The sequence below is a fragment of the Monodelphis domestica genome, chromosome 2, assembly GCF_027887165.1.
Source record: "Monodelphis domestica isolate mMonDom1 chromosome 2, mMonDom1.pri, whole genome shotgun sequence".
Taxonomy (NCBI): domain Eukaryota; kingdom Metazoa; phylum Chordata; class Mammalia; order Didelphimorphia; family Didelphidae; genus Monodelphis; species Monodelphis domestica.
Window position 1 is genome coordinate 168,381,630 of NC_077228.1, and position 72,089 is coordinate 168,453,718.

A 72,089-nucleotide genomic window follows, 5' to 3' on the forward strand; every position below is an offset into this window, starting at 1 on the left:
CATCTCCTACAACTCCTACAACTCCATCCCCTCAATGCTGATCTCTAATAAATGAGCTTTCGCCCAACCAGCTCTACTCTAGGTCACAGAGCACGTCCTCTTCTCTCTTCTACTTCCCCTTCATGTGTTCTCTTCTGCCAGTCACATATAAGCTCCCAAAGGGCATTCTGAGGGGAATACAAAGAGAGACTTGGAGTCAGGAAGACCTCAGTTCAAATCCTGCCTTTGACACTTAATAGCTATGTATCAAACAATAGGCTACAAGTACTCATTTACTACTGCATGTTGTGTGTTCAATCTATTCCATTGGTACACTACTCTATTTCTTAGGCACTACCAGATTGTTTTAGTTACCACAATTGTTTAAGATCTGATACAACTAAGCCACCTTTCTTCATACTTTTTTTTCCAGTAATTCCCTTTATGTTCTTGGCCTTTTGTCCTTTCAGATGAATTTTATTATTTTTTTCTAGATCTATGAAATAATTGTGGGGTATGGCACTGAATAGGTAAATTAATTTAAGCAGAATTATCATTTTTATTATACTGGCTCAGCCTATTCAAGTGTGATGAAAGTTTTTCCAATTATTTATATCTGACTTTATTTGTATCAAGTGTTTTTTAGTTACGATCATATAGTTCCTGGGTTTGTCTTAGCAATTAGATTTCCAGTTATTTTATATTGTCTACATTTATTTTTAATGGTATTTATCCTTCAGTCTCTTGTTTTTGGATTTTATTAGTAATATAGTAATATTAAATAATTAAGTAATATTAAGAAATGCTGATGATTTTTATAGGTTAGAACCCATCACCACTCCCTTGCTATCGTCTGATGGTGACACTCTCATAAAGATAAAAAAGGCATCAGCAACAGGTGGAAAGAACACTTCAGTCAGCTCTCAACTGACCTTCTTCAGTCGACCAAAGAGCCCTTGACCAGATCCCCCAAAACCGCACCATTGAAAAACTTGAAGTCCCTCCTTCAATAGAGGAAGTCCAAAAAGTGAAGGGATCCCAACCGAGGTATACAAGGCCTTAAATGGAAAGGTACTCCAGGCATTCCACATAGTGCTGACCAGCATATGGGAAGAGGAAGACATGCCCCCAGAACTCAGAGATGCCTCCATCGTAGCCCTATACAAGAACAAAGGCTCACGAGCAGCCTGTGACAATTACAGAGGCATCTCACTACTCTCCACTGCCGGAAAGATGCTCGCCCGTGTTATACTCAACAGACTCCTGTCATCTGTTTCAGAGCAGAACCTGCCTGAATCACAATGTGGCTTCCAACCAGATCGCAGCACCATCGACATGGTCTTCACGGTGAGGCAAATGCAGGAAAAATGCCTTGAGCAGAACCTGAGTCTCTACATTGTCTTCATAGACCTGAAAAAGGCGTTCAACACAGTGAACAGGGATTCATTGTGGGTGATCCTCAGCAAGCTTGGCTGCCCAGCAAAATTTGTCAAACTGATCCAGCTTTTTCATGTCGACATGACAGGGGAAGTCCTATCTGGTGGAGAGACTTGCAATCGCTTCAACATTTCCAATGGCGTGAAACAAGGCTGTGTCCTTGCTCCGGTACTATTCAACCTATTTTTCACCCAAGTATTACGACATGCTGTGATGGATCTAGACCTGGGAGTCTACATCAAATACAGACTGGATGGCTCACTATTCGACCTTTGCCACCTGACTGCAAAAACAAAGACAACAGAGAGACTCATCCTGGAACTCTCTTCGCAGATGACTGTGCTCTCATGGCCCACCAAGAAAATCATCTCCAAACCATTGTGGACAGGTTCTCCACCACAACAAAACTGTTTGGCCTGACTATCAGCCTCAGCAAAACAGAGGTGTTGTTCTAACCTGCACCAGGGAGGCCAACTAACCAGCCGTGCATTACAATCGACGGCACGCAGCTTACTAACGTCAACACTTTCAAGTACCTGGGCAGCACCATTGCCAACGACGGGTCCCTAGACCATGAGATCAATGCCAGGATCCAAAAGGGAAAGGTGCTTCAGGCATTCCACATAGTGCTGACCAGCATATGGGAAGAGGAAGACATGCCCCCAGAACTCAGAGATGCCTCCATCATAGCCCTATACAAGAACAAAGGCTCACGAGCAGACTGTGACAATTACAGAAGCATCTCACTACTCTCCACTGCCGAAAATATCCTCGCCCGTGTCATACTCAACAGACTCCTGTCATCTGTTTCAAAGCAGAACCTGCCTGAATCACAGCAGGCAGGCACAGCCAGGCACTCGGGCGGCTGCGCTCCAAAGTCCTCCAACACAGTGGTGTAAGCACTGCGACGAAGCTCAAAGTGTATAACGCAGTGGTCCTCAGCTCGCTCCTGTATGGTTGCGAGACATGGACACTGTACTGGAAGCCCATGAAACAGCTGGAGCAATTCTACCAATTTTCTCTCCGATCAATCATGAGGATCCGATGGCAGGACCGAATCACCAGTCAGGAAGTCCTCGACAGAGCCAGCATCGAAGTCCTGGTCCTCAAAACCCAGCTACGATGGTCTGGACACGTCATCTGCATGGACCCACAGCAAATACCAAGACAGGTATTCTATGGTGAACTGTCAGCTGGATCAGGAAACAACCAACCAAACAGCCAACAGCCGACCAAAGAAAAGATTCAAGGATCAGCTAAAGTCCAACTTGAAGTGGGCTGGCATGACACCAAAGCAACTAGAACTCGCTGCCTCTGACAGAAGCAGCTGGTGAACCCACATTCACCATGCTGCCACCACCTTTGAAGATGAACGACGTCGACATCTTGCCGCTGCGCGTGAACGCCGACACCAGGCCACAACCGCACGTCCCCTAACAACTGGCGTCCCATGCCCCGTGTGCCACAAACTCTGCGCCTCCTTCTTTGGACTCCAAAGCCACATGAGGGTACACCGTAGAAGAAAACGCACAAAGACAATAGTCATTCTTGGACACCGAGAGACTACTACTTATATCCTGCAATTAAAGTTCCAAAACAATTACTTTAAAAAAAGAGAATACTCAGTCCCTAACTACATATCTTAACCTAGTCTTTAGTATCAAAAGGAGGAAAGTAGGAACTAAGAGATGGAACTTTTAGATTTTCCTGGCCAGTAGAATGAATTTTTTCTCTTCTGTGATCCTCACCTTCTCCTTTAGAAAATAAAGTTCTAACTAAGATAGAATACCCAGGGATTTGCTTCAGAGCACAAAAATTGAGAGGGAACAAAAATTTAAGCAGCTAATTCTTCTACATATTCAACTAAATTTCCTTTCTTACTAATATTTCTCACAACATGAATTTCAACTTTGATTGGAAGGTCCAGTTGTTGCTCCTCTTCCCTGGAATCACATTTCTCTAAGAGGTTCTGGTGATTGTTCTATATTGGTAAGTACTATAAAGGGCTTTGAATTGCTCCTGTGAAAGATGGCATCCTGTGAAAGATGGCTGGCAACATGAGGAATGAAGACTTCTAAGACTCTATGTCTCCTGACCTAATTTCTCTTCTTTATCTTTGACCCCATAACCCATCCCTATTTCCCAGATTCATATTCAGTCATAGTGTCTCACTTCACTTGTGCAGCATCACCCTGGATTACCTGGTCTCAGGGTCTAGGAAAGCTATAAAAAGGACCTGGGGAAATTTGAACTTTGCAGATGGACTGGAGCAGTCAAAAATGTCAGCAGTGTCTCCCAATTTGGTCCTTACCCAAGGGTCAATCTATTTCTTCATTCACCTGCTTGGCCAGCAATCCCTTGAATCAGAGAAATCTCACCATAGATCTGCGGAATGAATACCTGTGCTCTGAGGGGCATCTATGCTTTAGACAAAACCCCAAAGCTTAAGTGTGATGATGGATTTCTGAGGTGGGAGTGAGGTGGGGGAAGGTGAGTGTTAGGGTGAAGTGGAAAGAGAGCTACTAGGTAATAGACTCTATATAACAATTGTAGAGGTCAGAATTTATGGCAGTTGCCCAGTCATTCCCTTTCACTGGAATCAGAGGAGACATCCTCTCCCCTATATCCTGTTCCCTCCCCTTACTAGGCTTTTGGAGGCTACTCCAGTGAAATGGGAGCAAGCTGAACTTTCTATGCTTTCCTAGTGTTATGGGCAGGAAGGATACCTTGGGGGTTCGGGAAGGATCCCTTTTGCAAGCATGCAATGACTCCAAAATTTAGCTTAAAAACAAAAAGAGATTTATTAATTTAGGAAGTAGTGTTGAGAGTGGCCAGGAGGAGAGCAAGGTAGAACAGCAAGATGGGGAGCAGTTCCCTGGGAGGACAGCATGAAAGGAAAGGCTGTTCCCCCATGGGGAGAGCATGGATGGAGAGGCTGTCCCCCAGACAACATCAGTTCTGGGGTTTATATACTCTTTAGATGCTATGTCCTGGTGTGGACATGACCTATAGAATGTTAGTCCCTCAGGCATTTGGTGGGGTGAGGTGGTCATCTGACTGGGGTCTGCCTGGAGGCATAAAGATTCATTTCTTTTTCCACCTTAAATCTAGAGGACAAAAGAGGGTAAACATCTCAGATCCCTGGGTAGGGTCATTGAGTGTTTCTAGGTTAAGAGTCACAAAGATGCCTGGGTTTCTGGGGTACAGTGCCCATGTCACTAGGAGTGGAGGGAAAGGGATGTGTTTTGAGGAGAAGCAGGGGATATTTTGGTGCCAGGGGAATGTTTCTGACCTCCTCTGGAGAGGGCCTACCCACAAACCTCACACTTTACTGTTAAGGGTAGTTCAGAGAAGCCAGAATGATTTTACAATTACTCCTAGTGCTGCCCCTAAAGTGACATCAATACTCTGACCCTATCTATACCTAAAAGCTCCATGGAGTGGTCTGGTATCCTGGAATTCTGCCCAACCTATTGGGAGAGGGTTGCCCAGATTAATACCCACCCAACATCCCAAACAGTCAGATCCCTCTCACGTTCCATGCTCCCTATTTCTCTGTTTCTGACCTAATAGAGCCTATGAATATGTCCTCCTGCTCCTTGAAGTGGATCCGCCTGAGGGAAGGGCTTCTTCTCCTTGGGATCCTCTTGTGGACACTGGGCATCAGATTCACCCTGGACAAGAGGCAAACTGAAGAGAGCCATGCTGAGAAGCACAAAGTTAGCACTCCCAGACTGGTCACTGACCCCACCCCATCCCTTGGGCACCTCAGTCTCTGTTAGAAAACAAGTCAACACACTGAAATCAACCAGAACCCTCCATCCATAATCTGCATGGTTCATAGGAGAGAGCTGTCCTTTCTCCTCCCTCTAACCAAGCTACCCCTAACAGAACAAAGGACACGCCTCCTCTAGATGTGGCAGACTAATGCTGTTAGAATAATTAATGAATTATCCCCTCAGCTACTAAGACCACAGAGTCAGTGACAGAGGTGTCCCTACACCCAAGGAGGCTGGTGAGAAGAGCTAACATTTTCCTGAGCCACTGCATTAGTCTAGACAGACATGAAACTCCTATTTTATATGTGATTCCCTTCTGCCTTTCAAAGGGCCTTTTGTATATGTGCATTTTATGTCTAGATAGTGATTGCTCAGTTCTATCCTGTTATCTTTCCCTACATCTTCCCAGCAGTCGCCTTCCAGATCTCTTTCTCTGAGCAGGAGACAAATTCATAGTACAGACTATACCTGTATGTTTCTAAAACAGATATATTACATGAAGTCTTCCTAAGAGGCTTCCATTACTAAGCTATAAACTCCATGATGGCAGCCACCCTATTTTATCTGATCTTTGTATATTACCAAGCATTCACCATCGTGCTCTGCATGGAGGAGTCACTTAATAAAAGTTGATTGATTAACCTATCTAGATGTAATCTCTCATAAGCTATAAAACGGACTGGTTTATTACTCAATTATGGCAAGGATAAAGGGTAAAAAGAAAATCAACCAGAATACCTCATCTCATTTAAAATAAGTGAAGATGTTAATACCTGTTGTATTTTTAAAATGAGAGTGTATCTTAATTACCCTTTGATGTGTAAAAGGCCTAAATACCTTCCAAGATTGTCTCCCCATATGACAGAATGTGTTTGAATTTGTGGTGATTGCATTTTCTGAATCACATCCTCTGAGACCTCTGAGACTAAAATGAGGAAGTTAGTTGGAATCAAGGATTAAAATGTCCAGCAGCAGAAAGAATAGAGCAGCAATTCTAAGAACAAATTGCTTACAGGAAGCTGGGGGAAACCTTTGGCCTCAACCGAGCTATATCACCCTCCTTGGTCACAGGATGACCCTTTAAAGTTCAAAGATTTTAGACTTTCCATCTTCCCATCAACATCTTAGGAGGGTCCCTGGAACAGCTGAAGGCAGTATCTGCATTGGCAGCCAAGGAAAGATCACGCAAATTCAGTGCTCGTTAAAAAGCACAAAAAGGGACCACATGTGCTCCTTCACACACTCACACACACCTATGCAAATTAAAGAAACTATTTTTAGGACTGAAGTCCAAGGAGCTGTGAGTCACCCTTTGTTGGATGTGCTTTTGAAGCTTAACTCCACATTCCTCTAAACTCAGTATGTACTTGTGGGAGAGCACTCCGGAAATAGAAGGGGACATTTGTACCAAATGTTATTATAGCATCTTAATAAATACCTTTTTCTAAAAATGAATTGAACCCAGCTGACTAATTAATATTCAAGGTGAGAAGCACACGGTGGGGGCCCATGAGAAGGTCTTCTAAAGAAGACAGCCCGGCCATCCCCTCAGAGGTAAATCTAGAACCCTGAGAGAAAGCTATAGGCAGCTTTACTTTGAGAAACCCAACTTCTCAGTGTAACTGGGGTGTGTGTGTGGCGGGGGGGGGGGGGGGGGGGGGGGGGGGCTGGTTTCCTAAAGTCCAGGGCTGACTCCACAGAGCCCTTATAAAGGCTACCCATGCATTTTTTTTTAAACCCTTACCTTCCATCTTGGAGTCAATACTCTGTATTGGCTCCAAGGCAGAAGAGTGGTAAGGGTAGGCAATGGGGGTCAAGTGACTTGCCCAGGGTCACACAGCTGGGAAGTGTCTGAGGCCACATTTGAACCTAGGACCTCCCATCTCTATGTCTGGCTCTCAATCCACTGAGCTATCCAGCTGCCCCCTACCCATGCATTTTAAACTACATTGTGTGATAGTCATTCTGTACCTGTCTTTTATCCTGTGGAAGCTTTGTGAAGTTAGGGATCTTATCTTATTCATGCACAGCAACTAACATAGGAACTTGCACAAACCTTTATTGGATAAATTCTTTCTCTTTCTCTGGGGAGAATTAAAATAAGGAACATTCTATGGTGAAAAAAATGTAGGATTTGGTTTCAAGGGTTCAGATCCTACCTCTGTTATTTACTATGTGGTATCACTGTGCTATTCATCTGCCCCAACCAGCTTTTATTAAGCATTTACCACTTGCCACTCACTTTACAAAAGTTTCTCTGGATTTTTGTGACACTACTATCTCTAGGCTTTCTTACAGTTTGTTAAAGCTTTTCTCAAACTTTGTGTTATCCTCATCTGTATCCTATTGTAGGTGCCCCCAAGGTTCTGTCCTTAGACTTCTCTCTCCTCTACATACTCTGTCACTCACTGATCTTATCAACTCCAGTGGATTTCATAATCTCCATGAAGATCCCTCCTCCATCCACATTTCTCTATCTGGCCTCTCTCAGCCTTCAGTCACATATCACTAGCTACCTTTTGGTCACTTCAAACTGAATCTATAATAAAGATTTCAAACTCAGTATGTCCAAAATAGAACTCATTACCTTTCCCCTAAAATCCACCCTTTTCCCAAACTTTCCTATTGCTGTCAAAGGTACTATTACCGTTCTAGTTACCCAGGTGGCAATCGGGGTGTCATCCTCCGCATATTACTCTCACTCATCAAAAAGATCCAATCATTTTGGATTCTTGTCATTTCTCTAAAACTTATGACACCTTCTTTCCAATTACACTGCCATAACCCAAGCCCTGACCCTCTTCACTTCTTGCTTGGACTTTTCTAGTAGCCTCCAAATTGTTTTCCCTCTATGGAGCCTCTCCTCACTTGAATCTATTTTTACACTTGCCATATTGGTTTTCCTAAAGTCCAGGGCTGACCTTGTTGCCTCTCAACTCTATAAACTCCATTAGGCTCCCTATTACATCTAGAATTAAATATGACACCCCCTTTTAAGCAACCTTCTTACTTAACCCATTCCATCTCAGAAAAAGAAATTTAACAAGTCAGCCATGAATTTCCTAAGAAAAAAGCCTCAAGTGAAGTCTAAAAAAAAAACAACTGTTTAAAAAACAATTAACTTCAATACTTTATAAAATATTTGGAAAATAGCTAAAGAAGGAACTGTACCAAATTCTTTTTATGACACAATTATGGTGTTGATACCTAAACCAGGAAAGAAAAAAAAACAAAGAAAAATATAGATCAATCTTCCTAATGTATATTGATGCAAAATTTTTAAATAAAATAATATCAAGGTGATCACAGCAATACACCACAAGGTTTATGCATTATGACCACATGGAATTTATACCAAGAAAGCAGGGATCATACATTAGGAAAACCATCAACATAATTAATCACATCAATAACAAAACCGACAGGAACTACATGATTATCTCTATAGATGCAGAAAAGCTTTTGACAAAATCCAACACCCCTTCCTATTAAAAATACTAGAAAAATTGGAATGAATGGAATATTCCTCAAAAAGATAAACAGCATCCCTCTAAAACCATCAGCAATCATTATCAACAATGGGGATAAATTAGATTTCTCAATAAGATCAGAAGTGAAGCAAAAAGGTCCATTATTGCTACCAATATTGGTTCAATATTGTACTAAAAATGTTAGCTCTAGCAATAAGAGAAGAAATTGGAGAAATTAGAATACTCAATGAGGAAATAAAGCTATCACTCTCTGCAGATGATATGCTTGTGTACTTAGAGAAACCTAGATAATCATGCAAAAACCTTATCAAAACAAAGAACTTTTAAAAAGTTGCAGGATATGAAATAAAACCATATAAATCATTGCCATTTCTCTATGCTACCAATAAAGCCCAACAACAAGACAGAAAAATCTCATTTGAAATAACCAAAGATAGGATCATAACTTTGAGAGGAGTCCATCTGCTAAGACAAAGCCAGGAACTAGATGATCACAACTACAAAACATTTTTCACTGAATTAAAGGCAGATCTAAACAATCCAAAAAACATTAATTGCTCCTGTATGGGATGAGTCAATATAATAAAGATGACAATTCTACCAAAATTACTTTACCCATTTAATGCCAAACCATCAATCTATCAAAAAATCATTTCATAGAACTAGAAAAATAATAGTAAAATTTATCTGTAAAAACAAAAGGCCAAGAATGTCAAGGGAATTAATTTTTTTAATATGAAGGAAAGTGCTCTATCTATACTCCCTATACTCTCTATACTATAAAGTGGTAACCGTCAAAACAAAATGGTAATGCCTAAGAAATAGAGGAATGGATCAATGGAATAAATTAGGCACTCAATACACAGTAGAAAATGACCAAAGTAACCTAGTGTTTTGTAAACACAAAGATACACACTTCTGGAAGAACTCACTATTTGACAAAAACTGCTGAGAAAACTGGAAAACAGTACAGCAGAAATTAGGCACAGATCAACACCTCATATCATATACCAAAGTAAAGTTAAAAATGGATACATGATTTGAAAATAAAGAGCAAAACCATAAATAAATTAGAGGAGCATAGAATACCTGTCAGATATATGGATAAGGGAAGAATTTGTGCCCAAACAAGACACAATGAACATTATGATATGTAAAGTAAGAAACTTTGATTATATTAAATTTAAAAGTTTTTGCACAAACAAAACCAATGTAATCAAGGTTAGAAGAGAAGAAAAACTAGGGGAAATTTTTATAGCAAGTGTCTCTGACAATGGCCTCATTTCTCAAATATATAGAGAACTCAGTCAAATTTATAAGAATACAAAGCATTCCCCAACTGACAAATAGTCAAAGGGTATGAATAGGAAATTCTCAGATAATAAAACTAAGCTATATTTAAACATAAGAAAAATGCTTGAAATCACTATTCATTAGAGAAATTCAAATTAAAACAACTCTAAGGTACCACTTCAAACCAGTCAGACTATCTAATATGACAAAAAAAGGAAAATGATAAATGTTGGAGGGTGTAAAGATTAAATATTGGGGGAAACTGAGGCAGGTAGAAGTTAGTTTCTCTCTGCAAGGAGTATTATATTTTTAGAGGTTTATTGAAGATTAAAATATAAAGAAAATACAAACAAGAGAGGAGTATCTAGGCCCAAAGAGCCTATTCACAACCACTCACATCTTGCCTGCTAGGTGGAGAGCCGTGTGCTTAGAAGCAGAAGCAGAAAGAAAAGAGAGCCCCCACCTAAGCTGGAGACCCTTTCAATAATCATTTGCTCTTGGCCCAGGTGAGAATTCAGTGAGATTACAAAGCATTCTGGGGAAGTGGAGCAAGGACTTCTGGGGATTGAAGTCCTGGATTCAAGTGTCCATTTTTATATGGGTGTGTGGGAAAATTGTTGGTTAAGCAGAGAACCTATCTAAAGATTCTGGAGAGCAGTCTAGACCATGCCCAAAGAGTCACCAAAGTGTGTATATCCTTTGACTTATCAATAGCACATCTGGGTCTGTATTGAAATAGGTAAACAAGATGGATAGAAGGCGTTGTAGACTTGGTGGTGGTGGTATATTCCCAAAGAATACAACTCTACAGGCTTAGGCCAAAACTCTAACTGACTCTTTTGCCTTTGGCCACTTTTGCAAAAGTCTTGCTTTCTTTCATTTTCCCTTACAGTATCCCAAAGAGATCAAAGAAAGGAAGAGAAGACCCATTTGTAGAAAAAAAAAAATATATATATATATATATATATATATCACCCCTTTTTGTGGTGGCAAAGAGCTGAAGGGGAATGCCTGAACAAATTGTATGGTTGCAATAAAATGCTATAGCACCATAAGAATGACAAACAAGATGGTCACACACACACACACACCTGGGAAAACTTATCTGAAGTGATACAAAGTACGGTGGCCAGAAATGGAAGAATGCTGTACACGGTGACAGCAATAAAGTATGAGGATCAAGAGAATGACAGTTATCAACAACGCAAGGATCTAACACAACTCTCAGAAACCAGTAAGGAAAAAGGTGATATAGAAGAAACCTACAGTCTGAATGCAAATTTAAGAACGCCATTCTTCGCTTTATTTTTTCCATGAATTTTTGTCTAGTATGATGCAACATGAGGCAACATGGAAATACGTGGTGTATATTAACACACGTACAACCTATATCAGGTTACCTTCAGTCTTAGAGAAGACAGAGTGGTGGGGTGGGAGGAAGAGAGAAAGAGAACATGGATAGCAAAATGTCAGGAAAGGATTATTGAACATTGTACCTAGGTAATCTGAGGAGGAAAAAAAAGATTTTAAAAAAGAAAAGAAAAGAAAATCCCCTCGCCTTAGAAGAGTCAGGAGAGCTGGAGTGGAGGGACAGGTCAGAGTTCCCTCCCTTGGAGCCAAACTCTATGGGAACTTTTTCTGCAGAAATAGATGACTAAGCGGTGAGTCAAGGCTTGGCTACAGAAGAGGATGGAAGGTTTGAAAGAAGGGGGAGTGTTTGACCGGTTCTGTCTCTATTTCTATCTCCTGGAACAGAGACAGAGAGGGACGTCAAATCATCTGAAAAAAAAATAATTAAAAACAAAAGCCTTGGGAAAGAAAAGTTCGTTGTGTTCTCTGCCCTGTGCATCAGGTGGGAGGAGGGAGAAGCACGGAAGGGCGGTGTTGGTGCCGGCCCCTTTCAGTACCCCCATCCCTTTCTGGGCTCTTTCTCAATCGCTGACTCAGCTGACGAGTCTAGGCTCTTGAAACGATTGAAAGGATTCAGCTGAAGAAAAAAGGAAGTTTGTAAGGAGAGATAAGAGTTGAGCTGTCCCGTCCACCCGGCTCAGTTGCATCAGCGAATGGTGAAGTAGTTGCGGAGCCCCGACAAACCAGGTTACTGGGGTTGTCAAGGAGGCTCAGGAGTGTTTCCTCCCAGCAGCTTTGTGGGCGGGAGCCTGGGCCGGCTTGAGGGATAGGGAGGCCTTTCTTGCTAATGGAACAGACAGGCACGTGGGAGCTCAGAACTGGAGGAGACTGGAAACTGAAGGCTGGAGGAGGCTGTGTAGCTCCCACTCTGGGCGCTACCAGGAGGAATTTGAGCTCCCGGGTGTCAAGAGGTCCTTTCTGCCTGCCAAAGTGGTGAGTCTGGGGCTCGGGGAGGATCCGGGTGCTGCGAAATAGTGCCAGGACAATTTGGAAAGAAGATTTGGACAGTCCTCCCAGCACTTTGCTCTTGCTGCCCCTGAGAAAGAGGTAGATCTGCCACTGCCAACCTTAGAAAGAAGCCCAAAGCATTGTAGCCAATGAGAAACTGAGAGGAAAACTACAGTGAGCAGAGTGCGAAAAGGTAGAAGACTGCGGTCATTTTCTAGTATCAGGATCAGAAAGTGTTTTCCTCCCTGGGGAAATCAAGGTGTTCAGTGACTGAGAATTTCTGTCATTCAATAGTTAGCTGCTAACTATTGTTTGAAGTTTCTGGTCTTCCAGGTCCAAAAAACTTTATGGTTCTGTGGTACAACTTTTCCACCCCCACCTTTCCTATTGCTGTTTTGGTCATTGATTGGTAAACAGAAGAAAGAGTCCTGGCTATGAAACTACACCGTTTGCTACTTAAAATCTGTGTCACCACAGGCAAATCATTTTACCACTCCTTCCTGCAGGGCATGGTTGGCTCCCCTTCTGCCTCCTTATCCTTCCTGGCATTCTGCCTCTACAGTTTCCGCTTCATGGAATGCTCTGCCTCTCAGGAGCCTGCTATCTTCTGGGACTATGTTCGAGTCCAAGTTAAAGCATTCTTCGTTCCTTCTTTGAAGTCTTTTTCAACCTATCCCTAGTTTATCCATGCACCACAGCTCCAGTAAACTGTTAGGGATAAAAATTAATCTTGGATGGGGCCAGCTGGGTAGCTCAGTGGATTGTGAGTCAGGGCTAGAGATGGGAGGTCTTAAGTTCAAATGTGACCTCAGACAATTCGCAGCTGTGTGACCCCGGGCAAGTCATTTCACTCCCATTACCTATCCCTTACCACTCTTCTGCCTTGGAGCCAATACACAGTATTGACTCCAAGATGGAAGGTAAGGGTTTAAAAAACAAATTAATCTTTGGAGACTTTATACTAAATTTATATGTAGAAGATGGCAGCTTAGCAAGCAGCAAAAGTTCAGACCTCGTTAAAGACCCTTCCTTACCGATACAGGCTGAATGCTCCTAGGGCGCGGAAACCCAACCTGAACAAAAGGACAGAAGCGGGGAACCCTCCTTCTGGACTCAAATCAAAAGGTACGCCCCCCCCAAAAGCCAGAATCCGAGAATACTCAGGGCTAAGGGGAAGGCAGAGCGAAGGTCCCAGGAACCCTCCCCCACAACCCAGAGGGCTGAGCCCCCAGCAGCAGTGGGAACCTCTGAGCGGGCAAAGGTGCTGGTTTGGAGGGTCTACCTTTTGAGCAGTGGGGCGCCGGGCTCGGAGCATCCAGCTTGGACAGCAGGGAGGAAGCCAGGGAGAGACTGGCAGTGGCTGGGTCCCTCCATCGGGCTCCAGTTTCGGTTGCCTCGGGGCACAACCAGATCAATCCAGTTCAACCTAATTCAATCAGAACTCCTCAGAGTTTAGGGAGGTGGGCAAAGGCACTTGAGGACAGCAGAGAAGCAGCTGGAGAGAACTGGAGAGAGCCTGGGTGGCCCAGCCTTTCAGGAGTCTTCAGAGCCTCAGAGCTTCATACCTCATACAGCCCAACCCACTTGAACTCAATCCAATCAAAAGCCTCCAGAGGTTAGAGAAGCTAACATTCCTCCCCTAGAGACTGTACCAAGAGATCTGACAAAGCTCCAAGAGGGGAGACTGACAGCCCCAAAACCAAAACAAAATGAGAGGAGCAAGAGCACAGACAAATATGGGGAGCAAAAAAGGGGTAAACTCGAGCAAACAGCAGAAAAAGAAGAAAGAAATTACAATAGACAGCTTCTGCACAGGTAATGAGCAAAGAGCAAATGAAACAGAGGGAGAGGGATCAGCAAAGAAAAAATCAGAAATCCCAGCGAATTGGATACAGGCTTTGGAAAAACTCAAAATGCAATTCAAAACACAATTAAGAGAGGCTGAAGACAATTGGGAAAGGAACTTAAAAACTAAGATAAGTCATCTGGAAACAGAAAATAGTGTCTTAAAAGCCAAAATCAACCAGATGGGAAATGATGCAAAGGAGATGAAAGATGAGGTGAAGAAGATGAAAGATGACCTCCAAAGAAAATCTGACCAAAAGGAAAAGGACGACCAAAAAACTAAGGATGAAATACAGTTTTTAAGAACCAGAATATAACAACTAGAATCATTTGACCTCACAAGGCAGCAGGACACTATAAAACAAAACCAAAAGAATGAAAAAATTGAGGAAAATATGAAGCATCTCATTCACAAAACAGAGGATTTAGAAAATCGTTCAAGGAGAGACAATTTTAGAATTATTGACCTACCAGAAGACCATGACAAAAGAAAAAGCCTGGACATTATATTACAGGAAATTATTAAAGAAAACTGCCCCGAAATCCTTGAACAAGAGGGAAAAGTGGAGATTGAGAGAATCCACAGATCACCTCCTGTACTTAATCCCCAACTGACAACACCCAGGAATGTTATAGCCAAATTCAAGAACTATCAGACCAAAGAAAAGATATTACAAGCTGCCAAGAAGTCATTCAGATACTAAGGAACCACAGTGAGGATAACTCAGGATCTGGCCGCATCCACACTGAAAAAAAGAAAGGCATGGAATACGATATTCCGGAAAGCAAGGGAACTAGGTCTACAACCAAGAATCAACTACCCAGCAAAACTGACTATATTCTTTCAGGGGAAAGTATGGTCTTTCAACAAAATAGAAGAAGGTCATTGGTAACTCTTAAAAACTGTTGTTATTACCTGGGCAGCAAAAAGAAGTATACTTTAGAGGGAACAGCAACAAACTGTATAGGATGAAAGGACAAGACAAATAGGTATATAGATATATGCATGCAAAAATACATACGCATGAGTATGTATATACATATAACTAGAGCTTAAAAATAGTTTAATATTAAAAGAAATGGGAAAAGAAACAAATGGGGGCAAATTTATATGTCATAAAGAAGCTCATGGTGGGAGGGGGGGGAACATCAATATACTGGAAGGGTAAAGAGGTCGGAAACAGGAAATACTCAACTTTTATGTACTTTGAAAGTGACTCAAAGAGGGAAAAACAATCCAATCCATTGGGGGCATAGAATAGATTTGCACCCTATAGGGGAGTAGAAGGGTAACAAACGGTCTGGTGGGGAGGGAAGCAGTACAAGAGAGGGAGAGGGGGGCTGTTAACTTTAGAAAGACTACAGGGAAAATAAGGGGGGGATAAATAGGGAGGGGGTAGAAAGGGAAGTAAAATAAGGGTGGGAACAAGGGGGACTGTTCAAAAGACAAGAATATTCATAGCTGCACTCTTTGTGGTGGCCAAAAATTGGAAAATGAGGGGATGCCCATCAATTGGGGAATGGCTGAACAAATTGTGATAAATGTTGGTGATGGAATACTATTGTGCTAAAAGGAATAATAAAGTGGAGGAATTCCATGGAGACTGGAACAACCTCCAGGAAGTGATGCAGAGTGAAAGGAGCAGAACCAGGAAAACATTGTACAAAGAAACTGACACATTGTGGTACAATCGAAGGTGATGGACTTCTCCATTAATGGCAATGCAGTGTCCCTGAACAATCTGTTGGGATCTAAAAAACACTATCCACAAGCAGAAGATAAACTGTGGGACTAAAAACACCCATGAAAAGCAACTGCTTGACTACAGGGGTGAAGGGGATATGACTGAGGAGAGACTCTAAATGAACACTGTAATGCAAATACCAACAACATGGAAATGGATTTGAATCAAGAACACATGTGATACCCAGTGGAACTGTGCGTGGACTTTGGGAGAGGTGGTGGGAGGGTGGGGAGAGAAGGAAAGAAAATTATTTTTGTTTCCAATGAATAATGTTTGGAAATGACCAAATAAAAATAAATAAATAAATTTATATTTTTTTGTTAGTAAAGAGAAAGTAAGAGAAGAATAAAGTTTCCAGCCTAATTTTTTAAAACCCCAGCCAAATTATTTCTGCTCCATCAGATTGTAGATCCTCTATGGGCTGTGGTCCATTTCATATTTAGGGCCAGGAGGCCCAGCTACCAACATAGTTGGCCTGGACAAATTAAGGCCAGCCAATGGGCTGGCTTGAGTTCAGGAAGGGACTGTAGCCCAGGAGACTGAGATTCCAGATTCCCAGCCAGTCATGGTCCCTGCTACACTGCTTACCAGAGATAGCTTACAACATAGATAAGTTCCTCAACGACTGAGAGGGCTTCTTTCACAAACCCAAAGAATGGCAGAGAGCAAGCCACAAACTAGCTTTCCAAGCTCAGCTTAAGCCCTCCCTGAAGATCCTCCAAGTGGCCAAGGTTTAACCTCAGTCCCCACAGGTCACATCCCCTGATTTCTGCTAGTCAGAAATCTCTCCTGCCATGCTGACAAATTAAGGCACATTACTCTGTGACCCCTATTACCTAAGACTTCTGGGATCTGGTAGTCTCTTAGATATTTAATTCACACAAAGCTGAACAATAATCATTGGGGTCACACTCTTGGAGAATCATTTTCTAAAACTATTCAATCCCTATTGATATGTTTTATTTTTACATTACAAATAATTACACGTTGCTCTCTCTTCATGAAAAGTCTCTCATTTTTTTTAAGCTTTTGCCTTCTGCCTTACAATCAATACTGTGTATTTCCAAGGCAGAAAGTGGTAAGGCATAGCTAGACAATAGGAGTTGAGCAATTTGCCTAGGATCACACAGTTAGAACTGTCTGAGGCCAGATTTGGAGGACCTCCTGTCTCTGGACCTGCCCTCTACCCTTGTTCAACTATTTATTTTCAACATTTCAACATCTTAATATTTTTATGAAAATAGTTTTGACTTCCCTGGAAGTTTCAGGAGAGCCCAAACCACACATTGAGAACTGTTAAAGAGATTTTCTTAATCTCTCCCTCTGTCTCTTTAAGAGGCAGGAGAAGGGGATTTCTAGGTGGAGCAGAGCTGACAGAAGTCAGTGAGCCAGAGCTGAAGATTCCCTTACCAAGAAGATGAGGGGAGGGATAAGGAAGGAATCAGTTGGCAGTTAGGTCTTTTGCCTTTGGATCTGGAGAAAACAGGACATGTCTCTGCTACTGGCATTTTACTACTAACAATTGGAGAATAAAACCTTATTTAAGGAGGTCGTTGCTGGTGGCTGTTGATTTATTAGTGTTGTTAGTGAATCAGTTTTAGATAGAGTAATTTAGATAGGCCTGATCTGGACAGGCAAGAAGAACCTGTCCTCAGAAGACAGTTAGAAGTAGGGTTTTAGAAATTTTAGTTAGTATTAGGAATTTAGATATAGTCATAGGGTATTAGAATAATAATCTCTCTTTCCTCCTCTATTTTCTATCTGTACTTCTTCTCAAATTAAACTAAGTGTTTTATTAAACTGCTCTCACTTTTGTCAAATGCCTATCGTTTAACCCTTACAGAACCAATAGTGGTGGCCTCAAGACTTTTTTTGACTACATACTCCTTTTAGAAAAAAATTCCAGTGCTGTCTCCCAGAGACAATCCAAGACCTTGGAATATCAAATATTTAGAAAGGCTCTACCTTTTAATTTCCTAAGATTTCCCCAAGCTAAGGATCTTGACTAAAAACAAAATACCTGCCATTTTCATCTAATTAAGAGTAAGACAAGAGATTTATACTCTTGTCTTCCCAATAGTTTTTCCTTCTTTGAGTTCTAGAATATCAACTCCTTGCTTTAGTGGTCATATTATTGTTTCAAATAATCCATCATCCATCATTTTTCTAATAGTCAACCATCCACTGATAACTAAGGAAAAAATGCTTAATTGATTCAATAATATTTAAGTAAATGAAATTTGTGATTTCAAGTCTTAGAGCCACACTCTCAGTTGCAAGTATGTGCCTAGAAAACTAATACAAACCTATAAGATTAAGACATTTTCCAATTGATAGACAAAGTTTCCAATGACAAGAACAGGAAGTTATTAAAGGGAGGAATATAAGCTAACAACAAATAGCCAAATGTGAGGAAATGCTCCAAATTATTTGTTTTAGTTGATTTTTAGTCACATCAGACTCCATATTTCCTTTTGAAATTGATGGATAAGGAAAATTTAAACTTAGGACTTCCTGGCTCTCTATCCAGAATCATCTAGTTACTAATTATACAAATATAGTTCAATTTTCTTCACCCCACACATTAAAGTGGCTGTGAGAGATTCAAGAGATTCAAGACAGTTAGGTAACCAGTGACTTCCTCTTGACTTCTTGGTCTTGTTACAAGGGAATCACTTTAAAAGACTGATATATATTAATTTAAGGTCGCCAAGGAATCAGCTATGTAATTCCTAAATGAAAAACTCAAGTCAGCCGTCAGCCTTTTTTGGAGTTTAATTACAATAGGAGCAAGAAAGGAATTAGAGATATATATAGAGAGAGAAAGGGGAGAGAAGGGAATAGGGCTTAAATACCCCTTCTGTTTAGGCTGGGCCAAAAGGCCCAATCCCTTAGATAGCTGGGGCAAAGAAAAGAGATCAGTCCCTATTACTCATGTGTCCAAAAATGGAGAAACAGTCTCAGAGGCCCCCACCTTCAGCTTCCTTCAGAGCAAGCTTCCTCAGAGCCCAGGAACCACACCGACCAAAAACTTAACCCCCTCCAGTCTCCAGACCCTCCTATCTTTAAGGACACCATCCAAGTTGCCTCCCCTCAGTCCTCACATCTACCAATCACTCTTCATCAATTTCCCTGTCAATGGAGGCTCTCCCTTAACCCAGGACCGCCCAGAGGTTTCTGGCTTTTGCACATGTCTGTTGAAGGTCATATTTTCAAATGATTAAATCTATACTCCTTTGCTACAGCCCTTTCTAAATCCTGTTAACTTGAGTATGGTAGAGATTAGAATAATTAAATTTTGATCTAGGCTGCAGCCCTTACTCAATCCTATTAGGACTGAATAGGGTGGAGTATCTCCATTGTATCAATTCTAAAATCAATCAAGACTCAAAGAAATTCCTGTTCTATGCTTAAACATAGGTCAAAGTCCTTTCCATTGTTCAGCAAAGGGTTTCTGTCCTAAAGTAATCTTAAGAAGGGAAGAGAAGGAACCTCCCATGCCAATGGAGTTCCCATTCCAATAGACTATCAGTAAGAAATTTTCCAAGTATGAAATATCCCAATGGTGAAATTTTCAACAATTATAAGTCTAAGGAAATTTGAGGTTTACAATCTGGACTTGCTAAATATAATCACTTGGGTGAGCTTTCACTTACCTGGAGTAGGAATACTCCTGAATGTTAGGATGAAACAGAGAAAAGAAATACACTAGAAAACATACCTCCAACAGGGAGTCCACTAAGTATTCAGGAGAATGGGAAAAGAGCTGGGACAGGAAACATAGTGATCTAGCAACAGGAGCCCCCAGTCCACTGCTCTGGGCAGAGTGTGTGCACAATGAGCCAGGGGTGGATCAAGAGTGCTAAAAGCAAGGGTCCCATAGAACAAGCCCAAACACCTATATTTGTCTTCAGCAGGGAACCTCCACAGCTCATGGCCAAAGTTCATGGGATCCAGAAGAATGAGCACCCAGTAGGAGTTATCTTCATGATGCTGAGGTTGCTGTTTCTTGGTTCCATGCTTTTGAGAGGTAAGTGATCCCAGATTCTATATGGATGAACTGAGGAGGGCCAACCAGTTGGGAGAGGAAGGTGGTAGTAACAATAGGTCTACAATGCAGTTGTTGTCTGCATGTCTTCACAATAGCTTCTCACTTCTCACTGAGCTGACTTTTTTGTTTCTGTTTCACAAATAGAAAACCTAAACCCTATTGAAGAGAAGGGATCAGGCTGGGGCAGCTAGTCTAAAAGATGTTCTTCAATGGAGATACCCAAAAGGGTAAAATTTTACAAAATTCTTCCCTGTGCCTTGATCCTTCAGGCTTTGAAACTGATTGGATAAAAGGAAGTTGTGAAATAGTTATAAAAGAGAAGGAAGAAATGTCACAGAGTCAAAATCTATTGCATCCACATGAATTTTGCTTTAAGTGTTTTTATGTTCTTTCCTCTCTTCTGTAAAGTCTGGAAGCTATAGTCTCAATTAAGGAAAACACAGAAACTCCTATTTCCTAGATTCCCATATGCTGATGAATTCAACTGTGGTCTTTGCTGGACAAATTCTTTCAGAGTATTAGTAACTTCTTCAGCTATTTTCATCTCTCTGTATTTACTTCTGTAATAGGTATAAATCAGGGTCTCACTAAACTCACTCATAAGTAAGCCATCCTCAGTCTGCCACTTGACTCCTTACTACATATACACTTTCATAATCACAAGCTCTATGGAGATCTAGGGGTATGCTGAACAATTTATTCCTCATGAATAAATTGCATTCTCTCTCATTAATAAATTGCTTTGAGTTCTCCACTCCAATTCATCATACTTTAGCTTAATTATTCAATGAACTAGAGAATTGTCCTTTGCCATTAGTAATAACACTCATCTGGATTTAAATATTAAATTACTAGTTTATTGACAAATGAACAATAAAAAACATGTATATGTACATACATATATGTTGTAGTAGATTGAATATAGCTAAAGTCATTTCAGAATACCAATAACTCACTTCTCTTCACCTCACTGGAAATATAAGCTTAAATCCTTCAATTCACTCATTAGCATCTTTTTAACATTTCTCCTCAAGATTAGTCTCCCCCATTCCTGTGGTTTTCTTTTCATCAATGAAAGAAAAGCCTTCTACCTTCTCTCAAACTCTTAAGAAAACCCTCTATATTTCTAGTTAACTTTCAATTAGATATTTTAGATATGGAATTCTTATCACAAGTACAAAACTTCTTTTCCTACGTGGCTTTTATCCCCATCTAATTTCAATTGCATTGGATTTGCTTATGAAAAACCTTTTCATTATATTTAAGCAAAATTGCTCTTTGTGTTTTCTGTGATCCCCTCTGTCAAGAGGAAAATTTACTAAATAATAATCTATTTATGGACAATACTAGCATATGCCAATAAAAGAGATCAATGATCCCTAAGTAATCAAAGACACACTTTACAATCAGAACAGATTTTTGTATGGTTTTATGGTTACCTAAGATCCAATGACGCAAACTAAACTAAGACTGCAACTGGTCTATATTAGAAGCTAGCATGGGGTCACATTCTGCTGACTTGCTAGAGTGGAGGAGGCCAAAATGTACAGCCACAGGGAGAAGAGCAGGTCAACATCTTCTGGAAATTTCAAAACCCAAAGCCTCCCACAAGAGATAAATCTATTGTTAGGGAAAAGATCTCCTAACCAGGTGAATCATCCTCCATTTATCTTCTCTGTCTCCCTAAAGAGGCAGGTCTGGTCTCAGTTGTGAACACAATCTCCTATCAAGTCTCCTACAAACTTTCCTAGCAAGGCCTATACAAAATGAATCCAAATCTAAGCACAAGAAATTGATTACAGTGGATACTAAAACTCATCCATTAATCAAGCAGTAATCAATTATAAATTTCACACCCCTATCGTTTGATCATGAATTCTTTCCTCATCCATCAATGTGAGAGGCAAACTCCTACTTGTTCTTAATTTTTTTTTATATACCCTTACCTTCCATCCTGGAATCAATACTGTGATAAATTGGTTCCAGAAGGCAGAAGATGGGGAAGGGATAGACAATTGGAGTTATGTCAGAGCTCCAGTGTCACAGAGCTTGGAAGTGTTTGAGACCAGATTTGATTTTAGGTCCTCTTGACTCCTTATAATATCATTCTTTATGTTTAAATCATATACTCATTTTGACCTTATCTTGGTATAGGGTATGAGATAATGATCTACACCTAATTTTTTTCCATACTGTTTTTCAGTGTCCCCCATACTTTTTGTCAAATAATAAGTTCTTATCCCAAAAGCTGGAAATTTGGGGTTTATCAAACACTAGATTGCTGAGTTCATTTATCCCTGATCCATCCCCTTCTGTTTCTTAGCCAGTACCAAACTGTTTTGATGATTATTGCTTTATTGTACAGTTTAAGATCTGGTACTGCAAGGCCACCATCCTTCACATTTTTTTCATTAGTTTGCTTGATATTTTTCATGTAGCCTCCTTTCCTTCTTTGCTCTCTGGCTCTTTCTATTTTTCCTTCTCAATCTCCTGGAAGTTCTACTAAAAGCATAATCTCTGCCACCTCCTTCCCGATTCCTTGCTTATTCCTACCTCACAGGGTGATCAGGAGCATGGTGCAGCCTTCAACAGGAATGAAGACTGGAGAAGGCTCAGGTTTGGAGAAGTCAATGACTTCAAATTCACTCATGACTCTCACATGCCTCTGGGACATGCAAGTGGTTCTTGGACATGGGATTCCCTGGTCCATCCCAGGTGAGTATGGCCACTCTTACTGTACTCTGATGAGTCTCACTTCTATCCTGACACAGGCACCATTGTCTCTGCAGTGGAGATATCCTCTCTGAACGGGACCGTGGGAAAATCTATCCTGCTCTGTATAGCCACAGATTATGGAAATGAGACTCGGTCAATTGAATGGATTGATAAGACTCACAATCAACTCCTGTTCAAGATCCAGCCAGGGGAAACTGAGTCAAACTGGACTACCACCCAGGACACATACAAAGGGAGGCTGTCTGTACATGATATGGGTTGTCTGAAGATTGAGAATCTGACCTCTGAAGACAGTGGTCTCTATGAAGTAGAAATCAAGTTGAACACTGGAGAAATAAAACCTCAGATCTTCAACGTGACTGTGTCTGGTAGGAAACTTTCTCATCCCAGCAGAGAACCAGATGGGTTTTCAGCCCACCCTCCCCCCAGCTATTAACAACCTTCTTCTACTCTGCCACATTCAGAGCTTTCCAAAACCTGTCTTGCCTCCAACTTTGTCCTTTGAAAAGAGAAGGAGAAAGGAAGCTGTTCTATGTTGTAGTAAGATAGAAGGTAGAAAACAGCCTGGAGAAACCTTCTCAATTTCACCTATTTGAAGGAAGGAAAGTGAGGCAAGCCACTTACCCCTGTTTGCCTCAGTTTTCTCATCTGCAAAATGAACTAGAGAAGTAAAGCCCTTCTGTCCCTTGGTTTGACTTTCCTGTCAGAAGCCAGTGAATGAACCGGGCTAACTAAAAGACGGCTTGACTTTCTCTGGAAAGAAGTCAGTCTCACTGAGCTAATCAGTCACTCATTCCTACCCCAATTCCTTTCTTGTGGGCAAATTTCCCTACCCTATGGTTTGAAAGGGCTCCCGAATGGGGGGGAGGGACATTGTCACTATGTTATGAGGGCCCTGGTTCTTTTCTTTTTTTTGTAAATTTCATTTAGTCAATTTAGAACATTATTCCTCAGTTACAAGAATCATATTCTTTCCCTCCCTCCGTTCCCCCCATCCCCATAGACAACATGCAATTCCTCTGGGTATTACATGTGTCCCTGATCAGAATGTATTTCCATGTTGTTGATGTTTGCACTAGGATGATCATTTAGAGTCTACATCCCCAATCATATCCCCCTCGACCCATTTAAGCAGTTGTTTTTTCTAATGTGTTTCTACTCCCACAGTTTTTCCTCTGAATGTGGATAGTGTTCTTTCTCGTAAATCACTCCAAGTTGTTCAGGATCACTGCATTGCCACTAATGGAGAAGTCCATTACATTCGATTGTACCACAGTGTATCAGTCTCTGTGTACAATGTTTTCCTGGTTCTACTCCTTTCGCTCTGCATCACTTCCTGGAGGTTGTTCCAGTCTCCATGGAACTCCTCCACTTCATTATTCCTTTGAGCACAATCGTATTCCATCACCAACATATACCACAATTTGTTCAGCCATTCCCCAATTGAAGGGCATCCATGATGCTAAGAGAAGATAGAGGAGATGGAGAGGATGGACTAGAGGAAAGAGTAAAGGACCTGAGAGAGAAGGGAAGGTTCCTGGGGAGATGCTAAGGAAGTAGTTCAGGTGCTGAATAAACACTGGAGGATACCTAAATCCTTTCTAATCTGATATTAATTCATATCTCCTCTGGTCCTCCCCTCTTTTTCTATGCCCTCTCTTGAAACCACCCAAGCCTTTGCCTTCTTTTCCCTCTTTCTCTCCCAGTTCTTTCCTTCTCAATCTCCTGGAAGTTCTACGAAGAGTATAATCTCTGCCAGTCTCCATCCCTGTTCCCTAATTGTTCCCACCCCACATGCTACCTTCAGCCTACCTCCATCTACCACCTAGTTCTCAATCCACCTTCCAAGTCACAGACTGATTCTTGTTCGTCCTGACTTATTTTTCTAGGCACTGTGACTACAGGATCCAACATGAAACCACAGAATTACTGGATCTCAATTGGCATCCCAGTGGGTATAGTCTGTGTTGTCCTCCTAGGGATCGGAGTCCTGCTGTGTAAAGGTAAAGTTTGCTCTTGGAAATTTCTAGGTCACCTGAAAAATCCAGGAGGATGAGAGTGCTGGGGCAATGGGGATAGGGGAGAATTACACTGGTTTTACTTTGGGGAGGAAAAGAGAGATGGAGGGCCTTGAGCCCAGGATATTCTATTCAGTGGTCTAGCTTCCTGGAAGGGTTATGACCAGCCTGTTCTTTGACAGTGACTCTTCTCATCTCTAGGCTTTTTCAAAAAAAGAAAAACGCCACAAGTGCAAAATCTCAAGGATGAGAGAAGACTAGAGGAGGGAAGGGCAGCTTATCCAAATGATTTCCCTTCACATCAAGAATTCCAGATTAAGGAAACATACAGGTAAGACCATTTGTTACTTCACACACACACACACACACACACACACACACACACACACATATACACACACATACACACACACACAAGCAAAGGTAAGAATGAAGCCAATCAAATTTATGCAGGGAGAAGAACAAGATCTTGTCTCTTGGTCTTAGTATTACTCTTTTGTCTTTCCTTCCTTAAATTCATTTGCATTAATTTAGAGAATGAAAAACTGATCCTGAGAGCCCTTGACAGTTTTCTGAAAGGGTATCCTCTAAATGGACAGTGATACAGTGCATTTGAGCAATCAGAAAGTAAGCAGGAGGCAGCTGGGTGGCTCAGTAGATTGAAATCCAGGCCTAGATATAGGAGAGGTTGTCCTGCATTCAAATATAACCTCAGACACTTCCTAGTTATGTGACCCTAGACAAGTCACTTAACCTCCATTGCCTAGTTTTTGCTGCTCTTCTGCCTTGGAATGATTATATAGTATTGGAAGGAAGGAAGAAAGGGAAAGAGGAATGAAGGAAGGGAAGGGGGAAGGGAGGAACGGAGGGGGAGGAAGAGGAGAGGGAGGGACAAAGTGCCTGCTATATTCCAGGCTTTGAGCTAAGAGTTTTATAATGTATCATTTGATCCTCACAATGGCCCTTAGAGTTATGTGCATTATTATTCCAATATCACAGTTGTTGAAACTGAGGAAAACAAATTTAAGCAACGGTTAAATGACTTGCCCAGGGTCACACAGATATTAAAGTGTCTGAGCCATATTTCAACTCAGGTTTTCCTGAATGTCAGGCCCAGGGTAGTAGCTACGGTAAGAAAAAAAGAGTAGAGAAGACAGGAAGAATGGGAGATGGAGGGAGATAGTCTGTCAATCAGCAAACATTTATTAACCCCTTATTTGGTGCTAAACATGATGCTAAGAACTGGAGGTACAAAAAAGCAAACACATTTTTTTTCACACTCAAAAAAGCACACACCCTAGTAGGAGAGAGAATATATGAACAAGTGTGCAAAACAGGATTTACATAGGGAAAGTTAAAGATAATCTCAGAGAGAAGACACTAGCTCTAAGAAGGGGAAACCTAGGGCATGAAAGAGGGAGATGGGCAGTGTGGTAACCGTCCCCCTACTTCTTCAACCTACCAAGCCAAGCACAGCCTGGAAAAGAAGAGAAACTCCATTACATGGGAAGGGCCCTATTCTTTCCCAATCATTGAAGACCTAGAAGAGTCAGCAGTTCTACCCTCACTCACTCCCCCCATCCATCCATCCCTCCCTATCTCTCCCTCCTTTCTCTTTCTGTCTCTCAATACATAAAATCAGTGACTTGGGGATGAACTGTTCTCTTCATATCTTATATGGACAAAGCCAGAGTTATCTTTACAGATAGGTTGGTGCAAAGAAAGGAATGGAAGAAGCCTAAAATATAAATTAATTGGGACTGCAATCATATCTCCTAAAACAAGTTTGTCCCTTTAACATCCTCCCTTAACATTCACTTTTTTTTTTTCCAGATGTAATTCTGGTAAGATGCCCATATATTCAAAGCTGCCAACTACCTAAGTTGTGAGGATCACATGAGATCCTGGGAATCTGCCCAGCTTCATGGGAGGGGGTTACCAGATTAATTCCCACCCAACATCCCAACCAGCCAGAGCTGTCTCACATTTCATGTGCCCTATTTCTGTTTCTAACCTAATAGAGCCTGTAAAAATGAACTCCCAACCCTTGAAGGAAATTCTCCTGTGGAAAGTCTTTCTTCTTCTCGGGATCCTCTCCTGGACACTAGTCACCCTGGACAGACTGAAGGGAGCCAACCTGAGAAGTACAAAGTCAACATGTCTCAATCAGACTGCCTACTGCCCCCCATCCATTCCTCAGGTTCCTCAGTCCCTGTTGGAAATCAAACACACTGAAACCAACCAGGACCCTCCATTCATAATCTGCATGGTTGGCCAAAGGAAAGAGCTACCCTTTCTCCTCCCTTTATCCATGCTAGGACTAACTAAAGGGACCTCCTTCCTCAAATGTTGCAGTAGATTAATAGAATTATCTGGGGATTAATAGATTAATAGATAATTAATAGATAATAGTAGATTAATAGAATTATCCCCATGGCTACTGGGACTTTAGGGTCAATGAAGGAGGTATCCCAACATACAAGGAGGCTGGTGAAAAGAAAAAAGTCATAGCTAAGTTTTTCCTCAGCTGGGGCATAATCTAGACCCATGGTGGCAAACCTATAGCACTGTCAATATGGAATCTAGGAATCCTAAACTTGATACTGTTAACTTGGAAATAATACAGAACTATTAAATAGTCAGAAAAACCAAGTCTTTAATCAAGATAGGGATAAGTCCAATTTGGCCCTTTACTCAGAGTTGGCACCACATCCTTTTCAGGGTGCAAACCCTGGACTCTGGGGATGTTATCCCTAGGGAGAGCCACAACGCTAGATGACAACTCCAAGGAACAAAAGAACTTGGGGAACCTATATACTCTTTGGAAATCCAGGGGCAGGGAATGATGATTGACATTACTATGGCTACAAGGAAAATGGGAGTGTTCAAAGTACACTGATAAGATACAATCAAGCTAGAAGCTAGGGTGCAAGAGAAGGGGGCTGCTTACAATGGTTACTAAAGGATGGTTCATGCCCAGGTCTGACCTTCCTGAGAAAGGTTCTAATATAATAGGGGACACTACCTAAAACAAAGAAAGTCCTTAGCATATGCTTATCTCAACCAACCAGAATTATCATTTCCCTTCAGGGTAGATTCTATGGGACCAGGGAAAAGGGACAAGCTTTTGGAATCTCTAATCTACAAGCTAAATCTAAAATTGGGGTTCATCAGATCCCACTAGGCCACAAGTTTGGGATTCCTAAATTCCATGTTGACATTACCTAGTGAGATCTGATGAACCCCAATTTTCAGGACTAGCTTGTAGATTGGAGACCCCAAAGCTTGTACTTGTTCCCTGTTCCCATGGGAATCTACCCTGAAGGGAAATGACAATCCTGGTTGGGTGAGATAAACATATGCTAAGGACCCTCTTTGTTTTAGGTAGTCTCCCCTATTGTATCAGACCCTTTCCCAAGAAGATCCACACCTGAGCAGGAACCATTCTTTAGTATCCATTGTAAGCAGCCCCTTCTCTTATACCCTAGCCTCTAGCTATGATTCTTTGCCCAAGCTTGATTGTATCTTGTCAATGTAGTTTGAACACTCCCATTTTCTTTGTAGCCATAGTGATGTCAATCATCTTTCCCTACCCCTCGGTTTTCCCAAATGGTATATAAGTTCCCCAAATTCTTTTGTTCCTTGGAGTCCATCCTGAGTCCGTGGCACTCCCAGGGGTCAGTGACCAGGGCATCTAGACTCTGTGCAGTCTTGGGAAGCAGCTCTGTTGTCGTACTTAGTAGCGCTAACCCCTTTTCCCTTGATTAAAGAGTGATTTTGACTATTTAATAGTTTGACATTAATGGAGGTCCCACCGAGATCTGAAGTCTCTGCTGCCTGAGCCCTCCTGCTAACGAGGACCTCACACAACCCGTTTGGGGTTGGGTCAGGAGTCTGGATAGCAAGGGCCAGGTAAGCGGCTCTCTCCGAGGTAGGACTCACACGTCTGGTTTGGGAGTGACTCGCTCTTTAATTAAGGGATTCTTAGTTGAGCACCTGTGGGGTACACAGCCACATGGTCCATATTCACCCGGGCGCTATAGGACATGGGTAACAGCTTGTCTGTTGTCCCAAAAATTGGTGGGGGCAGTCAGCAGCCCAGTGGGGGCAGTCAGCAGCCCAAAGAACCACCTAATGATATGGCCATTTTAAGGTTTGAGAAGATGAGAAGATGGCAGAGTCTGGCCCCAACACATATTGGACAACATGGGGTCTAGTTTAACCTGGCTTCAATTTTTTTTTAATTTTTTTTTCAAATTTTTCAATTATTTAAAAAATATATATTTTTTCAATTTATTTTTTCAATGAGTTTAATTAGATTTTGGGTGTGTGTGTTAGTGCCTGTGTGAGTGCAACAGTGTCTATGCTAAAGGTGAGGGCAAGGAGAGCAGTTCAGAAGCATGAAAGTTTGGCTGAAAGTTTTGAATGGGAAGCTTGAGTTGGAGTGTGAGAGCCTGAGTGTTCAATTGCGAGTCTGAGTAAGTTGATTAAAATAGAGAAAATTTCTTCATGAATTGAGATGCCATGGCTTAAGGTTTAAGTGGTTATAAAGTTTTGAAAAAAAAAGCTTCTCATAGAAGCTTAAGAACTTAAGTTCTGGATTTCTTCTCAAAAAATTTTGTGGGCTTTTGCTTATATTGTATGTCTAATGTACTTATTAGGCGGAGACCACTAATAATTTCAAATGCTTGTGATTTAAAGGTTAGCAAATAATGTCTGAAAGTTGTGTTAACAATGAATTCCTCCCAAAAGTTGAAGAGGCAAGACTGGAGCTGGTGATCTGTGTTATGGGCAGGAAGGATACCCTTTGGGGTTCGGGCAGGATACCTTTTGCAAGCATGCAATGACTCCAAAACTTAGCTTAAAAACAAAAAGAGATTTATTAATTTAGAGAGTAATGTTGAGAGTGGCCAGGAGGATAGCAAGGTAGAACAGCAAGATGGGGAGCAGTTCCCTGGGAGGACAGCATGAAAGGAAAGGCTGTTCCCCCATGGGGACAGCATGGATGGAGAGGCTGTCCCCCAGATGACATCAGTTCTGGGGTTTATATACTCTTTAGATGCTATGTCCTGGTGTGGACTTGACCTATAGAATGTTAGTCCCTCAGGCATTTGGTGGGGTGAGGTGGTCATCTGACTGGGGTCTGCCTGGAGGCATAAAGATTCATTTCTTTGTCCACCTTAAATCTAGAGGACAAAAGAGGGTAAACATCTCAGGACCCTAGGGAGGTCATTGGGTGTTTTTAAGTTAAGAGTCACAAGGATGCAAGGGCAAAGGAGTTTCCTGATAATAGTTGGCCTGGGTTTCTGGGGTACAGTGCCCATGTCACTATGATACGTGAATATCCATCAGGAGGCAAAAGGAGGTCCAGAAATTCTTAAGTTTAAGGTCTAATTTTTCGTTCCAAAGTTTTGGTATGGTTAATGTATGAAATATTGTGTATCAAGTGCAGTTAATATTGGTAACAAGGTGCATTTTATTCTAGGTATTAACCTGGCTATTTGAGTGCTATAATTTCATGGTTTTTTTCCAAGCTGTTAATTTTTTTAAAATAGCAAGGTATGTGTGAGTTCTGGAGTGAAGAAATTTCATTTTAGGATGGTTAACTACAGACCTTACTGGTCACTGAATGGTTGTAAATGACAAGAAATAATAATTATATTATAATATATATGTTGTTGTATATAAATGTTGTAAATAAGAAATTGGGGAAAAGGAATTGCTTTAAATGGTAAGGAAGCCCTGAACATTTTTAACTGACCAACAAATTTCCTCTTTAGGAGCAGCTTTAGCCTTAGGCCAAAGTGGTTTGAGGCAAACCATAAGAAAGGCAAACTTGGAGCCAAAGGCAAATTAAGAGTTGGAAAAAAAAAGAGAAGAGAAAAGAAAGGAATTGTAGTGTTAAGGTCCGGGATTTCACCCACCACCATGGAAGTCCAGGAACAATGCAAACTGGCAGAGAAAGGCCATTTATTGAACTGATACGTGTATCAGTGGGAACCTCTTTCATCAGAGTTCCGAGTTGCTTCTGACAGGCTGGGCTTTTTATACTTTTAGTAGGCACCTTATCTACTATATACCATCCTTGGAATTTTGCCTGCATGTATGGCTCTTATCGGCTTCCTACTATTCTTGGAACTTTGACAATTCTATATTATTGGGGTCTTCCTGGCCTGTTGTTTGACATATTTATTGGGGTCCTCCTGGCCTTTATCTGGTACCTACTGCAGCTGGCAGTTTGGCATATTTATGGTTCTGACAAGTTTCTCAAGGCTGACCAGCTCATTAGGCCTTCCTGCTAGGATTTGGTATATTTACGGTTCTGACAGGTCAGCTTGTTAGGCCTTCCTGTTTTCTCAAGTTTGGCCATTTTCCGGCCTCCCTCAGTAGAAGTATTCAGAGTTAAAGGTAACTTTTAAGCTTTCTTAGTAATCCTAAGTTTTGTGTTTGGAGGAAAAATGCGATGAGTTTCGGTTTTTTTAAGAGGTAAAAAGGATCATGAACTATAACCTGATTTGGAATTTTTAAGGTAAATTTCCAGAGTGCAATCATTACAAGAAAAGTTGTTGTTTAAAGACCAGTGAATAATGATAATTAATTTACTTTTTAAGTGGAGAGAATTAATGGCTTTGTAAGCATTATTTCTGATGACCTTTGGCATATAGCTGCTAATAAAGAAATTTCTCACCTGGGAAACTAAAATTTCTAGGAATGTCCTGTATCTTACCAGAGAGTGGGTTGTTATGGGCATGGAAGGATACCCTTTGGGGTTCGGGAAGGATCCCTTTTGCAAGCATGCAATGACTCCAAAACTTAGCTTAAAAACAAAAAGAGATTCATTAATTTAGAGAATAATGTTGAGAGTGGCCAGGAGGATGGCAAGGTAGAACAGCAAGATGGGGAGCAGTTCCTTGGGAGGACAGCATGAAACGAAAGGCTGTTCCCCCATGGGGCAGCATGGATGGAAAGGCTGTTCCCCCATGGGGACAGCATGGATGGAAAGGCTATCCCCCAGACCACATCAGTTCTGGGGTTTATATACTCTTTAGATGCGATGTCCTGGTGTGGACATGACCAGAATGTTAGTCCCTCAGGCATTTGGTGGGGTGAGGTGGTCATCTGACTGGGGTCTGCCTGGAGGCATAAAGATTCATCTCTTTTTCCACCTTAAATCTAGAGGACAAAAGAGGGTAAACATCTCAGGACCCTGGGTGGGGTCATTGGGTGTTTCTAGGTTAAGAGTCAGGAGGATGCAAGGGCAATGGAGTTTCCCTGATTAATAGTTCTCCTGGGTTTCTGGAGGTACAGTGCCCATGTCATGGGAGAAGTGATTAAAACCTATTAAAGTTTTATTTCAAGACATCTCTTAGGAGTCAAAAGCCTGGACAAGATTTTCCTGCAGCCTAGAATCTAAAGGATTCCTGAAGAAGGCATCTATGAGCAATCCTAAGGAGCCCCAAGTTACTGGATCCGGATAATTATTGTTTCTCATCATTTTCATTGACTAGAAATATTTCTGTAGCAGACATAAAACTGGCCATTTTATTTCCCCTGAAAATTCTATTTACCCTGAGCAAAGTCCCTTTAAGTAGAGAACCTAGAAAGGACAGAGCTATTCCCCAAAGTTAGTCGAAGTGGGAAAGTTTAAATAGGAGCATTTTACCTGTTTAAGAGGTTTGAAAGTATCATCTGTTCATTGGAGAAGTTGCAGCAAAGATTCCAGAGTGCTAGTTTGTCTCAAAGTAGTATCAGAAGAAGTTAGGAAGAATGATGGAGCCTAGAAATAATTGTTAGTGATAGAAGATCAAGATTAAATCTGGAGCATGGTTGGAAAGAATTGCCATCTAATAGTGAATTGTATGGGAAGATAATTGGGAAAAAGAAAAGCTATGGAGGAAATTGGTTATTGATACAGTCACAAGGGTGAATGGAAAGGCAGAGTTAATGTCTCTTAAAGTTCTACAGGTGACTGCTGATCATTGCCAATTCTCCCTCATTTTAAGTTACTTCCCACTTTTCTTCTGTTAATAGCAAATTTTCTATATGGTGAAAGGAGCCTCAGGAAGGCAAGGCATAGACTATGGAAATTGTGGAGGGAGATAGAAATTTTTAGCCATAAGTAAGCAAATTCAAAGAGGTTCCTTTTCTTAAAAAGAAGAGTTTAGGTCATAAGGAAAACCTGGCAAAATATCAGTGCCAAAAGGGGGGAGGCCTTGCACATAAATAGTAGATTCTAAGCAGCAGTTTTAATAAACAAGGTTCTGATAGAACACTGAATTGCTCCCCAGTACCAGTAAAGTTTATACATTTTGAAGCCTCAAGGCAGGAAAGGGGGAGATAAGAAGAGAGCCTTTGTGACTAGGAAAGCTATTCCATTCCCTTTAGATTTAGGCAGAAGTTCAATGGTAAATGAGTCCTTATGGTCAATGAATAAATACTCAGGAAAATGAAATGTGTACCCAAAACTAATTTAAGGCTCAACTCAGTCAAATCGGGAAAATTATTTTAACAAATTGTTATCTACAGACTTTACATTAGCTGATTCAGTTGCAACATTTTTTTCATACTAGGTAATAGTTAATAGAAGTAAAAAGCCTAAGCTATTTAAGCATGGTTATGGTTGTTAAGTGTTATGGGCAGGAAGGATACCCTTTTGGGGTTTGGGAAGGATCCCTTTTGCAAGCATGCAATGACTCCAAAACCTAGCTTAAAAACAAAAAGAGATTCATTAATTTAGAGAATAATGTTGAGAGTGGCCAGGAGGATAGCAAGGTAGAACAGCAAGATGGGGAGCAGTTCCTTGGGAGGACAGCATGAAAGGAAAGAATGTTCCCCCATGGGGACAGCATGGATGGAGAGGCTGTCCCCCAGACCACATCAGTTCTGGGGATTTTATACATTTTTTACAAGAGAGTCACTCAGGCATGAGGTGGGGTGATCAGACTGGGATCTTCCTGGGGACATAAAGATTCCTTAGTTTTAGGGAACAAACAGATGTCTGATAGGATCGAGGTGTGGCTTGAAGGTGCATCTTTCTGTCCATCTAGAGGACGATCAAAGGAAGATAGTCATCTCATGACCCTAGGTGGGGTCATTGGGTGGTTTTAGGCTCAGAGTCAGGAAAAACAAGGGAGTTCCCCTGATAATAGTTCGCCTGGGTTTCTGGGGTACAGTGCCCATGTCATCTCCCCCCTCTCCTAATATGTAAGGGAAAAAGGGATGACGGTCTGTCTTCTGTAACTTCTTCAGAACTGAGAATGGGCATAGAGATGTCCCTGCCTACTCCTTAGGAGAGAGAGACAGGTATTGACCATAGGCCGTGTCCAGAGTGTCAGGCTGGGTATACATGATTTAAAACATAGAAGACCCAATATTTAAGGAAAGAAATAGTTATAGTCAGGTAGTTAAGAGCTAAAGTAAAAGGGGTTAAGATAGCAGGGAAGGAAAGGCTGTGGGCACAGGGTCTTAGGGACTTGTCCTCAGTGAATGCCTGTGTCCTAAGTAGCTGGGAATCTGCTTGGAGATGTGAAGGATGTCCAGTGACTGCTTTCCCTGATGTGCAGACAGGTCACAAGGGAGAGTCAGCCCCTAAGATAGAAGTTTAGAAACCAGGACTAGGGGGATAGAAACAAAGAAAATTACTACAATAACGATTGGCATTACACATTAGCATTTGGATATCTTATCCAACAGACTTCTTCAGAAATCATCTACTGACAGGAATAGATCCCTTTAGGAAATCTGATTCCTGAGTTGTTTGCAGAGTTGATATGTGATGTTTCTGTTAAAGAATATCCCTTTGCAAAGTGCACATTAACTATAACATCTATAAACACTGGAATAACAATATTTTACAGATGAATTTCTTTAGTCCAGATTCTGGGGAAAATTCAAGAGAGCTTTGAGTTATTCCAAGCTCAAGATCCAAACTTCACTTAAGGCTGCAAATACAAGCCATCAATTAATAAACTTCACCTACTTCTCAAAATATGTTCCCTAACACTTTGAGAATGCTCAATTTTTAACCTAATAGGTTGTTTGGGGAAATGGAAACTTTAATTTTCCAATTTATATTATGTGCTGATTATGGGTATGTCACAAAGGAAGAAGGTCCAAAAGGGACACAGTGAGTGGCTTTGTGTACCAAGCAAGGCTGTCACTGCCATTATTGTTTCACAGCAACCTAGATGATCAGGAAAATTCAGTCCAAAGTGAGCCTTGGGCTGCCTTCTCTATAACCATCCTAGGACTTTCTCTCCTTAGAGCACTTGCCACTGGATGCCAGAGGCCTTCTTTTTTCCTTAAAGGACAAATCTCACCCATACAGCTCAGAGAAATTCTGCTTGTCAGCAGTCCAAAAACAAATTTCCCTAACCTCAAACAAGCTTTTCTGACCATTTGTCCTCTTTAAGGATTCCTTAAAGCCTATGAGTCTACATTATAGCAATTATTCTTACATATTTTGGCAATAATTAATTTATCACAATTTAGTCATAAAGCCTGAACAGGAATGTTGAATTCATTAGCTCTACAGTAAATACAAATCAAGGCTAGATCAAATTCTGACCTTAGGCCATCTGAAGGAACTAAGACAAGACCAGTCAGGAATTTAAGGATTTCAGAGAAATTCCAGAATTATTTGTGATTTTCCAAAACTACATACATCAATTCTAGAAATGATCCCTAAGTTAAAGATCCAATTATGAGAGCAAAACATCTATCTGTTTTCTTTCACCTTCTCTCTCTCTCTCTCTCTCTCTCTCTCTCTCTCTCTCTCTCTTCCTTCAAAACCCTCTGCTTAAAAGGCAGAACACAACTTCCATTCTTCCTTCACAAATCTGCATACTCAAGCTTTGTGGACTTTAGATCCAAGTCCCTCTTTCTTCTGAATTCAAATCCAACAGACCTCTTCACCTTCTCTGACTTGCTTTTAACATCATAAGTCAAACAAACATTCCCTTGGTATCACTTCAATTGCTAATCGGTAACCCAAAGAATTCTGATTTAAAGGATCATTGAAATACTGTATCTTTAGCATAGTACTCATCAGTTATAGATTTCAGTTCATAGAACAAATTGGTAAACTGAGGTAACCACTGAGTATTGAACAAAATCTATGATAGAGTCAGATTTACAATGAGCTTGTTTACATCCAAACAATACTTAAAATACATATTTCAACAGCAACTCATATAACATTTCAAAAAATTTCATAAAGCATTTAGTATTACAGAATCTATTTTAAATTTAGAGATTTGAAACCTTTTAAGGACTGTAAACCTTAAAGCAAGCCTTTTGACAAGCAGGGTGATTATCTATTTTCAAGATCAAGAAGTTAAATGTAATAATAAAGTTATTCCAACTTTAATACACTGGGATGAAAACCATTGAGAAGAAAACCATTTGATAATTTTAAACGAAAACCCATTTTTGGCAAGTTTAAACACTTAAACCCATTTTTTCCTTTAAACCTCTTGTGATAGAAAGGTAGATAAGGATGGAATGAGGCTATACTGCCAAAAACCTATTTTACAAAACCAATCTGTGGCTTTCCTATACAAACAAATTTCACTATCTGACAAAATTAAAATTAGGATGTTATTTTTTAAACCCAGAAATACATGATCACAATTTTGAAATAAAATACCAATAAATACCTCTAACAGACAGATTTTTAGCATTACTTCCTTCTGGCTAGAAGACAGGAAAAGGAGATTTATCAGGTCTTCTTAGCTCTCCCTGTTTACCTCAAAACAGAAGATAATTAATAGGTTGTTCTACAAGTTGAAAAAAACCTTAGTTTTAAAAGTGTAAGACATTTAAAATCCCCAAAATAGGGGTGTCTCACCAGTTTTTCTGTTCAGAATCAATCCTTCTTCCTCTATGCAGTAGAGGAAGGCAGATCTGATCAGTGAACTAAAAAGCTTCCCCATGTTTCCTTCCCCCCATCTTCATCTAGGTTTTTGTTTTTTTTTGGTGGGCCCTTGCCTCAAAATCCAAGTGAAGAATAGAGTTTGGATAACTGGGATCCTCATGAGAGAATAAAGCTAAATGGTAAGGAGCTTCTGTCCATAAAATATGTCCAATTGCCACCTAGTGTTGGAATTTAAGGTAACAAAAAGTCAATTTCCTCATAATTTTCATTTTTTTTAAACAAACAAACAAACAATCCAACTGAATTTTCTCTTAGGCTGTTTAGACTTGATCTCTTCCCAACAGGAGAGGCCTGCAAGCATGCTTCTCCCTTTGTCTTTAAATGGGTGGGCTAGTCCCTATCTGGCTTGACTTCAGGCTGAAAAAAAAAGGATTTGCCATGGATAGGCCATGCCTCTTGCTTATCAAAAATGTAAGGTGGCCAGTCAACATTACAAATAAGAAATTGGTTGCTTTTTCTTTAGTGCCAAGTTTTCCAATTTTTAAGTATACACCCCAAAGGGGAATCTCTGGGTACTCTCTGTCTCTGTCCCATTTAGATGCAGAATTGGCCAATTCCACACCGAGGGTCAACAACTGTGCATCCACAGAAGTTGCCCGACCAAGAGCACTCAGTTCTAGCACTGAGGTGAGCACTCAGCTGAACACTGAGGCAGTAAGACCCCCAACAACTTAGAACCATCTTCCAGTATAACAGGGAGCCGACAGATAGACCCCAAACTCCAGCGGCCAGACTGATCTGGGGCCAATGGGAGAGTGAGCATGAAAGAGTTCCCACAAAGATATCACCCAAAAGATGGGGGTTTCAGGAGTCAAAGAAAAGCTCCTTCCTACCTGAGAAGCCGTGTCCTCGTGGACGATCCGGGGTACAGGAGTAGCTTTCAGGAGAGCCAAAAACCACGTTGGGTGCCAAAAATGTTATGGGCAGGAAGGATGCCTTTTGCAAGCATGCAAGACTCTAAAACGTAGCTTAAAGACAAAAAGGGATTTATTAATTTAGAAAGTAATATTGAGAGTGGCCAGGATGATAGCAAGGTAGTTTGAACACTCCCATTTTCTTTGTAGCCATAGTGATGTCAATCATCTTTCCCTGCCCCTCGGTTTTCCCAAATGGTATATGATTTCCCCAAATTATTTTGTTCCTTGGAGTCCATCCTGTGACGGTGGCACTCCCAGAGGTCAGTGACCAGGGCGTCTAGACTCTGTGCAGTCTTGGGAAGCAGCTCTGTTGTTGTACTTAGTAGTGCTAACCCCTTTTCCCTTGATTAAAGAGTGATTTTGACTATTTAATAGTTCTGTGTTTTTTCTAGTTGACAGCACATATGCCAAAAGGGATACACAGAGCCCTCTCTGTGGGCACATCCACCATCATCCCAGCACAGAGTTTGCTAGAGTTCATTACTAAAAAGCCAGAGGGATGTGGGCCTGGGCTGCTCCCATCCCATTCTTGTTCTCCACACATGCCTGAGGACATTACTCATTCCTCTAAAAGGCTTGCCATCACTGGTCTAGTGTTATAAGGAATTAAGTAATATCACTCTGACTCTTTAAGAGCAAAACAGTCTTCTCAATAGAACTCCATCTCTTTAAAGGAAAACCATAAAATAGAGGAAGAGAGCATAAGATTAATTCAAATATTATTTTGTAAAGTTTATTATAAAGTTTATTATTTAAATAAAAGTTTATTTTATTTTTAAAAGTTTATTAGTTTATAAAGTTTATTTTCTTATTTTATAAAGTTCTTATCTGACAAAAATAGAGCCACATGACTTAAGTTTTTAAAAAATCCATGATTCACCAAAGGTGCCACAGGAAGAAAAAGGAGAGAGAGCCAGACCTCCATCCAATTTATATCCTGTCCACAGCAGCACATAATGACAGGAAGTGGACTTCCGGGTAAGCATGGCAACAGTCTGGACGCAGGACACTTCCTTTCCCCAGCACACACCAATATAGACTACCTCAAAAGTCCTTAAAAATCATTTTTAGAAGAACGGAGGAACTGTATAGTAGGGAGCAGCATTGAGGGTACATGGTATTTGGGAATTTCCAAACTATAAGAGGGTGAAAAAGCTCCAACCCAAACTTGAGCCAATCCACCCTCCCCCACCCCACCTACAGAGCCGGAGCCAGAGCCAGCGTGTGCCAGAACCAGCAAGTGAGTGAGGGGCACCTCTAGAGTGAGCACATGGTACATTCACAAAAATTGACCATATACTAGGTCAGAAAAAACATGGCATACAAATGCAGAAAAGTAAAAATAATAAATGCAACATTTTCAGATCATAAGGGAATAAAAATAATGATCAGTAAGGGTACATGGAAAGCCAAATCAAAAATTAATTGAAAATTAAATAATATGATTCTCCAAAATTGGTTAGTTCGAGAACAAATCATCGGAACAATAATTTCATTGAAGAAAATGACAATGATGAGACATCCTTTCAAACTCAATGGGATGCAGCCAAAGCAGTACTCAGGGGAAAATTTATATCCTTATGTTCATATATTAACAAATTAGGGAGGGCAGAGGTCAATGAATTGGACATGCAAATCAAAAAACTTGAAAGCAAATGAATCAAAAAACCCCAGAAGAAAACCAAATTAGAGATCCTGAAAATTAAGGGAGAAATTAATAAAACTGAAAATGAAAGAACTATTGAACTAATAAATAAGACTAGAAGTTGGTATTTTGAAAAAACAAACAAAATAGACAACGTACTGGTCAATCTAATAAAAAAGAGGAAAGAAGAAAATCAAATTAACAGTATCAGGGATGGAAAGGGAGAACTCATCTCTAATGAAGAGGAAATTAAGGCAATCATTAAAAACTATTTTGCCCAATTATATGGCAATAAATATGCCAATCTAGGTGATATGGATGGATATTTACAGAAATATAAATTGTCTAGATCAGCGGTTCTCAATCTGTGGTTTGTAGCGATGAGAATACATAATAAATATCAGGTATTTACATTCCAAATCATAACTGTAGCAAAATTACAGTTTTGAAGTAGTGTAAAGATTAAAATTTAGGGGAGACTGAGGCAGGTAGAATTTAGTTTCTCTCTGCAAGGAGTATTATATTTTATGAGGTTTATTAAAGTTAAAGATTAAAAGAAAATATAGGATAAGGAAAAACACGTGTCTAGGCCAGAGGCTTAGACAAGACCTCACCTACATTATGGAAAGAGCCACGTCTGCCCCAAAACAGAAGTCCAAAAGAGAGCCAAAAACCTTTGCCACCAGCTTAAATCCTTCCTCGATCTCAGCCCGCCTCAGAATTCCCGTGAGATTACAAAGCATTTTGGGGAAGTGGAGCAAGGGCTTGTGGGGATTGAAGTCCAGAGTTCAAATCTCAATTTTACATTCCCCCCGTTTGATCCTCTGGGAAGAAGTCCTTCCCCAAAGGATCATAAAAACATAATCAATTTAAAGATTACAATAATTTGAGGATAAGAAGAAAAAAAAACAATAATTGCTGAACACATTGACAAAAAGCCAGTTAGGGGGCAGTCCCCTTGGGCATGAAAGTATACATGCAAATAAATGTTCAATCAACCACACCCAAAGTTCAATTTTGTGCAACTTGTGGTCTGGAGGCATCTTCATTATGTCTTCTCCAACAGTTCAGTTTCTGGGTTCAGAGAGGTAGCATCTTCTTTACCTAAAATTCTTCTAAAAAGGAATTTAAACTTTGCAATTTAAAATAATAATATTTTTACATTCCCCCCATTAAGAGGGTGATTTAAAAAAAAAGGATCACTTAGGGATGCATGGCTGAGGTATGAGGTATATGAATCAATTGGCAAGAGAAATTAAAAAGATATCAGAAGAATCCAAATAAAAAAGAAAAATTTCTGGATGAAAATATAGACTATCAAAGTCTTATGTGTAAAAATTCCAAGTGAAAAGAAAAATAAATCTATAACAGGTCCTTGAATTCATCCATCCTCTGTGACAATTTACAAAGTGAAAAATAGAAAGACTGTTTTTTTTAAAAAATATGGGCTTAATTACAATAATATTTGTTCAATAGTTATAGGGGGAAAACAACAGAATTTTTAAAACTAAGTACATTCAAAATAAATTCAGTCAACCTTCAGTTCAAGCAGAATAATATTTAATCCAGTGATATAGGAATTTAACATCACAAAGTTAAACCTTAAACAAAGCAAATATCAAAATGCAATACAGTGATTATTTTTTATAAATCATTGGAGTCTGAAATGCCTTGAAACTTCCAGTCTTTAAGTTCCTTGGGTTCTTATCCATTTAAATGTCTATTGTCCAAAGGCAGAGTGGTAAGGGCTAGGCAATGGGTTTCAAGGGACCCATCCAGGGCCCCACAGCTGGGAAGTATCTGAGGCCCGATTTTAACCCAGGACCACATGTCTGTAGGCCTGGTCCTTAGTTGCTGAGCCACCCATTTGCCCCTTCAAAGTTAGTTGAATCTTCTCCCTGACACGCAGGTGAAGTCAATGCTATTACCAGAACAGTCAAAAGGAACCCTTTTAAATAGCCCATTGCTTAAAAGTCTGTTTCTTCTCCTCTCCCTTTTCTCTCTCCCTGCTATGATCCCTCCTCCTGCCCCAGTCCACGTGGAGCCCAGGCCGCCCATGTGGAGCCAATACACCCTCCCCCCCAACCCCCCTGTTTTGTTACCCGCCAAGGATCTGGGTTTCTTGGGCATGCAGGTCATCAGGTGATTGCAATCTTGGTTGAATCAGGTGGGCCAGGTGAGCTGGAGAAAGTCCGCTGAGCTGGGGCCAGAGCCGGAGCGCAGACAAGCAGGGCCAAGAAGAGCAGGCAGCCTGGGTGGGGCCGGGAGATGCAGCTGTCCAAAGCGGATGGTGGCGACAGGCAGGCAGGAGCTGATCAACAGCTTTGCGAGGGTGAAAAAAAAGACAAGCAGGGCCGGGAGCTCGGACACCAGGTGAGAGGCTGCAGAAGCAGGAGCATGAGAGGGCTGCAGGCAGGAGCTGATCAAGATAGTTTTCTAAAAAGCATCTTGGACAGACGTGGCTTAAAAAAATTCTAGGCACTAGCTATTAAAGATTAAATCAGAAGATTGAGAGTTTTTTGTCCATTCGTGGTTGCCAACTGTAAAGATTAAAATTTAGGGGAGACTGAGGCAGGTAGAAATTAGTTTCTCTCTGCAAGGAGTATTATATTTTATGAGGTTTATTAAAGTTAAGGATTAAAAGAAAATACAGGATAAGGAAAAACACGTATCTAGGCCAGAGGCCTAGACAAAACCTTACCTACATTATGGAAAGAGCAACATCTGCCCCAAAACAAAAGTCCAAAAGAGAGCCAAAAACCTTTGCCACCAGCTTAAATCCTTCCTCGATCTCGGCCCACCTCAGAATTCCCGTGAGATTACAAAGCATTTTGGGGAAGTGGAGCAAGGGCTTGTGGGGATTGAAGTCCAGAGTTCAAATCTCAATTTTACAGTAGCCACCAAAATAATTTTTTGGTTTGGGGTCACCACAACATGAGGAACCGTATTGCTGGGTCATGGCATTACAAAGGTTGAGAACCACTAGTCTAGATTAACAGAAGAAGAAATAGAATTCTTAAATAATCCCATATCAGAAAAAGAAACCGAACACACTATCAATGAACTACCTAAGAAAAAATCCCTAGGGCCAGATGGATTCACAAGTGAATTATATCAAACATTCAAAGAACAGCTATTCTCAATACTATACAAATTATTTGACATAATAAACAAAGAGGGAGTTCTACCACATTCCTTTTATGACACAAATATGGTACTGATTCCAAAGACAGGCAGGTCAAAAACAGAGAAAGAAAACTACAGACAAATCTCCTTAATGAACATAGATGCAAAAATCATAAATAGGATACTAGCAAAAAGACTCCAGCAAGTCATCACTAGGGTTATTCACTAGGATCAGGTGGGATTTATACTAGGAATCCAAGGATGGTTCAATATCAGGAAAACCATCCATATAATTGACCATATCAACGAGCAAACCAATAAAAATGACATGATTATCTCAATAGATGCAGAAAATGCCTTTGACAGAATATAACACTCATTCCTATCGAAAACTCTAGAAAGTATAGGAATAGAAGGGTCTTTCCTAAAAATAATAAACAGTATCTATCTAAAACCATAAGCCAACGTCATCTGCAATGGGGATAAACTAGATGCATTCCCAATAAGATCAGGAGTGAAACAAGGATGCCCATTATCACCTCTATTTTTTAACATTGTACTAGAAACACTAGCAGTAGCTATTAGAGAAGAAAAAGAAATAGAAGGTATTAAAATTGGCAATGAAGAGACCAAGCTATCACTCTTTGTGGATGATATGATGGTCTGCTTAAAGAATCCTAGAATCAACTAAAAAGCCAGTGGAAATAATCAACAACTTTCGCAAAATTGCAGGATACAAAATAAACCCACATAACTCATCTGCATTTCTATATATCTCCAACACATCTCAGCAGCAGGAATAAGAAAGAGAAATCCCATTCAAAATCACCTTAGACAATATAAAATACTTAGGAATCTTATCTGCTGAGACAAACACAGGAACTATATGAACACAACCACAAAACACTTTCCACACAACTAAAACTAGATCTGAGCAATTGGAAAAACATGAACTGCTCATGGGTAGAACAAGCTAACATAATAAAAATGACCATCCTATTCAAATTTATCTATCTATTTAGTGCCATACCTATCAAACTTCCAAAAAGCTTTTTTTTACTGAATTAGAAAAAACTATAACAAAGTTCATTTGGAAGAACAAAAGATCAAGAATATCCAGGAAAATAATGAAAAAAAAATACAAAGGAAGGGGGCCTTGCAGTACCAGATCTCAAACTATACTATAAAACAGTGATCATGAAACCAATTTGGTACTGGCTAAGAGACAGAAAGGAGGATCAGTGGAATAGACTTCGGGTAAGGGACCTCAGCAAGACAGTCTATGACAAGCCCAAAGATCCTAGCTTTGGGGACAAAAATCTACTATTTGATAGAAACTACTGGGAAGATTGGAAGACACTGTGGGAGAGATTAGGTTTGGATCAACACCTCACACCCTATACCAAGATAAACTCAGAATGTGTGAATGACTTGAATGTAAAGAGGGAAACAATAAGTATATTATATGAACACAGAATAGTATACATGTCAGACCTTTGGGAAGGGAAAGATTTTAAAACCAAACAAGACTTAGAAAGAGTCACAAAATGTAAAATAAATTTTGACTACATCAAAATAAAGTTTGTGTACAAACAAAACAAATGTAACTAAAATCAGAAGGGAAATAACAAACTGGGAAACAATCTTCATAACAAATACCTCTGACAAAGGTCTAATTTACAAAGAGTTAAATCAATTGTACAAAAAATCAAGCCAATCCCCAATTGATAAGTGGGCAAGGGACATGAATAGGCAATTTTCAGTTAAAGAAATCAAAAGCATTAATAAGCACATGAAAAAGGGTTCTAAATCTCTTATAATCAGAGAAATGCAAATTAAAACAACTCTGGGGTATCACCTCACACCTAGCAGATTGGCTAACATGACAGCAAAGGAAAGTAATGAATGCTGGAGGGGATGTGGCAAAGTTGGGACATTAATTCATTGCTGGTGGAGTTGTGAATTGATCCAACCATTCTGGAGGGCAATTTGGAACTATGCCCAAAGGGCAATAAAAGACTGTTTGCTCTTTGATCCAGCCATAGCACTGCTGGGCTTGTACCCCAAAGAGATAATAAGGAAAAAGACTTGTACAAGAATATTCATAGCTGCGCTCTTTGTGGTGACAAAAAATTGGAAAATGAGGGGATGCCCTTCAATTGGGGAATGGCTGAACAAATTGTGATACATGTTGGTGATGGAATACTATTGTGCTAAAAGGAATAATGAACTGGAGGAATTCCATGTGAACTGGAAAGACCTCCAGGAACTGATGCAGAGTGAAAGGAGCAGAACCAGGAGAACAATGTACACAGAGACTGATACACTGTGGTACAGTTGAATGTAATGGACTTCTCCATTAGTGGCAATGCAATGTCCCTGAACAATCTGGAGGGATCTATGAGAAAAAACACTATCCGCATGCAGAGGAAAACCTGTGGAAGTAAAAAACACCCAAGAAAAACAAGTGCTTGATTACAGGGGTCGAGGGGATATGATTGGAGATATAGACTCTAAATGAACATCTTAGTGCAAATACCAACAACTTGGAAAAAGGGTTCGGATCAAGGACATATAGAATACCCAGTGGAATTGCACGTTGGCTATGGGAGGTGTGGCGGGAGGGGAGGGAGGAATAGAAAATGATTTTTGTATCCAAGGAATAATGTTTGAAATTGACCAAATAAAAAAATAATGTTATTAAAAAATAAAATAAAATAATGACAAGAAGTGCGTGCGTTTTTGGGAATTGTAGTTTTGCTGGGGATTGTAGTTTTTAGGGTAACAGAACCTAATTACACAATCCCCCTGAGATCTTTTGAAAGACCAGTCTCCCCTATGGATCTTGTGAATATTACCAACTTATAAATTATAATAATTTGGGGATAAAAGGGAAAGAGAACAAAACCAATGATTGCTAGGCACATTGACAAAAAACCAACTAGGGGGCAGTCCCCTTGGGTATAAGAGTATACATACAAAATAAATGTATTACAACCCTCCCACAGTTCAATTTCACTACAACCCAAAGTTCATTCTGGATCTTTCAGTGCAGTGTGAGGTTTCTACAGGCATCTCCTTGGTGCCTTCTCCAAGCAGTTTACTTCCTGAATTCTGGGAGGTTGCAAATTTCTTAACTTTTCTAAAACTAGAATGTTATGACTATACAATCCTCCTTGAGGAGGGTGTTGACAGACACATGGATCAACTCAGGATACATTAATTTTCACTAAGAAAACAGCTTTATAAAAAATAGTAATATAGCAGTTAATTCAAGAAAATCTTTTGAGTCTAAAATGTCACCAAGAATCTAGATCATTCTGGTGGAGGTAGATTAAGTTGAAGAGTTAAAAGTCATCCAGAAGCTACTTGGGCTGCATGGGAAATGCTCCCTATTGGGAGCTATCCAAGGGTACCACTCCCCCAAGGAAAACCTTCCCTGCTCCTCTGGTATGAGACTGTAACAGCCATAAAAGGCATATCTTTATATGTCTCATCCTTTACATTTTTATAAATTTGGAAGTGGGGAATAGTACTATAGCACTTCACTTCAGCTACTAAATGGACCCTTACCTCTTGTTACGAATAACTCAAAGGTACTTTTACAATGGCATCTTTTCCAGTTCAGTCATATGGGGAGGTACAAATAAAGACAATGTATAGAGCACATATAGCTAATTGTCAAAACACAGTAACTTAAAGTGACATAGTGTAACAGAATATATTAGATTTGAACCAATATGTATACTTAACAAACAAAATAAAATCTTAAGCAAGCAATAATATATGTGACAAGATACAGGTACTGATTTCAAGAGTCCTTTTTTCAATTTGGATTCAGAGACTTCCATAAAACAATCTGAAAATGCTTAAAATCCACCTCCAGATTCTTTAAGGTTCCTTCCCCTCCCCAGGGTCATCATCCATCTGGGTTCCTTTTGGTCACACCTCTAGGATTCACACTGAACATAGTGTGATGGAAACTCATTTGGGTTTATCAACCATCTATCAATATTATTACCAGTAACAACTTCAGTTTAGCTATAGCAACAGATATAGACCTTCTATTTTATACATACTTGCCCTTCTGTCTTTGTGTCACAGGGTCTTTGGTGTATGCCCCAGTTAAGTTATATTTTCTTTCTAGATAATGATTGCACAGTTCCATCCATGTCCCAGTTCTATTCCCTTACATCTTCCTAGCAATCAATCACCTTACAGACCTCTGTGTCTCTGGGCAAGAATCAGATTCATAGGATGGTCTGTATCTGTATGCTTCTGAGGTAGAATCATATATATACTCCATGAAGTTTTTCTAGCCGCTTTCCATTAGTAAGCTGTAAATTCCATGATGGCATGAACCTTATAATATCTGATCTTCATATATTACCACACACTCACCACAATGCTTTGCATAAAGTAGTCACTTAATGAAAGTTAATTGATTAACCTATCTGAATATAATCTCTCAGCCTAAAATACATACTGACTTTTTTTGTTGTATTTATTGTTCAGTTGTTTCCATCTTTCCCATCTCTTCCTGAACCCATTTGGGTTTTTCTTGGCAAAGAGACTACTATGGTTTGCCATTTACTTCTCCAGCTCATTTTACAAATTAGGACTGAGGCAAACAGGGCTAAGTGACTTGCCCAGGGACATGCATCTAGCAAGTGTCTGAGGCCCGATTTGAACTCCGGGAGAGGAGTCTTCCTGACTCCAAGCCCAGCACTCTATCCACTGGGACACCTAACTGTCTCTACTGGCTTATTACTCAGTTATGGCAAGGGTAATAGGGAAAGGCAAAACAATCAAACCACCCTACTTTATTTAAAATAGGCATAAAGATGCTAAACCCTGTTGTATTTATTAGATGAGACTATATCTTGATTATTCTCTAGCTGTAATCAAGGCCTAAATGCCTCCCAAATATGTCTCCCAAGTATGACAGAAAGGGCTTGAATTGGTGGTGATTGCATTTGGTCACATCCTCCAGGACCTGTATAAAATAAAGAAGCTAGTTGGAATCAAGGATTGAAGTGTCTAGCAGCAGAGAAAAAAACAGAAGTAATTCTAAGAAGAAATTGCTTATCAGAAGCTGAGGAAAACTCTTTGGCTCCCAATATGGGCATATTTGATCAGAGGAGAATCCTTTGAAATTCAAAGATTTTGGACTTCCTATCTTCTCATTACTTTCCATCTTCCCATCAGCATCCTAGCAGGGTCCCTGGAACAGCCGATGGCAGTATCTGCATTGGAAGCCAAGGAAAGACTACACAAATTCGATGTTCTTTAAAAAACACAAAAAGGGAACATATGTGCTCACACACACACACACACACACACACACACACACAGACACAGACACAGACACACACAGACACACACACCCTATACCTAAGAGAACCATCTATAGCACAAGCATTTGCAGGAGCTGTGAGTTACTTCTTTGTTGCATGTGCTCTCTAAGCTTGAATTCACTTTCCCCTGAACTCAATGTGTATTTGTGAACCCCACAAATATGTGGGAGGATATTTGTACCAACTATTCCTATCATACCACTTTAATAAAAAACCCTTTTCTGGAGCAGCTAAGTGGTTCAGTGGATTGAGAGTCAAGACCAGAGACAGGAGTCCTGGGTTCAAATTTGACCTCAGACAATGTCTAGCTGTGTGACCCTGGGCAAGTCACTTAACTTCCATTGCCTAGCCCTTACCACTCTTTTGCCTTGGAGCCAATACACAGTATTGATTCTAAGGCAGAAAGTAAGGGTTTTTTAAATAAATAAAAATAAAAAGCTTTTTCTAAAATTAGCTCATTAATAATGACTAACATTCACAGTGAAAAGCACTCTGGTGGGGACTCATGAGAAGTCTTTTTAAAGAAGACAGCCCCATAGCCCCCTTGGAGTTAGCCTGGAACTGTGAGGGAAAAATAGACTCAGCTTTACTCTGAGGAACCCAACTTCTCAGTGTAACTGGGGGTTGGATAAGGAGCGATCTAATCTGCCTATGTATAAAGCCCACATATGCCTTGCAAACTACATTTTATTACAGTCATTTCTGTGCTTGTCTTTTATCCTTTGGAGGTTTTGTCAAGTCAGGGATTTTCCCTTATTCACACAACAGCTATATAGTGATTTGCACATGGCTTTTTTTCCTAGCCTCCCATGCCTGGAATGTCTCCCTCTTTACCTCTACTTCCTGCTTCTCTGATGTCCTTCAAGTCTCAAATCAAAAGCCACATTCTGCACCCACATGTGCACACAGACACACAATCACATATGCACTTCCCTACTTCTAGTGACATCCCTCTAAGAATAAATTCCATTTCTATAGAAGATCTTTTACATGTACGTGTAGAGAGTGTCCTCTTGGATCTCTCTATCCCAGAGCCAGGCTAGTTACTGTCCCCTTAGGATCCTAGAGGGTACCTCTCAAGGGTTAAGTTGTATCTAAGGGCTGGAACAACACAGGTTTTTCTTTGCTCTCATTCTTTTAACCTCTAGAGACTAATGTCTCAGTTTCATTTAAACACTTAATGTCAATTAGCTTTTAGAGAAGGATATTTACTTTTAAGATGAATAAAATTCTCACTAGCTTCTTTCCTTTGGAGAATCGCCTCAGGAGCACTCTTAGCATTAATGACTGGGCTCATTGGACAATCCATTTGGACAAAAATTTCCCCTAAACACCTTTGGGACACACGTTCCCTAATACTAGTCCCTTGAAAGAGTGGGGTCAGACCAAGAACAGTTTCTAAATGGCATTAGTCCAACCAAGTTCACATCCAAATTCATCTAAAGCTGGCTCTGTTACAAATATCCTGACTACAATGTGGGAAAAAACTGAAGAAAGGGATAATTGTGCATTTATGGGGAGGGAAGGAGGGAGTGGTAATTGGCTGGAATAGATGGAATGAGGAAGAATAATATCTATACCACACACTGAAAAAGAGAGCCAACTCTATCATCTGCTTCATAAATATAATGTATATCCATCCCTTCTGCTGGGTTGGAGTCTCAGAAAGGATACAATAGAGAACTGATTAGTATTTTCCTTTGGGGGTATAAGAAGTTGTCATTTTATATGTGTCAGGAACATGTGCAGCTTGATTTATTTCCTTATTTTTTAATTAGATGTTTATCTAAAATCTAATGAGGTTTTCCTCTTTTCTGCATTTTGACCTCTTAGTAAACCAATTCTCATCTCTATACACTACCCTCAGTTCTAGAATCCCTTGTTTTCTCATTCTATCTTCTATCACACCTTGACAAATATTAATGCTGGATTAATCCCACCATCTACCTCCTTCCTTTCTACTCATGCCACTGAGCACTCCTGGAGGAAGTCACCAAGCCAAGCAAATTGGGACTATTAGAAAATAAAAACTGTACTAAGTTAGTACTTTTATTCCTCCCTCATCAGTTCTTCTTATTTGCCACCCACCATGGTGGCTTGCGTCTCCCAAAGTACTCCCAACTCCTGCCCCCTCAGTTGAGTACTATGACATATATTTCACTGGAAAAATTGGAGTCATTTACCAAGTCATCTGCCTCTCCTTCCCTTCTCCTCATCTCACATTCCTCTGCTAGCTTCTCCTTCATTGGTTTTTAATTAAATGACAATCTTATTCCTTCCCACTATCAATACCTCTTTACAACCCCTTAATTCCACATTTTTGCTTTCTTTTATGAATTGTCCACACTATGATCCACATTTTCTCTAATCTTTAGTCTTTCCTATCTCTGCTGCATAAGAACATACCCAAATCTCCTACTTAGGAAAAAAAATTTTTAATAGTAAAAAAAAAAACCCACCTTTTTTTAAAATCCTAATATCTATAGTCCCTACAAAAATCATTTTCTAATATGTCTCTTCTCCTTCTTGACTAAACTCCTAGAAAGTCATCTATTCTCACTACCAGTTATTATCCATTTCCCTATTAATTCAGTCAGTTGATTCTCTGTCATGTATCTGCATTATCTCACCTCACCAATACAAAATTCCCCAATGTAAGAAGTACTTAGCTGAAACTATCTTTCCAGAATTGATCTGAGAGAAATAGGTATTCCCAAAAAGGGACTTTTTAAACTAATTCCCATATACTCTTTTTTTTAATCCTTCTTTTCTGTCTTATTAACAACTTTTAGATAGAAGGGTATAAGGATAATTTTAGGGTTGTGTCCTAATCTAAATTATTTTTGGGTGCCAGGGAATATCCCAAATAAAATACCCAAGTCAGTTTTTTTTCATTTATGGTGGTTTAATTAATATAGAGGGAAGGAATTAAGGAGAAGAGAGAGGGAAAAGGTGTAATATTTTTTCCACCTGGCCTGTGCCAGGGGGAGTTCAAAGTCCTCCACCATGAGGTCCCTGAAGAAGATTAGTGGCTTTTTAAGAGGATAGTATTAGGAAGGTAAAGGAGAAAGAATCAACCTAAACTCCGATAGAGCTCAGTAAAGATGCCTCACCTGAACTAGGTTACTCAGCTTCCTCCAGTATGGTATCAAGGAAAACTCACTGTTAAACCCGGGCAATAGCAGCCACCATGCCAAGATGCCAACATATTCAGCAAGCTGTGGCCAGCCACCTCTCTGTCGTAAAAGAGGCCCAAAAGCTTGAGTTAGGACAGCTCAGGGGTCTGTCAGTTGTTTCTGATTTGTCATTTGCTAGCACATGTCTGTCATAGGCCATCCTCTGTAAAAATGGAGACTTGAATCCAAGACTTCAATCACCAGAAGTCCTTGCTCCACTTCCCCAGAATGCTTTGTAATCTCACTGAATTCTCACCTGGGCCGAGAGGAAATTATGATTTAAAGGGTCTTCACCGTAGGCGGGGTCTCTGCTCTTCCTGTCTCCTCTGGCAAGCAGACGCATCTCATGATGTGAGTGAAATTGAATTGGGCCTTTCGGCCCACCTGGCACGTGCCTTTCTTACTTGTATTTTTCTTAAATTCTCAACCTTTAATAAACCTCTAAAAATATCATACTCCTTGCAGAGAGAAACTAATTTCTACCTGCCTCAGCTTCCCCTAAATTTTAATCTTAACACCTCCTAAATACTTAATCCTTAAGTATGGGTGTAGACATTCCTGATTTTGTTAGACTAAGTAGGGTGGAGTAATCTAAAGTTCCCAATCTCCCCTAATAATGATTGGGAGACTAGTCTCTCCAATTGCTCACTAAACATAATCATCCTGCACCTTCAAATTTTCTAACTGCAGGTAAATACATAATTTCACCCGCTAAGAGGAAATTACAATAGTTAGATAGAAGAGAGAAATAGAAGAAAGATAGACAGCAAACCCAATATTTGCTGAGCTCATTGACAAAAAGCCAAATTAGGGGCAGTCCCCTTTTGGCATAGGAGTATACATTCAAATAAATTTCAATCAAACTTCAGTTCAATCAGCTACACACAAAGTTCACTCTGGATCTTCTTGATGTAGTGTAGGTTTTCTGGCATCTTTCTGCAACAGTTCATTCTCTGGATTTAGGAGTTAGCAAGCTTCTTCCTTAAAGATCTTTTCTCAAACAAAATTTCAAAATCTTGGATTTTTTAAATTAAAATACAATCCCCCGCCCCCTCTGAAGTGGGTGTTAAAAAACATGCAGTTCAGCTCAGGATGCAATGTTGAGTTACAGGGGTGTATGAGTCAATTATCAAAAGAAGAGAAAAAAAACAACAAAAATATAAAGAGAAAAAATGGAAGAAAGTTAAACTTCTGGTAGAAAGAAAAAAAAAATTAAAAATCAGAATAAAAACACCAAAATCTATGTATATAAAATGTTGAGTAAGCAAGAATAAATTCATAATGGGCCCTTGTATAAAGGTTCAATAAATTTCTATCCCACAAGTCTGTAGGACCGAATGCAGTAATATTTCACTTACCCATTTGCAGCCAAGACGACAGGAAGTTGCCATAATATAAGAAAGAAAAAGAACTAGAATTTTATTTTGATAGAAAAGTGTCATTCCCTGGTCTGACTTTTGTCATTCTCAGGGATATGGGGAGCCAGGATGATAGTCAAACTTTGGTACTTAATTAAGTACTTCACAAAGAGTGTAGATACAATGAATTCCTATGACTTAACATATGTCAAGCGTCTCAACCTTGAGTCTCACACTAGTTTTTTACATGTGTGCTCTTTTTGGCACTATTCAGGTTAAGTCTGTGCTCCTTGTTTTTATCCCATTTCCTAGAAACAGACACAACATTAATCACAGTCCCATAACATTTTATCAATAAATGTCAGATTCCCACAGTTTAAAGCCTTTTGGGTATGCATTAATATTATAGCGTGTGTGTGTGTGTGTGTGTGTGTGTGTGTGTGTGTGTGTGTGTAACTTATATTACTGCAGAAAAAATAATACTAATTGTATGTACCTTTAGTACAAGAAATGTGAAAAAAAGGGAGAAAAAAATCAAATATTCTAATCAAAATAAAAGAAAAGCAATAATAAAAATAAGGAGAAAAATCAGGAATTCAACGTGTTCACAAAAAACAGCATCCACTTGTCAATGGATTATTATCTCCAATGCATGTGATAGGATAGAGTCAATCAGTCTCAACAGAAGATGCTATCTTTACATGTGAGCAATGAATCTAAAAGTCCTTCTCTTCAATCTTTATAGATGTTGGAGTATTTAACAATATTTGGAATGGACCTTCCCAGGAAGGCTGAGTTGCTCCAGTACACTGGAAATTCTTAATATACACCTTGTCTCCCGGGTTCAGGTCATGAAGTGAAAAGTTTAGAGGTCCAGCTTGTACTGCAGCTCCAGATTCATGGAGTTCATACAGTTTGTGCTATAATTCCTGTATATAGGAAGCAATAGTAATATCTCCCCCTAATAGTGATGTATATGCAGGGGAGAAAGACTTAGCCTGTATAGGTGGATGTCCAAAAAGCATCTCAAATGGTGATAAGTGTAGGACTCCTCTAGGTCTGCTTCTAAGATAAAATAGGGCCAGAGGGAGAATTTCAGCCATTTTAAATGGGTCTCAGTGCATAATTTTCCAATCATAGTTTTAAGTTCTTTATTCATTCTTTCAACTTGACCTGAGCTCTGGGGATGATATGGAACATGGAATTTGCGAATTATCCCCAAGCAAGAATATATCTGATTTAGGACAGAATCAGTAAAATGACTTCCTCTATCTGAATCAATATATATTGGCAGGCCAAAGCAAGGAATAATCTCTTTTAAAAGCACCTTAGCAACAAAAACCATTGTGACTCGGGCTGCAGGAAATGCTTCTGGCCATCTGGTCAGTTGATCTACTATGACTAGACAAAGTTTATAATGTCCAGCCTTTGGCATTGTTATGAAATCTATCTGTAGGTGCTCAAAAGATGTGTAAGCCAGAGGACACCCACCAAAGGCTTTGCCATGAAATGCATGTTGGTTATATGCTTGGCATGTAGAGCAGGCTGTACACACTTTAGAGGCTATAGTAGTTATATCAGGGGCTATCCATACTCTCTTAACAGAGTCCACGATGCCCTGGGTACCAAAGTGACCATTTTTATGAATAGATTGGCAAATTTGGTGATAGAAACTTCTAGGGAGCAGGGCTTTTCCTTCAGAGGACACCCATACTCCATTAATCTGTTTTGCTTTGAATTTTTGCTTCCATTTTTCCACTTCCTTTTCATTATAGGAAAGTGATAAATTTAAGTCATCAGTGATTATTAATGTTAAAATTAATTCAGGCCCTTCTATGGCTGCTAGCTTTGCAGCAGCATCTGCTCAATCATTCCCCCTAAGAGACAAGGTCAGTGCCATCTGTATGGACAGAGCAATGAACTACAGCTAGGGCTTCAGGCAGTTTGAGAGCAGAAAGAACTTCATTAATAATTTCTGCATTGGCTATGGATTTCCCAGCTGGGATTAAAAATCCCAACTGAGTGACAAATGCCAAAAGCATATCTAGAATCCATATAAATTGTTGCCTTTTTATCCTTGGCAATTATACAGGCGTTTCAGAGCTATGAGTTCTGCACCTTGAGTGCTAATATTAGAGGGCAGTGAAGCTGACCACTCAGTGGCAAATTCTGTGACTACAGCTGCTCCAGTGTAGCATATGCCATCCCCTTAAAAGAGGAACCATCGGTAAATAAGACCAGATCTGGATTGTCTAAGGGAGTGTCCAATAGATTATCTCGAGGCTTTTCTGCCATGGACACTAGTGTTTCACAATTGTGTAATGGTTCTCCTGAAGTAGGTAAATCTGGAGGTAAGGTGGCAGGGTTAAGGATTGTACAGCATTTCAAGGTGATGTTTTCACTATTTAACAAGGTTATTTCATACCTTGTAATTCGCTGATCTGAGAATGCCTGTGTTCTATGCCTTAGCAACAATGCTTCTATCTCATGTGGGCACATAATTGTTAATGGGCATCCCAATACTAGATCAACAGTTTTTAGCACTAGTAAGGCTGTAGCAGCTACTCCTCTAAGACATGGTGGTACTCCTGATGCTACTGGGTCCAGTTGGGCAGAATAATAAGCAATTGGGCGCTGAGAAGGTCCCAAAGCCTGAGTTAAAACACCTGAAGCTATCCCTCTTTGCTCATGTACATACAAAGTAAATGGCTTGTTGTAATCTGGGTTGCCTAGAGCAGGAGCAGAGAGGATAGCCTGTTTTAGATCTGATAGAGCTGAGAGATGTTCTGGCTCTAATTTGAGGGGTTCAAGGACTGAATCCTTTGTTAGTGCAATAAGGGCAAGGGCTATGCAAAAGGGGTTAAGTGACTTGTCCAGGTCACAGAACTAAGAAGAGTCCAAGGCCAGAATTCAGCCCAGGTCCTCTCTACTCCAGGCCTGGCTCTCAATCCCCTGTGCCACCTAGCTCTCTTCCCTCTTCCCTCTAACACCCCCATACTCCTTGCAGGAAGTGATATTCAAAGAGAAAGAAATATCTTAATTAAAATAGACACACATATATATGTATGTGTTATGCATCTCTGCTTCATGATCTTGTTTTGGACTTCCTAGCATTTGCCTGGGTGGGTCAATAAGGTATATAATTTGTTGCCTCTACCTCCAAACCAAATCTTTGGGGTCTTTCAGAATTAACAAATATTTGAGGGGGCAACAGAAAGAAAGGATCTCTGATTCCACTCTCCCTCACCTCCCTACCAATAGCTTACCTTCCAATTGCCTCAGTCACCACGAAGAAATGAGAACAACTTACTCTCTGTGGGTCTTAGGCTGGGGTCTTTGTGGCTTCCTTATCTGTACATGTGAAAAGCTAAGGAGCCTATCCACCTACATAAAAGGACATTATCTGTTCTGCTAAAACAAAAAGTCCTTCAGAATTTTGAAAGGAATGCAAGAGTAGCAAAGGCAGAAGTGACAAGGAAACATTTAATACAAAAGATATCACACAATACATTAATAATAATGGCTAACATTTCTATAGCATCTATTATGTGCTAGGCACTTAATAAATGTAATTTTATCTAATCCTTTTACAATCCAAAAAGGTAGATATTATTATTCATTTACACTGTAAAGATATCTTATTTTATCAATTACATGTAATAATAAATTTCCACATAAGTTTTCAGAAGTTATATGATCCAAATTGCCTCCCCCATCCCCCCCACCCCACCCCTTCACCCGTTTTTTGAAGCTGGCAAGCATATACATATATTATTATGCAAAACACATTTCCATTCTCAAATATCATTCTTAACAATCTTTCTCAAGATTTATTCCTCAAAGAATTTTCTTAATAATATTTCTTCAGAATAAGTTAAACAGTCCTAGGAAAGAAGTTTTTCTTCATCCTCTTCCTCTGCCTTTTCCAGTTTCTCTAGAACCACCTGTAGGCACTCTCCTCCCTTTCACACTACACAGTCTAATAATTAAATAATTTCTCTCCAAGATTCCCTGGAATAAAAAGACAATAAACGGTTTCTATGGGCTTTATAGGAGAGGCTATTGAAACTGGTGTTACAAATAACTAGTTTGGATGGATGGATGAATGGATGGATGATAAAGATATGAATACATACATACATAGGGTTAAGAGAGATCACATCCAGTTGAGGAGATCAGGGAAGAAGTGACATTTAATCTGAACCTTGAAAGGTGAATAAGGTTGGACCAATTCAGATGGGGGTAAAAGGAAGTCAGAGTGAGATAGAATCAGGGAACATTCCACTCTAATTAGAACACCAAGTTTGTATGAAAATGAGTGCAGAGTCAGTGATGTCATTTTAACTACAGCACTCAATAGTATATTACCCAATTAGGCTTATCAAGGGGCAGAACTATTAATTAAAATTTTTTCATGTCTCTGAGCCCAGTCATATGTTGAATCCCCTATATCTGTTTTTTTTTATTTTTCTTAATTGATTAATTTATAGTATTTTCCTAGGATTACAAAAATCATGTTCTTTTCCTTTCCTCCCCCCAAACCCTTCCCATAGCCAATGCACAATTTCACTGGGTTTTACATGTGTCATTAGTCATTTTTCCATATTATTGATATTTGAACTAGGGTAATCATTTAGGGTTTATAACCCCAATCATATCCCCATTGACCCATGTGATCAAACACGTGTTTTTCTTTCTCTGAATGTGGATAGTGTTCTTTCTTATAATTCCCTCAGAATTGTCCTGGATCATTGCATTGCTGCCAGTAGAGAAGTCCATTATGTTGGATTGTACCACAGTGTATCAGTCTCTGTGTACAATGTTCTGGTTCTGCACCTTTCATTCTGCATCACTTTCTGGAGGTCTTTCCAGTTCACATGGAATTCCTCCACTTTATTATTCCTTTGAGCACAATAGTATTCCATCACCAACAGATACCACAATCTGTTCAGCCATTCCCCAATTGAAGGGCATCCCCTCATTTTCCAGTTTTTGTTTTGCCACCACAAAGAACACGGCTACAAATATTCTTGTACAAGTCTTTTTCCACACTATCTCTTTGGGGTACAAACCCAGCAGTGCTATGGCTGGATCAAAGGGCAGACAGTCTTTTAGTGCCCTTTTGGCATAGTTCCAAACTGCCCTCCATAATGGTTGGATCAATTCACAACTCCACCAGCAATGAATTAATGTCCCTACTTTGCCACATCCCCTCCAGCATTCATTACTTTCCTTTGCTGTCATGTTAGCCAATCTGCTAGGTGTGAGGTGATACCTCAGTGTTGTTTTGATTTGCATTTCTCTGATTCCCTATATCTGTTTTAAAGAGGATGCAGGAACAGGTGTGTTGTTACCCAGGCAAGAGTGGACTGGAGACAGACGTGGCTCTCTGCCATTTGGGGTGAGGAGCCCTGATAGCGTGAGGAAGGGGAAGGAGGAAAGGGTATTTCTTGGCTGTGCTGAGCATGGTGAGCCCCAAATCTAAAAGCCTTGTGGCGTTCTAGAGCCATACCACCACTCAAATGTTGGATGCTGTCTGCCCACAGAAAGCGGCACACACTCGCCCCAGCACCCTGGCTTGCCCCTAACACGCCCAGACAAGTCCTGGCCCCCAGGGGCCCTAGCACCTGTCTTACCCAGGGTCAACTTCTCCCAATCCACACCTACAAGCACGGTAGGTGGCGCACTGTTTCTATTGATTGATGTTACTCCCTCATTCATTCACTTTGGGTTTCTCTTTTATTTAGTTTGGCTTTCCTGGCTGCCACGGAGCAGGCAGGCTGACAGGCGGATCATTTCTAGGAAGCACCAGCTTGGGCCAGGAGCTGTGCTTAGTACGGTATCAGGAGTGGCGCTTTCTAGAGACGGGGAGAGCTGAAAGGAGTGAAATGGCACGAAGGAGGGAAAGAAGCAAGCTGGTGCGAGAGGCCATAAGCGACTGGGCTGAGTCCTGCGAAGGCTTCCGGATAGGTGAGAATAGTTGAGACCAAGGTTCCCCTGGGTGTTCTTAGTCATCTTACAGGCGAATATTCCGCCTCCACCTTGTCCTGTCTCTGCTCAGGGTCTCTCATAGATCGAGAAGGTGCAGTGGCGGTGGTGGGAGAGGGGGTGGGTGCGGGCGCTACCTGAGAGGAGACAGGCAAGTAGCCTTGGAAATAGAAATAGAAAAAAAAAAATCACCGGGGGAAAAAAAGGAAGTGGAGGCAGTGTCGAGTAGAGAGTGGTAAATCGGTACCGAGTGATGAACTGCTCGGTATCCTCAAGCTTCTCAGAAGTGGAACCAAAGAGCAGAGAACAGCTCGAAGAGCATCAGGTGGGAATGGGGGTGGGAGGTGGGGAGGGAGCTGTTATTAGCAACGCTGAAATTGAAGCAATGAATCTCTGAAGCAGTTGGCTAGATGAAAAGTGCTATGTGTTAGGTCAATTAAGGAGGGCCTCCATAGCATGGGGAGTGTGGACTATTCGTTTTTGTTCTTTGGTTTGTTTGGTTCCCCCCCCCCCCCCAGAATCATATAAACTGTAGTTTTAACCACATCTGCTTTTGCTACAACAGTCCTCAAACAGCCTAGTAGCCCTCTCACAACCAAATCTAGATTATGACTATAGTATCCTAATAGTTGAAGATTGCCTCCTTGCTTTTGCATTGATCTCGCCAAGCATTCCCTGCTTTTCTACCAGAAAAAAAAAAGTGAACTAGGAGTGCATAGTTAGGGTCCGTGGGGGGGGGGGGGGGGGCAAGGCAGATTTCAGTTCAATCTTTATAATTTAAAACTAACCTCATTTTGGTATTACAGCAAATACAGTAATAGGTGGTTCCTATTAATATATTGAAGTTAAACCACCTTATACATTTTTACAGTTTTCATGTGTTAGCCAAAAATTATCAAGTGAAAACTTTCTCTTTAATATAGTGAACATTATTATTATCCGTTTTCAAACAAAACATAGGGGCAGTGAAGTGGTTTAGAGGTTCTAGAGAACCAGACCTGAAGACAGGAGGTCCTGGGTTCAAATTTGGCCTCAGACACTTTCTAGCTGTGTGACCCTGGGCAAGTTATTTAACCCAATTTGCCTAGCCCTTACCACTCTTCTGCATTAGAACTGTAGATTTAAAAATTAATATTCAATATTCCAAGTTTTATATTTTGTAAGATTTATGAATAATAAACTAAAACAAAAAGCTAGAGTAAAAAGGGTGCTAACTAAGGTCAGTGGAGAGAGAAGAGAGCACACCCAACCTTGGGGAGGGGGGGGAGAGAAAGGGAAGCATAAAGGATTCTGGGACAAGAAAAGAATTCTGGGAGATAGAGTCCAAGGGTTCATGATTTCTAATTATATAGAACCAATACTAAGAATTGGTTCTAAAACAAAAGGTATCCCATTAAATATATGTTTTCAAATATCTCATTTTACCTGTTCTTTTAAAAACTCAATTCACAATCTAACAGCATCCAGATTTAAAAGTTTTTTTTAAAATAGCATTTCTGATACAATGGTTTTCCAAATATAATATTAAGGAATTTAGAAATACATTAATAACATTCACCATAGCATGTATTTAAAACATAAAATACAACTTATCAGTCAGATGATATCAATTCAACTGAAAGTTTTTCCATATTATCCTATGTAGAAATCATTAATTTTATCACCTTTGGTATTTTATACTAATTACATCTAAGACCACTTTACTGTTATCAAGAATGGAGCAACTACATCCACTTAAAAGCAATAACAATCATCAATATTTATATAGGGCTTACTTACCATATGACAGTCACCTTGTTAAACATTCATTGTATCATTTGATCCTTATAATAATACTGGGAAGTTTCCTTTTTTACATGTCAGAAAACCAAGGCAAGTAGAGAAGATAATTTGCTTAAGATCATGCAGCTAACTAATAAATTTCCTGAGACTGGAATTCAACCTGTTTCCTTACATTTTTCCAGCATTATCTTTCCATAATCTGAGATGAAAGGGTCAGAGGGGAAGGGTCTCATTCTCTTTTCATGGTCAAGGAAGGATTAAGTACCAGAATTAAAACTTATATTTTTTTCCTTCAAACAGGATATTGTTTTCCCCCCTCTCTTTTATTCTAGCATTGCTTCCAAACTAGCTTTCCTTAGTTGCACTAAAACAATAGGGCAATCTTGGGGGAGAGGGGGGAGATAAGGGAGGGATTAAGTACTATTTAACCCTAAAATTTAATTCTTATTTTTCTTAGTAGAAATTGTACAGAGTGGTACTCTACAACTTCACTGTGACTTTATCTCTGTAATTCCAATGTGGTCAGGGTTGGAATGACAGAGAAACCTGCAGGATTTTCTTTTCTCTTTTCTTATAACCTAATCTCCAGTGAAAGCTCAAAGTGGGAGTCCTGTGACAAACTAGTTTTATGAAACCCCAGATGTCACAACAGCATGCTGTTAGTTACTCTCTAAACTTGTTGGAAGCATCCTCTGCTCCTATGTAGTTAAAACTATCCAAGGGGGAACTTGAAGGTATCTATTGTTGGAAGCCCATCTGTTGTGACTTAAAAAAAACCAAAACTTTAACTTAAACCTGAACCACACTCAAATCCAAGAACTGCCTCTCTAGGGGCAAACCTCAAACTAAAAAACCCCAAATATGGGGATTGCCTTTCTAACAGCACTTTCCAAACTTTAAAGGAAAGGGGGAAAAAAGGAGGGGAAAGCTAAACCTTACCTTTACTCAGAAGAACTAGGAAGAGGGAACAGGAATCAGACCTTCCCAGGCAGTCCTCCAACACACACAAAAAGCTTCCTTGGTGTTAGATTAACCAGAAGGCTGTTATCAGGGACCAGAAATCAAATTCCACTTGCTCTCAGCATGATGAAACTATAAATGAAGACAAACTAGCTCCAGAATTGTTTGACTGCCAGGGGTGGAGCCAGTCCTCTCAGGTGTTCAAGGGGATTTTCTTTAGTTAGATCATGCCAATTGTTTAACAAAGATTTAATTTAGGGTTCTTAAAAGAAGTAATCTCAGAATCCAGTGAGTTCAACCCAGACCTGAAAAAGAAATCTTGTTATGATTTAGCAAGTCTTTTATCTAGTCTTTGCTTAAAGGTCTACAGTGACAAGAACTCTACTTCTGCCTTCTGAGACAATCCATTCTACAAGTAATTAGCCTGAATGGTTGACATTTTTTTTTTACATTAAACCTAAATTTGATGTAGCACCCATCTATCTATCATTCTTAGTTCAATATTCTAGAGTCAAAAAGAACAGGCTTTTCTATACATTATAATCTGGAAAATGCCTCATATCTATAGATAGAAAAATAACTTTGTGTATGTATATGTTATCCAATATACCATTAATATGTAAGTAAATATGTATGTACATATTTATGTATATAGGATGTCCCCCAAACTGCACTAATTATATATTTGAGATATGTGTTTGTAGGTATACATAGGTGTATGAGTGTGTATTTAATATATGTGTGTGTTGTGTTATGTATACACATATATTTATTAATGTCAGCTAATCTAAGATGAGAGAAAATCTATTAAAAGGGGGAGTATTTAAAGAAAGGGGAACCCTAGAAATGGAAGAGTATATAAAGGGAAAGAAAGAACATGAAAAGACTGGAAAGGGAGCAAATTATGGAGACTCTCCTTCATGTGTGGTCTTCTGCCATTCAAATGTAAGCTCCCTGAGGGCACAGAGAACACTGAGATAGACATGGCATCAGGAAGACCTTAGCTCAAACCCAGCCTTAGTCATTTAACAGTCATGTGACCCTGAGCAAATCATTTAGCCTTAGTTTGCTCCAGTTTTCTCATCTGTAAAATGGGATTAATAATAGCATCTGCCTCCCAAAGTTGGGAAAAATGAAATAATATTTGTAAAGCATTTTACAAACCTATGTAAATACTAATTTACATTTAATGTAAATACACTATGTAAATACTAATTGTTATTAATATTAATATCGTTATGTGTACCTCCAGCACTTTGTACACTGCCTGACATACCCTGGCTATCTACCTTGTTCATTAAATATCTTTCTGATGGAACAAGAAACTAAAGAGTATGAAGAAATGAAATCAAGGATAAAGCTATAAGGAAGGAAAGATGGCATAGTGGCTCCAAGACTGGAGCTCCAGTCATCAAGACCTGTATACAAATACTTATGCCTTAGCATGGTACCTGGCACAAAGTAAGTGTTTAACAAATATTGAATGTCTCACTGCCTTTATTACCCAGGGCAATCACTTAACATCTCAGGAGCCACTGAAAATGGGACCTCCATCACATGGTTATTGTGAGGATCAAACTAACACATGTAAAGTGCTTTATGAAAACCAAATTAATAAGCAGCTACCATTATTATTATTATTATTACTATTACTATATAGGCAGGTTTAGAGATAAATGACCTCTGAAGTCCCTTTAATAATGTAGAAGAATAAAGCAGAAAACAATAATTATTTAGGAAAGGTCTCACTATTTGATATGTGCTGCTGGGGGAACTGCAGAGAAATTTGGTAAATTAGGCTTAGAAATGTTATGGGAAGAGCTGTCCTGATTTGTAAGAATTTTCCACCTAAAGAATTACAAAGGCCCCAAGAAGTTAAAAAGGCTTATTAGGGAGATTGATGGTTGGGAGACAGTTCTCTGGTGGAAGTCTGATTGCCTAAAGTAACAAAAAGTGTGTAGGGGTTGGGGGGATTGGTTTTACTGGAGGACTGGGTATTTGACAGACAGTGGGGCAGGAGACTTGTGACTTACAGGTGACTTTGGGAGGGAAAGCTGGAGGTGATGACTTCAGTGACTTGAAAGGGCTTGAGGTTGACATGTGTCCTCAGGGATAGGTAATTTTCGGTTGGGTTAAGGGCTGGAGGTTGAAAAAATTGTTTATCAGGAGAAATATATATCTCTAAAAGGTGAAACATAGATGCTATCATCAGGGTTGGTCTTCTCTGGCCAGTTCAGTTTTGGCAAATCCTTCATTTGTCCCCCTAAAGCTTCTGGGTTTTCTGTATCCAGGTCCATTTCACCTCACATCCTGAAAATTAACAATAGTGACAAAAGACAGGAATAGTAAATTTGAAGAGAGGAAAGACACAACAATTATATATGTTTGCTGGAACAATGAAATGGCACAGGCATTCCAGAAAGCATTTGGAATTATTCAAAGAATGAGACTAGATATCCACCAGTTGGGGAATGGTTAAACAAACTGGGTAGACGTATAAAGGATGATATTATAAATAAATTAGGGGGAAATAGAATGGTTTACCAGTTAGATCTATGGAGTTGGGAACAATTTATGACCAAACAAGAGATAGAGAACATTACAAGATGTAAAATGAAGAATTTTGTTTATATTAAATTTAAAAGGTTTATAAGGACAAAACCAATGGAACCAAGATTAGAAAGGAGACAACAAACTAAAGAAAACTTTTTAAACAAATTTCTCTGATAAAGGTGTCATTTCTGGGGCAGCTAGGTGGTTCAGTGAATTGAGAGCCAGGCTCATAGATCAGAGGTCCTGGATTCAAATCTGACCTTAGACACTTTCTAGCTGTGTGACCCTGGGCAAGTTACTTAACCCCCATTTCCCAGCCCTTACCACTTTTCTGCCTTAGAACCAATACTTTTGGTATTGGTTCTAAGATGGAAAGTAAGGATTTTTAAAAGATAAAGGTCTCATTTCTCAAATATACAAAGAATTAAATCAAATTTGTAAGAACACAAATCATTCCTCAATTGACAAATTGTCAAAGGATATGAACAGGCAGTTTTCAAATGAAGTAATCAAAGTTATCAATGATCATATAAAAAGATGTTCTAAATCCCTCATGACTAGAACAATGCATATTAAAACAACTCTGAGATACCACCTTAAACCTATCACATTGGCTAATATGACAGTAAAGGAAAATTATAAATGTTGAAAGGGATGTGGCAAAATTGGGATATTAATGCATTGTTGGTGGAGCTGTGAACTGATCCAACCACTGTGAAGGGCAATTCAAAATGATGGCCAAAGAACTATAAAACAATACATATCCTTTGATCCGGTAATACTACTACTAGATCTATATCCCAAAGAGATTTTTAAAAAGGTGGGGTGGAGGAAAGAGGGACCTGTTTGTATAAAAACATTTATAGCTGCTCTTTTTTTGGTGGCAAAGAATTTGAAATTGAGGGAATGTCCATCAGTTGGGCAGTGGCTGAACAATTATGGTATACCATGGCAATAAAATATTATTGTGCTATTAGGAATGATAAACAGGATTCCAGAAATAGCTATAAAGACCTTCACTAACTGGAATAAACAGAACCAGGAAAACATTGTATACAGTAACAGCAATATTGTGGAATGATCAACTGTGATAGACTTAGCTATTATTGCAATACAATGATCCAAGACAAATCTGAAGGACTTGTGTCAAAGAATACTAACCACCTCCAGAGAAAGAACTGTTGAAGTCAGAATGCAAATGAAAGCATACAATTTTTCACCTGTTTATTTGGATTTATGTTTTGGGGTTTTGATTTTATGATTGCTCACTTACAGAAATGAATAATATGGAAATGGTTTACATGTTAATACATGTATAACCCAGCTATAATTGCCCGGCAGCACCAGGAGGAGGAAGGGAAGGGAAAGGAAAGAGTGAGCTAAGTTTGACCATATCATATAACAGGAAAATTTGAGTGGAAATGTGTTATGATGTAATTGGTAATAAAAAATAAATATTAAAAAAACAAATTGTGGAACATGAGTGTAATAGAGTATTAGTATTATATAATAAATGATGTGTATAATGAGTATAGAAAATCATGAAGCTTTACATATTAATCTTTAGATAGATCTTGTTTATATGAACTAATGAAGAGTAGCAAGTAGAGACAAGACAACTGCCTACACAAGAACTACAACAATGTAAATGGAAAGAACACCACACCAAAAAAGTCAATAGGAAATATAACAGAGTTATAAAGATCCAGCAGAACTTGAACAAAGGAAAATTAGACATACCCCAAAACTACCCCTTTGAAGAGGTAGGAGGTTCACAGATGTCACATGCTGCATGATTTTGGACTTTTTCCACATGTTCAACATGCTGATCTTTTTTTCTTTGGGAAAAATACTATTTGTTATATAGGATGACTCTCTGGGAGGGAAAGTGGGAGAGGTATTGGGTGTAACTGTGATAATGTAAAAACCAGAAGATGTCAATAGGAAAAACTTTTAAAAAACAAACATAAAAATTAATTTTTGAAATTTTCAACAAAATAAAGAAGACATGAAAATATATCTTGCTCCATATATATGTGAGTATGCCCATGAATACATTGAAGATTTTTTTATTATATGATTGGGTTTGTTGAATTTTTTCCTTAGAAAAAAATTCCTTTCTTTTAAGAAATGGCTCTGACTTCCGGTCAAGATGGCGGCTCAGAGAAAGCTAAAGTTCAGATCTCCGGAAACCCTTCCCTACCAAACTCAAACTATATGCTCCTAGGGCACCGAAATTCAAAACGAGCAACAGCATAGACCCCAGGAATCCTCCTCCTGGACCTGGACCAAAAGGTACAGCCCCCCAAAAGCCAGAACCCGAGATCACTCGGACCTAAGGGGTAGGCAGAAGGAAGGTCCCAGGATCCATCCCCCCCAACCCAGAGCGCTGAGCCCGAGGCAGCAGAGGGAAACTCAGAGCCTCAGGGCTGGCTATTCTGAAGGCCTCTTCCTGAAAACAACCTGACTCAGTTGCGGGGGCACCCAGACAGCAGGGAAACAGAGAGACGGGGGGAGCCTGTTACCCCCTGGCTGGATCCTTCCATCCAAGTCTCACGGAAGGTCCCTGCCTCAGGGCATACTCAGTTCAACCCAGCGAAAGCTAATCTTATCAGGAGCCCTCGGAGCTCTGGGAAGCTGCGGCCCCTCCCCCCTCAGAGTGTAGGCTCTTCTGGCCGGCTAAGGCACTGAAAAACCTCGCAGAGAGTGCCGAGCCAGGCTCAGAGCATGGAAGTAAGGCAACGGAGAAGCATCAGGAGGGAACTGAGGAGGGCAGTAACACAGAAACACCAGCAATTCCTGGCCTCCCCGGGAAGACAGAACAGCTGAGGAGAAACGGACAATTTGCCTAGGGCTAAAACCTCTGAACACCAGACAGAGATAAGAAAAGCTAGACCTCCCCACTCAGATAGAGATGGAAAACTCCACAGAAGCACAGAAGCCTCAAAATTCCAAGAAAAACAAGAAGAAGGGGGCGACTTTGGACACATTTTATGGAGCAAAAATACAAAATACAGAGGAGATAGAAGAGAAAACACAAGCAAATGCTCCGAAACCTTCCAAAGGAAAAGGAAACTCTCCACAAACCCATGAAGAATTGGAATCGGAAAGGATCAAAAAGATGGAAGCCTTCTGGGAGGAAAAGTGGGAAATAATGCAAAAGAAATTCACGCATCTACAAAATCAGTTTGACCAAAGTGAAAAGGAAAACCAGGCTCTAAAGGTCAGAATTAGGCAACTTGAAGACAACGAGCAAGAATTAATAAAGCAAAGCCAAAAGACCAAGAAATTAGAAGAGAACATAAAATATCTCACTGACAAGGTCATAGACTTGGAAAATAGAGGGAGAAGAGACAATTTAAGAATAACTGGACTACCAGAAAAGCCAGAAATAAACAGCAAACTCGACATCATAATACAAGATATAATCAAAGAAATTTGCCCAGAGATCCTAGAACAAGGAGGCAATACAGCCACCGACAGAGCTCACAGAACACCCTCTACACTAAATCCCCAAAAGACAACTCCCAGGAATGTAATTGCCAAATTCCAAAGCTTTCAAGCAAAAGAAAAAATCTTACAAGAAGCCAGAACAATTTAGATATAAAGGAATGCCAATCAGGGTCACACAAGACCTTTCAAGTTCTACTCTGAATGACCGTAAGGCAGGGAACATGATTTTCAGAAAGGCAAGAGAGCTGGGTCTTCAACCAAGAATCAGCTATCCAGCAAAACTGACTATATACTTCCAAGGGAAAGTATGGGCATTCAACAAAATAGAAGATTTCCAAGTTTTTGCAAAGAAAAGACCAGAGCTCTGTGGAAAGTTCGATATCGAAAAACAAAGAGCATGGAATACCTGAAAAGGTAAATATGAAGGAAAGGGAAAAGGAGAAAAATATTATCTTTTTCTTTCACTCAAACTCTCTTCTATAAGGACTACATTTATATCAATCTATGTATATTAACATGTGGGGGAAATGTAATGTGTAAATAGGGGGAAAAGAAAGACCAAATAGAATAATCTTTCTCACACAAAGATTCACACGGGAAGGGGAGGGGAAGAAAACTCCTATAAGAAGGAGAGGAAGAGAGTTTTTACTTAAACCTTACTCTCAGGGAAATCAACTCTAAGAGGGAAGAACATCCAGATCCATTGGGATCTTGAATTCTATCTTACCCAACAAGGGAAGGGAGAAGGGAAAACCAAGGGGGGGAGGGGGGAGGAAAAGCAACTGCCTGACTACGGCGGTTGAGGGGACATGACAAAGGAGAGACTCTAAAAGAACACTCTAATGCAAATACTAACAACATGGCAATGGGTTCGAATCAAGAACACATGTGATACCCAGTGGAATCACGAGTCGGCTATGAGGGTATGGGGGGAGAAAAAGAAAATGATCTTTGTCTTTAATGAATAATGCTTGGAAATGATCAAATAAAATATTATAAAATTAAAAAAAAAGAAATGGCTCTGTGGGAGCTGATAAGGGAAAGCATTTGGAATACAGAATATGTAAAAACAAAATATATCAATAAAAAGCTAGTTTTCAAACATGGTACTATGTTGATTGTATAAATAGCAAATGTACCAGTGAGGGCTCAGGAACTATAATGGGACTAGGATTCTATCTCCTTCATAACAAGGTACCCATAAGATCCTAAGAGTATTTTAGTCATAATTTTATGGTAGCAGTGCTTTTTCAAAACCCCAGGCTTTGCAGTGTGAAGGCAGGTTGAGATGGGTGAGCCAAATCAGAGATAAGGGATAGTCCTAACTTTCAAAGATTTTACATACAAAATAAATACAAAGTCATTGGGGGAACTGAGGACATTAACAATTCAGGAATCCAGAAAAACCCTCTGAAGGTAGCAATATAGCTGAATCTTGAAGGGAGCAAGGGGGTCCAAGGGGCAGAGGTGAAAAGGGTAAGAAATCTAGACATGACGATCTATTTGAGCAAAGGCATGGAGACAGAAGTTGGAATGGTGTCTATAGGGAAGAACAGATAGGCCAATATGTTTGGAACACAGACTATATGAAGAGGGTAATGTGTAGCCAATCTGGAAAGATATCATAGGCTTAGGGACCAGAGAGATGATCAAGGCCAAACCCCATATCTTAACAGATTAAAAAAAAAACAAAAAAAAAACCAATGCTCAAACAAGGATCACAGAGGTAATAATTGAAAAAGTAAATACAGACTGGAGCAACATAGCCAATGACTCCAGGAGTTCCTGAAGGATGAGTAGAGAGAAGTGGAGTGATGTAAGAGAAGTTATGCTGGGAGCCATCAGGCCACGATGTCTTGACAAAGTCATTTGTGGTAGCTAAGCAGGCCACAGAGTGCCCCTTGGCAAGATGTGATTGCCCACTCAGTCCCCCTTGCATGACCTCTCTCATTAACATCCCTTACCTATGGAATTGACATGATTGCTATTCCCCCTAACCTCAGAAGGTATAATACAAGAGCAAAATACCTGTACTCTATTTCCCCAAAACATCACCAAAAGATCAGACCCTCAAACCCAATCCCAAAAGACTACCATAGGTTAACTTTTACTTAGCTATATAATTCCCAGTAAAACCGTAGCTACAAGCCACACCCAGAAATTTCCCACTCATAGAAACTTATTCTCATGTAGCCAGCATACAAATGAATCATGAAGGCCCATACAAAACATGCAGGTATACCAAGCTTCATCATGCCTCAATGACTTGATTCTTCCCCTTGATAAACTCCCTAGTAAACCCTGAAAAATGATCAGTCTAATATGAAATCTGACTTTTGTTCCCAGTACCTCTCAACCTCAATGATATGATTGTTGAATTGTCTTTAAGAACTTCTGATTGATTATTTCTTTTTATTAACAGTAATAAGTAAATTTCCTTGATTGTTTGTAAGCTCAAAACTCCTCACAGGGTAATGATAAAATTAAGCCAGCTGTGATGAAATCATTTATCTTGTGCGAAACCTTTAATCTGTCAAGAACCTATAATCACAATACAAGAATATAGAATGCTAATCAAGTGATTTGTTAAAAATTAATGTGTCACTTTTCCAATTATCTCTATTTAGACATGTGTGTTAGGTAATGTATCTGTGTGCCAAAAAAATGGGTATAAAAATGAACACTAGGCCTGGGGATGGTGGTACAGGTATGAAGCATGCCCATGGCTGTCAAATATACAGTTGTCTTCTATTTGTTATTTTCTTGACTAACCATTGGCCATCTTTTGGGAACCCCTGGAGTCACAAGTGAGACTGGACCTTGCCCGGGTATAAATCTAAAATCAAATAGACTTAGAAATTAATTGGTTATGGAGTGGGGAATGAAAAAGAAATCTACTTCCAAAAGGAGATTGATTGGGAAGGACCTAGATGGATTGGTGATGGAAAACCCCCAACTAGGAACCTCCCCAGGGCCAGCAAAACCCAACCCCTTGAGATTATAGAAAACCAAGTTTATTGAGAATTAGGGAAATGGTAGATAACCTTAACAGGGTTCCTTTGTCTAAAACTTACTCTCCACCTGCTCTACTATGCTCCCCTCACAGGGAATACTCTTCAGGTCCCTGATCTATCCAGACCCCAAAAACTATCTACCTTACTAAGCTAAATATCCCAGATTGTCTCTAAAAGGCTAAGGATACAGGACCCACAGATGGACCGAGTCCTTTCCCAAAGCCTGGGGTTGGCTTCCAAGGTAAAACCCAAAGTCCCAGATGTAAAACTCTTGGGTTCTTAACCAAATTGTCTCAGCCAGCTGGTTTTCAGCACTTCAGGGAAACACAGATCTCCTCCAAGATATTACTCCAAACCCAGGAACTTAATAATCTTTCCACAATACGAGTCAGTTCACAAGAGATGATAGAACCAATTCCAGCACAGAGAGAAGCAGAGCAAGAATGGTAGTTAATCTCAGTTAACTCCCAAGATCCTCCACTGCAATGCCTTTTCCTTCCAGAATCTTTTCTCAGGGTTCATGGCTAAATTCTCTCCCTTCCTTTTAGAGACAATCTTTATATGTTTCCCTATTCCTTATCCCTTATCCTTACATTCTGCCCTCTGAGCCTTTGATCAAATCAAAACATATTTGTCATATGTTTCTCACTATATAAAACCCCCTTATTCTAAACCCATTCTATCTTACTTACCTAAAAACAAAACAGTTCTTATCTAAAATTTAACTATCTATTCCCTCTCTATCATCTATCTTACACTAAGGAATTAGGGAAGAAGGAAATTACAATAAACAATTACATAAAGGAAAACAAATACAAAATTTGCAACAAGAATGGTAAAACTCAGCATACAGAATGTAAGAAAATATAACAAGAAAATCAAAAATTGCAAAATGCAAAGTGCAAACAGTTCCACAACAGTTACAAAATAAAATAACAGCCTGTCACTGTAACACAAATCTCTCTAAAAATCTTATAACAATCTGTCCAACATTATAAGTGTTTTATCCTAACAAAATCCTCTTTGTAGCCTTTAACTATACACACATTTTACAGTTATGTACAAAATTTTCTGACAAATTTACAGATATGTACAGATTATAAAATTTAACTTTTGTACTTTTGCAACTATTCACACTCAAATTTACATAAATATATAAAATCTGTATAAGATTTACAGTATCTACATTGTTACACACTTGTTTAACCTATGTTAAACTATGATACAGATTCTATATACAAAGTATATTGCAGATTTTATATACAAAATGTTACAGATATGTACATGTGTCAGAAAATCTCCACCCTCTGATAGTAATAAAAAACAAAAAATATTTATATAGACCTATATGTGTCTAGATATTACCTGAGTGAAATGTCCCAAATACTTTTCATCCAGGTAAGACCTTATAGACTAATGTGAAGAGACAGTACAGTGTTTTATTCCAAGATGATACTTCCTTCCCCTTAGAGACAATCTTTACATTTTTCCCTATCCCTTATCCCTTATCCTTACGGGAAAGTAGTCAGTGAAGAGTTGAGTTGAACTCCTGGGTGCTGGGGCAGCTAGGTGACAGGCTGGGAGGTCCTGGGTTCAAATCTAACAACAGACACTTCTTAGCTGTGTGATCCTGGGCAAATCACTTAACCCCAATTGCCTAGTTCTTACCACTCTTCTGCCTTGAAATGCTTACTTTGTATGGATTCTAAGACAGAAGTTAAGGGTTTAAAAAGGAAGGATGGTGCCCTTGAGATAAATAAGAGAGCTGAATTTTGGGAGAATTCTATTAGTACAGAGTTGGAGAGATTGTTTTAGTGAGGTAGGGGCCTGACAACAGCGTCAAACATGAGAAAGGTTCCAAATTGGGCCTAACATAGATTTATGGACAAAACATTATAGTAACCAAAAGAAATGTGGCTGAACAAACAGAACAGTGAACTAGGAATCAGGAGACCTGGACTGTAATCCCAATTTATAAATCCTTCAATGACAATGACAATTATGTTCACTATATTCTAGTTACCTTTTTAGCTATTTTATAAAAGACTTATTTCTCTACTAGATTATGAGCTCTTTGAGGACAGAGACTATTT

At 39.8% G+C, this 72,089-nt stretch overlaps 1 protein-coding gene across 2 annotated transcripts; it reads left to right on the forward strand.

Annotated features, from left to right (window-relative positions):
- Positions 1-11,144: 11,144 nt before the first annotated feature.
- On the forward strand, positions 11,145-31,434 carry LOC130457181 (uncharacterized). 2 transcript variants are annotated; one of them, XM_056816196.1, is made up of 6 exons: positions 11,145-12,322; positions 19,845-19,957; positions 22,750-23,082; positions 24,604-24,717; positions 24,934-25,063; positions 26,754-31,434. In XM_056816196.1, the coding sequence occupies exons 1-6, from the start codon at positions 12,177-12,179 to the stop codon at positions 26,965-26,967; spliced, it is 1,050 nt and encodes a 349-aa protein (XP_056672174.1). In that variant the 5' UTR covers positions 11,145-12,176; the 3' UTR covers positions 26,968-31,434. The 2 variants fall into 2 exon arrangements, with proteins under 2 accessions (XP_056672174.1, XP_056672173.1); XM_056816195.1 differs by having other exon boundaries at positions 11,232-12,322; positions 19,842-19,957.
- Positions 31,435-72,089: the final 40,655 nt, after the last annotated feature.

What these genes read in the sequence shown, in the direction of transcription:
- LOC130457181 (XM_056816195.1), top strand. Translation starts at nt 12,177, where the DNA reads ATGGAACAGACAGGCACGTGGGAGCTCAGAACTGGAGGAGACTGGAAA. An exon ending in CTTCAACGTGACTGTGTCTG is followed by an intron (nt 23,083 to 24,603) that starts GTAGGAAACTTT and finishes TTATTTTTCTAG; the next exon opens with GCACTGTGACTACAGGATCC. An exon ending in CAGATTAAGGAAACATACAG is followed by an intron (nt 25,064 to 26,753) that starts GTAAGACCATTT and finishes CTAACCTAATAG; the next exon opens with AGCCTGTAAAAATGAACTCC.